Raw genomic sequence first — 72,089 nt, forward strand, 5'->3', positions numbered from 1 at the left:
TATTATTGGCATCATAGAGCGATGACCAAGGCACCTGATGGCTATGTGTATCAGCATGGAGCTGTTTGCAAGCCCAACACAAGGTCTTGCATCGTTTGTGCATGGCAGGAAAAGTTGGCACCTCCCTAGAGTCTACGCCAAGTTCGTGGTAGGTAATCCACATAGGAGAACCTATGCCTCCCATGGGGGCATTGCCTCCTCGTGGGATGGGAAGACTCACAAACTAGGAACTTGAAAGAGAACCAATTACTCAAGCTCGAGAGGGATAACGTCGTAAATCACCCAAGGACACCAAGAGTATCACAGTGAACCCGTAAAATGTATCTAGAGGTCTACTAGAATCCTGAGGAAAATCTATAGTGGACAAGGTTAGTTTAGAGAAGTTTGAACAACAGTAGAGCTTGTAGCCGAGAGGGATGTCAATTTTTCCATTTAAAGTATCTCGCAATGTAGAGTTGGAAGCCTTCGACTAAGTCATGGGGGGAAGGAGTAGGAAGGCCTTATTGCGGCTCAGAGGAAGGAGGCCCTGAACTTATAGAAGAAGTGAACTAACCTTATCCATATAACGGTCAAAACCCTAGTCAAAGGGGATTTCTGATTGGTGGAGTGAGGTTCCCTTATGAGATAGCTTAGAATACCATAGAGTGGGAACTCATAAGGTAATTTAAATTAAGAGCAAGGGACGTAGCGGCATAAGAGTGCCAGGGTTCTGTCAAGAGACAATGAAGAAAGTTTTTCTATTACCAAGATCGTCAGGTGAGGGAAGGCTACTGTAAAGGGGCTACCCAGAAGCCCAAAAGGTTGTAACCTTGGGAAGTTGTGCAAAAGAATCTTTATTTGGTTTCGAGTTTGAGGGTCCGATCACTAAATGGGGAGCCAGTATAAATTTATACTGTCAAAGGATTTTCCTTACACATGGAGACAACATGGGCACAAATTCTTGAGGTCACCTTGCCAACAGTTAAGCATCTCGGGTGTCCCATTGAGCCACTCATAGATGACGCGTGAAACCTTTTGAGAATGGCACGGGGCATGGTCAATGTAAGGGTGATGTCACTCAGGCAATGGTCAGACCCTGCTAGTTGAAAATCTCATAAAGATGGAATGTACTAGGGAAAGTCTAAGGTTGTTAGTTGACAGAACAAAGGTTGATGGAAGCCCTTTGTTCCTGAGGCTGGTACCCAAAAGCAATCAGATAAAGGTACCGAGGCAGTGGAGCCACGAGGACCCACGACGGATGGCGTGGTCGTTACCGGGGAGGGCTCAACTCAGAAACTCGAAGTACCATGAGGGTCTCGGAGACATGACACATCAGTTGGGCAGATTGTTTCCAGGGGGAAGCCAAGCGTTGGGAGTCGGGGCATCGAGAGGTCCCAGATCAATGCACAACACCCCTCTCTCTATATATAATTTGTAATATATAATCAAAAAACAAAATATGCATAAAAATATTTTACTCTATTCCTCCGAAGTAAAATGAAAAGATCAAATAAGTCACATTTTAAACAATTACTTTTTTTTTATATAAAATTAATGTAAAATAAAAATAGAATTCAAAATTTTATTTAAAATAAACCTTGACTTTTTTATTATTATTGTTTCTTAAATTTTTAATATAAATATTATTTTAATATTTTTAAATACCATGCTACATTACAACATCATTTTCTCACCAATTAAGATAAATTATAAAATTATAAATTTAGTAGAGTATTAGATTGAAATTGTTATAAAGTAAAATATTACAATTTTAATAGTGTCAAAATAAAATTGTTATTAAGTCATTACAATTGTAGAATTGAGGCTTCTGTGATCCATATCAAGTTTACAAGAGATTTTTTGGTGAAAATCACATGAAATACCATTTGTCGACGCGTTTTGAACCAACCAGTGTGGTTCATCGTCAGGACAAGTTGAAGAAACAGATCCAGCTTAGCATGTTAAATAGTCTGAGCAGAGCCTCCAACGACTAATTTTGACTTTTGGACCAGGGTCTTAAATTTATTTATTTATTATAATTTAATGGAAGTTAGCTATATTAGGTGGCCATTCTCTTAATATATATATATATATATATATATATATATATATATATATATATATATATATATATTAATTGGTGTTAATAGTTAGTTAAAAAAATATTATTTAATAATTAAAAATTATAAGTTATTTAGTATTGAAATGGAAATTAGTTATATAAAGGACCTTTCTTTTAATATATGTATAAATTATATGTATATATAAATATATAAAGTAATATTAATAGGTTGTTACGATAAGTTAGTTAGAATTAATAAATATATTAGAACTAGAAAATAATATTAAGTTAACTTAAATATCTAAATTTAAAAAAATTAAAAAATTAAAATTAAAAATATATATAAATAAAATTAAAAATAATAATAATAATAATTAAATAACTAACTTATCCAAAAGATAAATAAACATATAATTAACTAATCCAAAAGATGGTTATAAAAGGTACTAATATTATAAAAATATCAGAGAGAAAAAAAAATTGTATATGTTAAATTAATATTGTCTACAAAAAAAAAGAGGGCAGACTAGGAAGAGAGTGTTGGGACCCAACACCTAGTGAGATTGCTCGGCCTCTTTTCAATCTCAAGAACTTCCCTAAATTTCTGATGATGGAAGTGCGAAACTCTAGCAATAACATTAGCTTCCTCAATACAAACATGATGAATTAATTTAGACGCTAACAAATTGCTCTTTAAATAACAATCTAAATACGCACTTCTATAGTTATGTAGAAATTCCATAAAATAATCATTTACATATTAATACGAACTTTTACTTTTATCTTTTAAGTTATAAGTTGAATGAATGTTGAATGGATCCCTACAAAATGCTAAACTTTATTTTCTTGTATCATTTTTCTCCCATGAGATCTTTAATTAACCAATTGTCACTGTCTAGTAGATATTCAATTGCAACAACATGGTCTAGTTTCATAAGACTTGGTGAATATGTGTTCCTTAGGGGATTCCATATACAACCAGAATTGTTTAAAAGACAACATTAAAAATATAAACACATAAATCCGTATTTCACTTAGTGAAACTTATTAAAGATGTAAATACATAAATTTCTTTTAAAGATGTAAATACATAAATTTATTTAGTTATATGTTTAGAATTTATTATTATAATATAATTTATTATTATATTAATAAGTGTGTTTATTTTAAAATAAGTTTTCGAAATTTTATTTAATTATTAATAATTATTAAATGTATGGCAGATATTTAATCTTCACAAAATATTTTAGGATATCTATTATAATATACAAAAATCAAAGGTTGAGATTTATCTTTCAAGTAGTTATGCCTTTTTTATCTTTTTAATTAAATTGATTAATAATTAAGTTATAATTCTAGTAGGTTTTTTTAAGAGATGTATCATAACATAAGTGTTTTGATGTTGATTATAAATTTATACTTATCAATGTTTATCAACCATTTAATTTATATGGTTGCACTAGTTTATATGTATCCCTGCAAATACCAGTTAACGATTAATTGCATATTAAAAAACTTCCACATATGTATTGAAAAAATAAAATTTTTCTACTATAGATGGAATTTAACTGAGTAAACAATATACAGGAAAACAACTCAACGATTTTCTCCCAAATTTCTAGAGGGAAAACACAGTATAACTAGTTAATATGGAGTAGGGTGTTGACAATGGAGAGTCCGTTGGGATGGCAGACAATGTTTTCTATGAGTCACACCGCAACTTAAAATGCCTGTTCTGGAGATAAATGAAGATGCCGGGGCTGGGATCATTAAAACTGAATTCTTCATGACTCTTATATAGTTTTGAATTGATTATGTGGGATGCATGCACCAAGAATGACACTGGAACATATTACAGACAGTCTGTTAGCAACTTGAAGAATCGATCCTGGGACCTAATATGTCCTCTCAAATTCAAACTAGTTCCCTTTACCACCTCAACGGCCATTAGAACAACATTAATTGGCCAGTTGGTGTTTGGTGAGTGGCTGGATTTGGTATATCTGGTATGATTTCACTCCTCCATGAAGCTACCTCTAGAGCCGAAGATGCAAGGGACTATATTCTCACATCTCGGGATCTAAAATGACTACTCAGGCTTGCACATGCTCTCCCCTAGAGTCTGCCTTTACTCTGGGTGGATTTGGGCGACGTGACAAAGATCTTCTTCAACCGATTGGGAGGGAATTTTTTCTGAATCTGTCAGGCTACAATCAGATTCCCTGCCACTTATAAAGTTCTTTGTCCATCAGACCACCCAAATTCCGATTTCATTTCAGCCTTGGACTGACTGTTGAGGTGTCGCTGGGTGGGGCTCTTACTCCATCGTTCATAGGCAAAGACATGTATTTGGGTGGGACCCTTACATACTTGACCAACCGATTTTTTATATAACTGTGTTTTTGACAGAGCTTGATTGGTCTGGAGGCAGACAAATTTTTAACAATAGGCTAAATGCATTGATTCGTTGGTAATGGCCTGGTTGACAACTCATCACGATTACCAATTGACAGGCCATTTTGAATACGCTTGATTGACTGGAAGCGTTGTAGTCTGGGCTGGAGGCGTTGTAGTCTTAATACTGAAGGCAGGAATTACCGCAGGAGTTTCAAAGTAAAACAAAGAAGCAAGACAACTCCAGTGGATTGAGGTTTTGAGACTGTTGTAAAACATAGCGACAAGACAATTCCAGAGGATCAGGGTTCTGAAACTCTGCAGGCAATGTTTTCAAATATAATTTTTTTGCTTTCGTAAGGATTGAAAGTGTGAAACTGCTCATTTTCTCCTTTTCCATGGCCAAGGTTTGACTTTCCTTCACATCAACTAAAAGTTGCTTCTGTAGGCCATTTTGAATATGCTTGATTGGTTGGAGGCGTTGTAGTGTGAATCTATTGAAGGCCAGAGTTTCAAAGTAAAACATAGCAATAAGACAATTCCAGTGGCTGAGACTGTGGTAAAATAATGCAGCAAGACAATTCCAAAGGATCGGGGTTCTAAGACTGTGCAGGCAGTGTTTTGAAATAGAGTTTTGTTTTTCTTCAGTAAGCATTGAAAACGGGAAACTACTCGTTTTCTCATTTGCCATAGCCAAAATTTGAATTTCCTTCACACCAACTAAAAGTTGCCTCTGTAAATTAGTGATATGATGTTTACCAGTAAAACAGAGCAGAAAAAATAGCATCTGCGAACGCAGTAAGGAATACTAGTGAAGCGCGGATTATTGGAGATACAAATAAAGAATCGACAAGCCATTGTGATTGGTTGGGAATGGAAGAGACTTTGAAACCGCCAACCTCCCTCGATATTTTGAATCTGCCAACCTCCCCGTATGCTGCAAAACTAATTGAAGTCACTGTTATGGCAGAAGACCAATATGCCCGATCACTATCTATCAGTCAAGGTATGGGTTATGCACAGCCGACCAAACAGGATACGGGGCGTACTGAGAAGGAATTTTTTCCGAAACATAAGGCCATAAAAGCAGCCTCACAATCAAATGGAATAGTGATCGAGGATGACGGTTACTGGGATGCATCGATAAAGTTAAAAACCCAAGTGTTGGTGGGACGACGAGTCTTTGGTCGATTTAACAGATTACAAATGAAAAAATGGACGGAAACCTGGAGGTTTCCTATCCTTAAATATCGTCCACGGGTCAACGCTCTTCAAAATGGTTGGTAGGTGTTCCACTTCTTGACTGTAATGGACGCAGATTTGATTGTTGCTCGACCATGGGTTTAGGGACGTGGATATTGAACCTTACAACGATGGAACTTCGGTTTTGATCTTGCTATCGATTTGCCAAGGCGGAACATATTTTGGGTCAAACTTTCGTGTCCTCCAAATGAACTTTGGACCATAAAAGCAATCACAGACATAGAAAATGCCATTGGAAAATTCTACTACCTAAATGAGGGCAGCTTGGGTGGATTGGATAAACACACAACACGGTTTTGGTGGAGAGATCGATCACAGGGGGTCTACCTGCAGAAATTGACTTATATTGGGCCCCTGTTCTCACAAACAAATTTTTTATTATTGGGCTATACCTTTTCGTTCTCTGCTGCCATGGAACAAGCCACCTTATGTTTGATCGTTCAGAGCGACTCAAAAGGTTCTCTCGAAAACCAAGCACCTCCTCCAATGAAAGGAGACAAGCTCTTTCTCACAAGAATTATCACAAACTTCATTACAAGATTGGGAATTCCTCCATAAACACCTCATCTAACCCTACTCACTCTCCTTCAAACTGCGCCCCTTCAACTATTAATCATCTTCTTACTTATATAACATACCACAATCCTGTTATCAAATCTGCTACCCTTGCAATCACAAATCCTCTATCATCCTTATTAAATCAGCAATTGAGGCCTCCGGACATTCAATCACAGCCCATTGATGAGCCTTCAATCACTGACCCATATTTTGTTTCCCCCATCAAATTCGGGGCCCCATCTAACAAAACATTCTCTCTTTTTTTGGAAAACCTGGAGCTTGAGACCCTGGCCAGAGAATCTCAAAACACAATGGAACCTTTGTCAATCAAAAAGTCCTTCTTTGATAAGCATGACAACATTTCTCCTTTGGCCTCTCGGAAGAATGTCACTACCAGAAGGAAGAAAGGGACAAAATACAAAAAAAATCTGAATTGTACCATGCTTCCATCAAACTTGATGGAACAATTCCATGCCCCAAAAGTCTCCACATCTCCCCAAGCAGATATTGCATCATTAAGGTGGGACATCTTGATGTAAATCTCCCTACCTCTCAGGGCCTTAGAGTAGAGCCTCCCGATTGTGATTTGCCTCAATGTCAATCCTCTCTCTAAATTTTCGTGGTATGGGATCAACCCACAGAAAAAGATCCCTAAAAAGCATAATCGAAATCCATAATTCTGGAATAGTACTTTTATAGGAAGCTATGAAAAGTAGGGACAAGGCATGGCCACATTTTACACAGATTTGTCCGAAATGGTATGTTTGTGCAACCAATGCCAATGGACTCTCTGGTGGATTAGAAGTCATGTGTAATCCAAAACTATACTACTTCAAAGCTTACAAATCTAAGTTGGGAATAATTATTTCAGCTGGACGCAGAGGCAATAACACCCAGCTTCGCATCATAAATGTTTACGCCCCATATTCAAACAGAAATTACTTGTGGAACTGTGCAGATTTCAGTGGCCTTTTGGATCTCGAATCTCTCATTTTGGTAGGATACCTTAAATTCTCAATCGAATCTTCAAAGACTTGGGGCTCTCTTTGTCACCTAGACTCTTTGGGAGGCTATTTCAAAGATATTTTCTTCAAGAAATTCCTAAGAGACATCATGTTGAATCCATTTGGCCCAACTTGGAGGAATGGGAGGTAGGATGAGAAGGGATTAGCCAAGCGACTTGATCACTTCTATGTTCGAGCCAATTTAGTTAGCAACCTAAAGGATTTGCAGTCCAACATCTTTCCAATTCAAATCTCTAATTATTTCCCTATCCTGTTTCAGTCGAATGGGATTCATATCCATAAATCCCCTCCTTTCAAATTTAATCATTTTTGGTCAAAGGACCGAGACTTTATTTCTCTGGTTCTTTCATCTTGGCAATCCCCTAGTGAAGAATCTTCTCCTCAAAAGATGGACAAAATCAACCAAAAGCTACGATCACTTAAGGCTAAGCTCAAAATATGGGCAATTAAATAGAGACAGAAAAATATTCTTGATCTCATCTCCATTGATCAACAAGAAAAAATTCTAGAGGACCCTAGTTCCCCTACATATATTTCGGGAAAAGAAAGAAAAAGAAAAAACATGAGATTCTTCAATTGGAAATTAGATGATCTAAAATCCTTCAATGTTAGGCTGAGGAACTACAACAAAAGAACATAATTTTATGGATTGAATCAAGTGATAAGAATAGAATATTTTTTCATAATCATGTCTCCTCTAGGTGAAAAAAAAAACTCAATTTGGAGCATCAAATCAGAATTGGGGGAACTCCTTACTAGTCAACCAAATATAGAAGCATAGGCAAGGCAACATTTCAGCAATTTATATAACGCTAGGACACAGGCTCCACTTTGCAAACAGTTTGAAATGTGTGAGTTATTCCTTTCTTGGACCAATCCTGAGGACAACATTCAAATGGAAAGACTTGTAACACAGGAAGAAGTTCTCCAAGTATTAAAAGATTTGGCTAGAAGAAAAAGTCCAGGACCCGATGGGTGGACCATGGGACTTATCCTGCATTTTCAAGATATAATGATTGAAGAGATGATTGAAATGGTTGAAGAATCCATGGGTCTTGGCTGGGTCTCTAGAGCCACAAATGCAACCTTCATCTATTTCATTCCCAAGGTCTCCAAACCGGTATCATTTTCTAACTATCGCCTAATTTCATTATGAAATACAATTTATAAACTCATATAAAAAATAATTGCAAACCATCTTAAGCCTCTCCTTTCCAAACATATTTCTGAGGAGCAGTTTGGTTTTCTTAAGCATAGGTAGATCCATGATGCAGTTGCAATCGCCCAAGAGGTCATTCATTCAGTTAAGAAAAACCATTTGGATGCCTGCCTTATGAAGATAAATTTATCAAAATCTTTTTATTGTGTTGACTCGAAACTTGTGTGGATGATTTTTGTGAAGATTGGCCTGGGAAGAACAATGATAAATTGCATTAAGGCATGCATAAAATATGCTTCTTTTGCTATCTTGATAAATGGCCTCCCTACAGATTTCTTCTCAGCCTCCAGAGGGCTCAGACAACTCTGTGTGAGGTTCCCATTACTATTCCTTATAGTTATTGATGACCTAAGTAGGAAAATCAAGCTTGCAAGATCACAGGGGCTCATATTTGGATGCAAAATTGTGACTCCTTGTCGCACATGATATTGTGAACGATTTGATGGCTATTGGGAATTCGAACCCCAAAGAATGGCTAATGCTTCATGCTATCCTTCAAGACTTTGGCCTTGCTTTTGGCCTTTACATGAACAATTCCAAGTCCATCTTGATTTCAAATGATCCAAATGCAAAAGTGACATTACAGATTGCAGAAGTGACACTACAGATTGCTCATACTTTGGGGGTAAAAATTGTTCATATGGATGGAGGGATCCAATACCTGGGATTTATATTGAAACCAAATGATTACAAAATGTGTGATTGGGACTAGCTCATTCAGAAAATTGAGAAGATGTTAAACCACTGGACAAACAAGTGGATATATCTTGAGTGCCGACGTGTTTTGATAAAATTTGTCCTTCATAGCATCCCCATCTACTAGATGCACATCTTCAAGTTACCAAAGGGTGTGATCAATAAATTAAAAACCATCACTTCTCACTTTTTATGGGCTGGTACAAGCAGAGAAAGAAAAATCCATTTGGATAGCATGGATTTTATGAATCATCCTAATTCCCTTGGAGGTTAGCGGACTAAAGACATTGCCACTTTCAATATGGAACTCCTCTTTAAAAAAAATCTTGCGAGCAATTTCTAGTGAAGGTATTTGGCAACAAGTAATTGGTGCTAAACATATGCAGAACAGGGAATTTATTTTTTGACTGTGTAATGGTGATTCGGATCCCTCACACATATCCTATTCTTGGAAAAGCCTTTTATCAAAAAAACACTATTTTTTGGGTAATCTTAGGTGGGCAATTGGCTCTGGCTCTACTCCTGCAATAGGCCTTGACTCACTCTCAAGCTTGATTGGCTCTCATATCCTATCACCTGATCTCATCATCTGCCTAAATAACATGGGTTTATTTGTGATCAAATATTTAGCAAATACGGCCTTGTCAACTCCTTTCTATACTCATTGGAAAGAGCATCTACAATCAAAACTTCCTAAGGTGATGTTACCAGAATGGTAGAATTACATAACCAATTTAAAACTGTCTAGGATAGTCCTCCTTCCAAAAGTAGACAGGATGATCTAGTTTGGTGGCTCATAGTAGGGGAGGGTTATTGTCAAGGAAGCATACAATTTAATCTCCAGGCCCATGAGACAAATGGTAGTTTACAATTGATTGGTGAGGGCTTGGAAAAGGAATTTTCCCCTAAAATTGAAATGCTTCTCTTGGCTTGTTGCCCATAACTGCATTCTCACATGGGAAATATTGCAAGAAGGGTTTCCAGGGTCCAGGAAGATGTAGTCACTTCCTCTAATCTAGAGAGGACATATTTCACCTCTTCGTTCCCTGCCCTTTTCCTTGCCTGTTTGGAATGGGGTCCTCCACATGATGAGATACCCTGCTGCTTGGGAAGGTTTAGACATTATCACTTGTCTTGGTCGATTGTCTATGGAATATAAATCGCATAGGCCTTTTTCATCATCTGGGGCATTTGGAAGTCTATAAATGGCTTCATCTTCGACCATGTTCCACCGAAAATTTGTAGAACATGTTGTAGTATCCTCTCATATTACTCTGAATTTTTGGTCGCCTTTCCCTCCATTAACTCTCTTTGCTCCCCTCCTATAGACCTTTGTTCCACTTATCCTATAGGATTTTTCAATGATGCATCATCTTCTAATTGTTGTGGATGAGGAATGGTCATTCATATTAGCCCTAACCTCTTTTACAGGTTTTATTGGCACTGTGGCTTGGGATCTAATAATCGAGTTGAACTTTTAGCACTTTGGGGGGTCCTCCATTGTGCCATCCGATCTCTTTCTTCTTGGGTGACTCTAAACTTGTTATTGATTGGGCTAACGACAAGGGTACCTAAATTCTCCTACTCTTGAGACTTGGAAATATTGAATCAGAGATCTTACGGTGGTTTTTATTCACCTTCCCATTTTTCACATCTATCGATCTCAAAATAGTGAAGCACATTTATTATCAAAATTGGGTTTCTGCTATGTTTCGCATCGCATCGTCTTCTAGCAATTCTGATCTGGAATGTTGACAGGGGAAGGTTCCATCCCATTATAACACGAGTCTTCGATTGTAGGGTTCTTTGAGCAAATTCTATTTTTAGACTGTACTGGATTTATGGCAGTTTTCTTATTGTGTCCTCTGATTCACAAAGGGGTTGGGATACATTCAGTGCTAATTTTCTATGCAGATATCTTGCATTCAAGGCCACCTGTTTTTTATATGCTTCCCGTCTTTGGAACAATTTTTTATCCTGGTTTTTCTGCAAGGGACGAGACATCCTACACTTCACTTGAAAGGTTCATGAGATGACTCCTTCCTTGTTTTTTCTCTCGTATTACTCTCCTCTGTCTTTTTTATTAATCATCTAATTTTTGCAAGAATGTATCTCTCCATCTATGTACGAGACTATTAGTTCGACTAATTATCTCAATATATCTTTTTACAAGACTCATGGTATAAGTATGTTAGATTTTATATGGGTGACAGTGGGAAGTTTTACTTTTTGACCAATGTACTTTCTCTTTATCAATTAATCGAAAGTGTTTTTTCATTCTAGAAAAAAAAAGTTACAAATTCATTTATATATTGCATCTATTTGGTTGAAATATCAAAGTCAAATATTTCTGATTCAATCTTATTGTATAAATAGGTTTTCACTAACCAATATTGTCTATGTATATTTTATGCTAGATGGGCATTGTATTGATGCAATTGAAATCTTAAAAGGCTTATATCAATCCCATTTTATCAATTGTGTTTCCAAAGCCTCTAAGTAGATAAGGAGGCTTTCATTAGTCATAATGCTTTCCCAAATCCATCTTAGAACTATAATGCATACATAAAAATGGCAATGCTCATTTGTTTGTTTTTGGTTTAAGTGGATCAATAATTAGCATTTCAATGGGACTTGTTTCCTTTGTAAAATTTTATGAATATTCCAATTCCATTATCTTCCCTCACAAATACTACAACATTATTGTATAGTATGTTAAATAATGAAAAAGGGAAATAGTTCTTATATCATAAGTTAAGAGAGTTTCTCGCAACTTTAATTCTAAATTTGAATATGTTTTGAAACCCTTGAATAGTATTGACTTTAGTATTGTTAGCATTGAAACAAAAACCTAGTTTCTTTACAACATATTGCGTCAATATATATTCATAGGTGTTTACAATTGCATGGGCACCAAAATGTCATGAAGAAAATGATGTAAGAAGGTATAGTTTATAACTATTGCATAATCATTAAACCCTTGCCATTAGTAGCCAAAAACATGACATGACAGTAAGAGACCACATGTATTTAAGTTTTAACATGAATAACAAGTGAGTTATTATGCTCTTGGACATGCAATATTCACCATAAACAAGCTCAAATTTTCCAAACATAACCTTTAACCCTTGATGCCATATTCAAAGGATGAAATTATATGACTAAAATGAAATTCATTCTGCCATAGTATTAATTGTTTCAACCTATTTAAGCATTAATCAATTACTCTAAATCTTTATACCATGATGTTATCTCAACCCTTGAAAAAATATGCATGTGAAGTAATAGGAGAAAGATCAACTATTAAACAGTATTTCTAACCTTAAAATAGAAGTAATACCGAAATAATTGCTAAGACTTAAATGCTTAGGATGATTTTTCTACTTAGGGTTTGATCCACAAAATAAGTGAGTTAGAGATAAGATCAATAACCCAAGTTAATCCAACTTCATTAGATATGTCAAATAAAAATTAGTTAGAATGATAGAGATCCAAGCTTAATGATATATCAATGAAAATAAACTTATATCAAGCAACCTAGATTGAAAAAATCATGCAAGTAAATCTTTAGGTTGCAAAAGCAAACAAAAAAATGAAAGGGAAACGGTTGAAGATATTTTTGGTTTTTTGGTTAAAGAAAATGAAATACTAGTACCTAGAAAAGGATATGGGATCGCTACACAAGATCCTAGTGAAATTTATGGTTTAGGATAGGATAATGTTAAAGTCACCAAGAATAATTACCTCTAAAACATTACCTAGGGATAATAATCTTTCTCAAGAATGGTCGGGGGGTACAGGGGTGGCTGGTACTGTACGAATCCTATCTAAGTACTATTAAGGTGATTTCAAATCTTGGCCAAGAAAAGAGGGAAGATCCCTCGGACATCTTACCTCAATTCAAAGGAAAATATATTCAATGGTCAAAGGGAATAAGAAAATAAGACTATACCTTGATTATCGTTCCATGTGGAGAAATGTATCCTCCTTTGGCCTTGTTGCAGTTATATCCTCTAACAAAGCTGAAAAATATCTAAATAATCACTTAGAAAAAAGATAAAACCATAAGAACTATTTAAGTTGTTCTTATCAATAGTATCCAACAAATGAAAATGTGATACGTCTCCTCCTTATATCTACAAGGATCGTCCTCAATACAAGGTGTAATATAATGTGCTAGCTCAAAATATGATAAAAAACCATTAACCCAAGTTAAAAATATCAGCAAATACAATAAGTGTGCATCAAAAACCTTCAAATTCCTCCAATAGAAGAGTGCCCCACTAAATACTCTAACAACCCACATGTCTGGATGTCAAATGGTAAAAACATGCAATAATATTTGTGCGAAAATTTCAATAGTATCATAACTAGGTCAATTTTTACATAATTTTCTATTATATCCCATTTTGGAAATGATGTGACAATTTTGCATCTAATGGTGCTAATTTGGCAGAACATTGGGCACTCTAAAAAATATAACCACCCTTGGAGATTGACACTCCAAAAAATGTGATCTAAGAAACTATGATCACCCACACGTCTGACAATAATCTTCTAATTAAGAAATTACATTATCTGGGATTGGTACATGTGGCACATGATGATAATGAGACATCCATGTCATCGCCTAATTCACTTTCATATATCCTAATGTGGTGACATGGTCCTTTATAAAATATGCATATGGGAATGTGGTGACGCATTTCTTGATGAAGTTCATAGATCCTAAGAAAAATGGCATAGATACCACTGGAATCATATATGGCCAAATACAAGTACATAGATCCCAAGGAAATAGGTACATGAATCCTAATGCAGAGTCGTGGATCTCGAAATATGGTGCACAAGTCCCAATGTAAGGAAACCACTTGTAGCGGTGGGTCTAACTTCTTGGTAAGCCAATAGGAGGCACACATAGTGATTTCTCTTAACACAACATAATAAAGGTTATTTTTATAATTTGGATAAGTTTTACCATGGGGGAATAACTTAACCATCACACATGTGCCAAGTCCTAGGACAAACTATATTTCTTGAGTCACTCAATAGAAGGTAGGTGATATATTGGAAAATTGTGAAAGGGAAAGGGATAAAATAAATTTGATAACCTTCAAAGTCATGTAATGATGTAAAGCTATTATGTTTTAATCATCTACCTTTCAAGAGCTAGGAATTTTATGAATAGAGGCCTTTTAAAGGGAGCAACATTAATTTTCCTTTCCTTGGCATTGTTTCTTACTACACCTTTATCCCTTTCCTTCAGGTTCTTGTTTTATTGAACAAGTCCCTTTTTATTTAGAGACACATAGACTACCATGGGACTAGCGGTGATGGACTCATAGTGAGGTCACATGAATCACTCAAGCTTTACATTTGATTGGCTCTCCACCTCTTAGTCTTTTTGGCTTTATACAATATAAAAGTTTCTTCATTTATACCTTTTTGGTGATTTTTTATAAGTCAAACATGAAATGGGACAACCTTTTTATGGATGGGATGGAGTGAAGGGGGAAATCATAAAATGTTAAGTATGGTTGGGATGTGGAATAAATTACCTTAATCAATTCCCAATAACAAAAATTGGCTCAAGACATGTACTCCATGGTATGGTAAGGAAAATAAGAAAACTATAATATTATAAAGTGTTATCACATTTTATTTAGAGTTTACCACTTTCATGGCATGACCCAAAAGTTATAACACCACATTCAATGAAACCAATGCAATGAATATGAAATATAACATCAAACTATACCATCCATAAGTGCATCTACCAATTTTAAATGTGAGGGTGGATAATTTGATATACCATAAATAAGCTCGCACGATGATATTTTTGAGGAAGAAACTAAGAGGATTTCTCGAGTCAGGAGAGTTTAAACAAGAAATATTATGATATCAACATGACACCCCCAACGGATGACTCTAATATAGTTACTTCTTGAGAGATAATAAGGACATAATACCAAGATTGAAGGGGAAGTTAGTTTTGTGTTTTACGTGGCTCTTCAAGATCAAGAATGTTGTAGAGGGAAGCATTTATAAGTTCAAAGTGAATTTTTTGGTGAGAACGATCTCCTTGATAGAGGGAGTTGACTATGAAGATACATTTGATTGAGTTACTAGGTACACCAAAATAATTATGTCTTTGATTTCATTTACATGATGGAGGATACATTAGATGCATGTGAAGACTAATTTCCTTAATGGGATCATTGAGGAAGAAGTGTGCTTAGAGAAATATCAAGACTTTGAAGTAAGTGAGAAGGAGTACCATGCTTGTTTTGCAGTCGACATCATGAAAGCATTGGGTAGCAATAATACATGTGCTTAGGAATTTGAGTTGTAGAGTGAAGTATGGTCTAAGATATCTTAGAGATGGTGAAATGAAGATACAAAAGCATTCTAACATAGATTGGGGAGGTATTGTAGCATAAATGAAGAGCACACTAGGGTGTTGCTTTGTCTTGGGATCAATGATGGTATACTAGTTAAAAAGGAGGAAAAGTTCCATGGCACTTAACTCACTAGAAAGTAGAGAATACTACGCATGAGACAAGATATAGATGGGAGTAGTAAAGATTTAGTATATTCCAATATATCAATAGGTAGATAATATTTTGACCAAGCCCTTGGCAAGGGAAGTTTGAGTCATTCAAATGTCTTTGATTGGTGTAGAATTCCTTCCTTTTTAAAATAAATTGTTGAGAATTATAGCTCAAATAAGAACTTGAAAAGATGTTCAAAGTGAACATTTGAAAATTATTTCAAGGTATTTTCAAAAAGTGATTATATATTGTAATTCATTTTAGTAAAATAGTGAAAGTATTGTATTTAGTAGTTGAGTTTAAAAGTGTATATAATGTAGGACTTACAATAGAACTAATACTAAAAATAGATTCTTAGGTAAAACTATAAATACAACAAAAGGTAGATGTTGGCATTATGGCTAATGTGTTATCCTTGATGGAAACCTACTTGATAAAGATGGACTTGATGTCAAAATTGATGGCTGTGAAATAATACAGATTAGTTCTAATGCTATAGATTATTTGGATAGAGAAATGATAGTACAGTTACAGATCAATGATAAAAGCGAAGTTTTGTGAAAGTATAAATGGTTCTAGTGAAGAAGGGTCGCATACATACATAGTTCTTATGAGTACAAGTCATGTACAAAATCTAAACCATGGAAATATGGATACCGAGGGTCATTACCAGGTATTAGCCCACAGTAATTGGACCGACAACGGTCATATGGCCCGTTAAAAAATACTAACAATATTACCAAAGTATTTACCTACTAGCTAAGAAAATAGCTATATAAGGATATGGATATCAAGGTGTTATGTGTATAGGTGAATGAGCTATTCATATGTGATTTGATCTGAAACAAGTCTGCACCATGGATCAAGGAGATGGTTTAGATTTGATAGATCTGAAAGTGTAGTAAAGACTAATGAATGCACTTGCTTGAATTGTTTATGCTTGTAGCTAACAATGATAGATATGTGGTAGTAATGATGCTATGTTATGAATATGTAACAGTGAAGGTTGCGAATGTGAGTTGTGATTACAATGAAGATATGTTTCGGTGATTCAAGATATGTATGTTGGTTTTCTTTTGAATAGTCACATACATATGCAAATTTGTTTCTAAGTAGTCACATATATATTCAGTAATGTATTTTTCAGTATGTTGAGATCTGTACGTGGGTGTTCCACATTATAAATGTGTATATACACTGGTCTGATTAATAATAGTCATGTATATATCTTGAGGTAGATATGGTCTGCAGTTCCACTTAATGATAATTATTGATGATATCTATTGTATTTGTTGTTGTCTAACAATGATGTCTCGATAAGCATGATCTGTATCTGGTAGTCTTGTTGAGTTGATTTAGTTATGGATTGAAATTTTGATCAGTTATAATTTTGTAAAGGTGTGATTGGGTATGGTTGATGATCTAAGATTGGTTCAATATTTGATTTAGTGGGTGGTTCAGTGTTACAGTTATTCAGTTAAATGATTTTGTGATTTGAGAACCATACACGAGTGTTATTCAGAGTAGGTGCGCATATACATGGGTTCTCTTAAGAACATTCACATATATATTCTAAAGTTCATTTGTTCTGGTTAGGTTTTATATTCAATATATTGATGCTTCAGAGATTCGAATGATTTATAGAGTTTCAGTGATTCAGATTTGTACTTCAATTTGGATATTTGTTTGGGTTTATTGTTGGTGTGGGCCTAACATGAAAATTTGATGAAAGGTCACCTACAAGTTGTTTTATGATTTTTTGACAAGTGGATCCAGTCCAAAACATTCTAAAAAGTGGTTCAAAAAGAGTTGAGGGTTTCAACCTTCAGAAAGGGGGTAGGAGCTCTCTTCCAGTAGGATCCGGTAAACTAGTTCATGGGGGCTATAGATCCCTTCCATTGGAGGTTGTAGCCTCCTGTAGGTGGGTACATGTGTGTTGGTAAGAGTTTGCGCCAATACAAAATTTTAATGAAGATTTTATTTATATAATAAGAAAGAATCTAGAAATAGCAAAAATGGTGGTTTTCTCCCACATTGGGTCTCCACCTAAAATCCTGGTGTTCTATGTGTATTGTGTGTTGCTAATGTGTTATGATTTATCTATTATTTACTTCATTTTGGATGGGGAATGAATTAATAATGCATTGGTTAATTTAACCCACTAATGAAAGATATGTCAAATTAAGTTAATTGGATATACGATATTTGCATTCACAAGGGTCGTATACATACATTGGTTGCATGAAGAACAATAACGTATGGAATTCATAATATGAAATGAAAAGTTCAAAATACTAATTCACCACCCCTTAATATTTTTCCTAACGATTGGTATCAAAGAAGGTCTCTTTGAAGAAGCTTGATCACTTAAAGGGAGATCCATAATTATGAGCATTCAAGAGGGAGTATATTCTATTAAGCCACCTTTGTTTAACGGAACTAACTTTGTATTTTGGAAAGTCATAATGATTGCAAGTACTAGGAGCTGATGTATGGGAAATTGTTGAAGGTGGATATCAATACCAAACCTCCATTCCCACAAATGATGCAAGGAAGAAACAATATGAGATTAATGCAAAGGACATCAATGTTATCTTGGGAAGTTTGGCTAAATCTGAATTTGTGAAAGTCATGCAATTGAATACAACAAAATAAATATGGAAAATCTAAACTTCAAACATTTAGAATTCATTATGAGACTCTTAAAATTCATGATGATGAAATTATTGCGAGCATTTTCCTTAGAGTAGACGATTTTGTTAACTCAATCAAAAATATTAATGACAAAATAAAGCATTGTTGGGATGGGGTCCCCTGGGTTAGTTTTTTTGGGGTTAAAAACCCAAGTTTTGATGTAAATTTTGTGAAAATATGTAAAGTCTATGTGATTTGTCAATACGGAGCGCGTAGGTAATTAGGAGTAAAAGGGGTTCAACCCCCTTGTCTATGTAAAGTTGAGTCGGTTTTGAGATCCACGCATGGTCCGTGGACCATGGGATTGTATAAGTAGGTGTGTCTTAGAGAGTCTAAGGCAGGATATGATGATATGATGATGACAAATGTAATGGGTCAATAGAAGAAATCACGGAGAAGTGAGTCATAGATGAGAGAAAGGCTCTACAGTTGAGTGCGCAGAGGCCTAGAGTAGTGTTTGCAGCTAAGTGCGCAAACCCCTGCAGCTGAGTGCGCAGGGCAATTTGGAGTCTGTAATACCATATTGAAGATCAATAAAGAATATTGTGGAAGAATCCCTATGTTTATCTGTTTACTTCTATTATTTATGTTTGTGATATATGTTGTGATTGAATAATGTATTTATGAAATTGTTAAACACATACATGGCAGTAACAAAATATTAAGGATAAGCATTAGAGTATATCTACTATTAACAAATGATATACATTTATAGTACATTCATATGACCTTTGGTTTCATATTCCAAGGTCTCTTGGACTTCCTTAGACTATTCAGCTTCCACACCAACCCTTAAAGGATTAGGTGTCCAACATTCCCCCCCTTAATCTGAATGGTTATGTATGAGTCCAAGAAGAGAGTTGAAATACAAAACGTACAAAAAATGTATGGTAGCACTAGGCTAAATGTGCTCTCTAAAATGTTGGTATAAAGGGCAGTGGTTTAAGGATTACCACTAACATTGGAATTCTTAGTGAAATTCCCAGAACTCGTGCAAGTCTGGCATGAAGGTCAGGTCTTCTACTAAAGGAAGTGCTCATGATGTTTTGAAGAGGGAAACCTTCAAACAATAAGGGGAGGTATCACATCGCATAAAAGGGAGAACCCCAACCTGAAAACCGAGGTCTCAACCTGTGATGGTTTAAGGATTACCACCAACTCTAGAATGCTTAATGCAATTCCTAGTACTCTTCCAAAACTGGCAAGAAGCTGAAGTCTTCTACTAGAGGAAGTGTCTCCAATTCTTTGAAGATGCATCACTAACTCAAGGCATGCTCAAGGGGCATATTTGTCTCTGACAACAAATCTGAAACTGGTATGGAAGGTTGTGGCTCAGTCTCACATGATGTGGCTTTGAAGCTTGTAAATGACCATCATTTCCCCCCCTGTCAGATACAAGGTGAGATGATGGAGAAAATTCAACTGCAAGACTATTCAATATTCATGAAAAAATCCTGTTGTATGAGCGAAATATCTTCTTGGCTGTTGAAGCTCATTTCCAAGAAGTGATCCATCTAAGATGAATCTTTATTCTTGCAGGAGGTTTGTTTTTGAAGCATATGTTTGAAGAATGACTGGTTTTATGACAGTGCTTACATGGATGAAGATCATAATCATGATCTTTCATGTGGCCAACTCGGTCACAGTGTTGGCATTTCACAATCTGTTGTTGTTGCTATGGAAGAGGAGTAGAATTTGGAACAGCTGAAGGTGAACTGTCATGAAGGAATCCAACACTCTGAAACTGAATGGGATTTGAGTAATCTAGAATATGAAAGAACACGTCATTTTCATATCCAAGACCAGTTCTGTTCTTTCTATGGACAAGCTATTCCCAAGGTTTGATGTTTTGCTTAGGAAGTGCAGGTTGAATTTCTGCATCTTTATGCGAAACTGCTCTTGAAATTGACACTTGATGGGGATCAAACTCAACATTACTAACTTGATGGTTTGCTGATTGTTGATAGGATCTTGTTTCAAAGTCAAATAAGGAATTGTTCTGAACAAGTTCAGAAGGATTTCTTTTTTGTTGTAACTCCTCTTGCTGTAGCTTTGTCTCAAGCTGCAAAAACTCAATATTCTCCTGTGCATTTTGCAGAGAGGATTGAATATATGTGAGAGTTTATTTGCTGACTTTCAGTGTGCTTTCAGTAGTAGACATGATTATAGTTCTCAATAACTCTAATAAAGTGGTAATTTTAGCCATTTTATCAACAACTCAAACTCAACAAAAAAGGAGATTCAAAAAACTTGGATTCTTGAGCTTGCTATACTACCTCACAATAGTGAACAAGTTCATTCAACATAGAGGTTCAATGCAACACATAAGCCAAACACACAGTTTCCAAAATTGATTTATTGGCTTCCACAACTAATTCAACGATTTAGAAAAGTTGTGCATAAATAATACAGTATAGTTACGCACAAACAATACCAACACTTCACCTTACTCAAAGCTTATTTACAGTAGGTCGGACCAATTTCAGTTGCATTCCTTTATTTTCTTTATATCAAGCACCGACTTCAAGGCTCCAACCACCGCTCATGGCCTTCAATTTGCACTAATGTAATGTCTTTTGGGGTCCGAGAAGTCTCTCCAGATTTTGATGTGAATATTTAAAAACTAGTTGAAGGAGAGTTCATGCCTTTTGCTATGCTTCTAGTTGGCTCGGCATTGTATAGCCTTAGTTCAAACTGTTTTGCATTGTCTCCTCTCTCCAAAATTCACTTTGTTTCTAAGGAAACTACCCTTCTGCAAATCACATCTTCTCTGCTATAAAAATCGTATTTTGTCGTCTCTCCCATGGATCTCTATTCTACGCGTAGTTTCCATGCATATGTTTTCTGGACGGAATAAGGCATCTCTATATCTATGTCGTTTGGGCTTCTACTTTACCTCTAACCAATAATGCTTACTTCCACTGGTATGTGCTTGGATTTCGAAACTCTAGTTCCTCATGTGCTTCATCTTATCTGATCTTTTTCGGTCCTTGCTTTGAGAGACATCATTTATGGTCTCGACAAGCACTCAGTCAGGGCTCTTCAAGGAGGACCGATGTACTAACCAATGGATAGAGCTTGAGAGAAAGAGAAACGCATGGAGAAATTGTAGATGCGAGGGAAAATGAAAGTAATGTGGATAGTGCGGTGAAGCGATAGAGTAGACAGGCATGGGATAATCAATAGCAGTAGACTAAAAGCCAACCTAATCCCTTTAGCAGGTTTTGACCAATCCGAGTCATTTTATATAAGAGGCACGCTTGCACGATGGTAAACACAACACATAAGAGTCATCAACCTCCAATTTTAGTTATTCTGCTAAAATGTCAGAACTATTTAATTTACTTAGTATATGGAAAACCTTCAAATTTTCCACTGAACCAAAAGGAATTAAAATCCCAATTCATAACTGTTGAGGAAAATTAATTACCTATCATTTAATTTTCAACCCAAGGGTTTCGTAAAACTTGTGAAGCATGCGTGCACTATATATGCTAGAAATTAACTTCCAATTTAGATCAATCTAACTACTAAACCAAATAGCGACAAACCAAATTCACCTATTCTAATTCAACAATAAATTCAAAAGAAATTATAGCACAGTGTGTGGAATTGAAATATTAATCTATCACACTTGCAGGAATTGAAATCTTAATCTACCACACTTGCATGAATTGAAGTCTTAATCTACCACACTTGCAGGAATTGAAAAGCACACCACTCTTTCAAAAATGAAATTGCATGAAATGAAATCTACTCTAAGGGATCATGTGTGCATTATCGAATTAGGATCCTATGAAATGAATAATCAAAACCACATGATATGAAATGAAAGAAAAAACAATCATTCTTAACCTGTAGATATGAAACCAAATAAAAACAATCACTCTTAACCTCTCACACAGGAAAAGATATGAAATAAATAAATCTTAATCTATGAAAAATAATAAATTTCAATCTATGAAAAACAATAAATATCACACATTATAGATGGCCACTCCAAAAGCATGAGGGATGGAAAGTTGAGAAGCTCCAAATACAAGCATAACCAAATAAAAGTGAACATCACTCATGATCATGGTGCGAAATCCAAATTCTGTATTCAAAACATGAGCATTTCCCCAACTTTTCACATGCCTTTCAAAGGAGAAGGCTCTCCTGTTTATACAAAAACATAAGAAGCTACCTCATTAATGGAGGTCCATTATTCTCTCCTTAGATCCCTGGAAAATCTCATAGAGTTACAACTCAAATAGGTAATGATGTGACACATATCATCTTTGACCTTTATCCAAATCTTCTTCCATATCTTGAAGATAATTCGAATTTGAGCATTGGAGGCCACATAAGAGTGCATTGGAAGCTTCCAAATGATATGCACATGTCATGAAGCTCAAGCTACTTTTAAGTATTAGAAATTATATTTTGTTTTTCTAAGTTTTAACCATTTAATTCACTTATAACAGTAGAAATAATTAACTTTTGGAAAACACAAATGTAACCCATATAATTATGAAAATGGAAGCTAATGAAAGGTTATATGGTCATGGAGTTGTGACATGTGAGTGAAATGGTGGTGATAAAGGTGAAAGTGGATGATATTTTGAATACATTTTGGAGACTCTACATTCCCCCAAACTGACGTTATTGCATGTCCTCATGCAATCTACTGCATTTTCTTTAACCATGATTTTCTTTTGAATGAGCTTAACTTATATCATATGTCCTTAAAACTTTGCATTTGATAGTATTTGACAATTTCATTTCTTTTTGCAAAGTATTCCTTGTCATACATTGAATTGCAACATGTTTGGTTGGTTCTTGTGTGACAACCAAATCTTAATTGGTATTGGTTCTTGTGTTTCAATACCTTGTTTCGTTTTGTTGCAGCAAGATTTATTGAACATATTTAAGAATGCATCTTTAAATAAGCCATATAATATGCTCATCATTTAGACATTATTTTCAAATCATATAACTTTTGAACCATAATGAAATTATAATGATTAGGACAAGTATGTTAGATGAAATGAAGTGAAATGGAATGAATTGATATGAAGAGTGATCATAAATGGATGTCCCTCCCCCCCAATTAAAGGTGTTTACGGTTTTTTTTCAAACAAGAAAGGAAATATGGTGAAGTATTTTCCAAAAATTATAATTTTAGTATTCAAGGAATTCTATGATTAAAAGCTAGAAAAGGGCATACCTTGACTTACCTAGGAAGTGGACAAACTATGCATATGTAGTGAAGTTGTAGCTACTACTGGATCATGGAATAGAATGTAGAATTTCATCTGCTTCTTGGTTGCATAAATAGTGGATGAGGTGGTGAAAGTGGATTCTTTATTGTTGTTGCTAAATCTACTGTATCTGCTACAAAACCCGATGGTACTTTTCTATTCATGCGAATAAATGTGTTGTTGTCGAGCATGAATAGAAGTCATTGGATTACCGACCATTAATGAATGTCGTTAACCAATGCGAGACAAACTCGCCATTAATGTCAACGAGTTCCAAGGTACCTAAGTACATCTTGCAAAGTGCGAATAAACGAGTTGATGTCAAGCCGCTTGCAAGATCCAACGATCAAAGGACATTGATGTATTCCCATGATTATCGGTGAGAGAACTTGTCATTGATGTGCATACAAGCCTCAAGGTACTAATAAGGACTCTAGCCCTGAACCTAGATAATGTTTTGATGTCGATTCGATAGGCCAAGACTTGTTAGAAGGGAGGCCTTAATGAATCCTCCATCATCTAACGTGAGTATGAAATGATGATTTCGGAAGGACTATGAATGAAAATTTTTACAGTAGATCAAGTTTTATTTATTGGAAAGGAATATGACAAGAGGGTAAACAAGCGAACGGAAAGCAAAAGGACAAATCAACATGTACACGAGATGAATGTCTCAATTAATGGGTTAATGAAAGGAAATTATGGAAAATGTGAATGGAAAATGTAAGTGGAAAACATACGACTCTTTGCGAGGAAAATGATGATAACAATGCTTATCGAAAATGCTTGGATAGCTTGTGAGTTTGGAGAGGAAAAATGATGACATTTATGGATGATAGAAATGGATTGAATTGGTTTATGTCTCTTGAAATTGGTCATAGAAAAACCAATCATGCATAAATTGGCCTCCTTCAATTCTTCGATTGTCCTGGACCCTGAAAACAAACATGGCACTAATATTGCAATAAAACGTAAGTGTGTTCAAATAGAAGTGATCAAATTCTCTATGTACATATGAAATTTTTTGCATAATTAATAGGTTCATGACGTGTTTTCATTTGAAATGGTAAGTCCAATTTCACATTTGCAATAATAAATCCAATTTCTAAAAAAAACAATTTCCTAATTTATGTTTGAATCATATCATTTCATAAAGATAAAGAAATATTATTTGTGAATGATGGATGATTCGTGCAAAACAATCCGCAATAAAAAAATTCATCAATCGATCCTGCAAATAAAGCGCCTTTATAGTTCTTCTTCTTTCCTGCACCATGTTTGAAAAATAATCATTAGAAAAATCCATTAAATTTTGATCATGATTTTATGATTAGAATGCATTGTTGACAAGTAGATCATTGAGTTAAATACATAGCTGCAGAATTGTTTTTCAACTGTAGAATTGTGGTTCATTGGTAGAATTGTGCAGTTTTTGTAGCTAAAATTTTGAACAGACAGTTAAGTACACACAGCTATGCATTTTTATTATGAACAAATAACTAGTCCAATCTTCAAATTGATCAATACTTCTTCGAGAAGAAATAGCAAATATAATTATTTATTTTTATTTTTATGTTTTTTAAGTGCTTGCTTCAACAGGTGTGTTTGAGTGGACCATCATAACAACTTTTTCTCAATTTGCTTCCGTCACTAAATGAATTTCAAATCAATTTTTTTAATGACAATTTTCCATGGCAATTTTCTTAAAAAAAATAATAAAGAACACAATCTCTCTCTCTCTCTCTCGCTATATACATATATATATATATATATATATATATATATATATATATATATATATATATATAACGTAACTTAAATACAACACAACAACGTAATCAAAAGAAAACGAAATTGCCATGAAAACTGTTTTATCGAAGTCCACTCTCCAACTTGCTTTCTAACTTAATGGATCTGAATGAAACCGAGCTCGAAGAAATCTAGACACTGCTAAATCCCTCAACGGACTTCTTCGCAGAAGCCATAGATGTAGAACAACTGGCTTCAGCTGCAGTGCCAGGAAGCTCTACTGGAAGGATATAAGGTACCCTTGAAGGCTCTTGAGTACTGATATTAAGATCCCTCGTTTGAGAAGCTAGAACAGTCGCAGGAATATTAGACATATGTTCTTGCGGTGAAGGACCTCGGGGTTGATCCATTCTCAACAATCTCAATCCTCGTTATACTTTGACAACAAAACCATGATGTGTATCAAGATTTGAGCAACCAACATCTAAGTATCTCCATGGCAGATCTACCTCCTGTAGATCAGGAAAATCATATCAAGGCTGCCGCAACTACCGTGTGTGTATTAATTGCAAACCGTTTTTTCATGAAATTTGGCAAACGAGGGTCCAGAGAACCCCAGATATCTCCTCATATTTTATGAATCTTAGAAAATAGTTCTTGGGTTTTATAAATGACCTTGTTCTGAGAAAAACCCACTTTTTATTTTTTCGAAATACATTTTCATTTCGCCATAAATCGTATTTTAAAACTGACATTTTTAAGTTGCTACGCATTTGGCCTCTGCTCAAGAATTGCTGGATCAAATTCTTTTTCTTTTTCTTTTTTAAATGAGGAGAATGCAGAGCTATGTTGATCTCACAAGGGTGGAACTAATGGTCCTTCTCCCTGAGCATTTTTGGTAACCAATTTGTCTCTTCCCAACCGGATTGTTCATCAGTTGTGTTCTTAGATTTCCTCATTTTCAACCGTATCTAAAGTATTGCTCAAGTTTTGGAACAAGAATGGGCACGGAAAGAGTTCATTTTTAATATCTTCAAAGAAGGATCCCTGCACCATTACAGAAATTTAATTATTGAACAGAAGGAGAAAACATGAACTGAGCATGTTTTAAAATTTTGCAAACACTTCTGGTTTGCATATGTGAAGTCTCTACCGGGCGTGCCATTCACTTTGTTTCGGCCGTTCTATTCATGCAATTCTCTTAGTTCGGACCTTCATGCCATTCTTCATTGGAGGCTCCATTTCCTTGAATTGTTTTTGCATGGTTTTTGTTTTTATATTTCAGTAATGTTTTGTTTTTTTTTTATTATTATGCATAGTTTTTATATTTATTGTTTCATTGTTTTTTATTTGTTTAAATTGTATTTAATGTTTTGTTGTTTTTGTATTTTAAATTAAATTATTTTTATTTCAAGTTTTTGTAAATAAACAAATCTCTTTTTGAAAAAAAAAACTATATAAATATTTTTTAAATTTTGTTTAAATAAACAAATCTAATTTTTTTATATGTTATATTTGTTTAATATATACATATATAAATTTAAAAAGAAACATTTCATCGATTTATTTTTTTATTATATATATGTGTTTCAAATCATTAAAATGCAAGAAAAGAAATATAATCTAAAAATTCTAAATTCTAAATAAAAATGCAATTAAGAACTTAAAAAAAAAATGCAATCAAGTTTGATTTTATTTTTCTTAATTTATCTCCTTGAATTTTTTTACTTTTAAGTATATGAATGTTTCCAATGGAGCCATGTGTGCAACAAAATGATAGATATACTCATATCCAGGTTTAAAATATATTCCTTGATACGTACCCGTGTATGAGAGACCAATTGTCTTGATTGAGATGATGTCAGAAGATACTGAAGAATGGAATACTAGGATCCAATCACTGTCTTGAACCAAGATAATCTTGTCTTCCTTGGCTTCCTTCTATCATGTCATGCAATTCCTCACATATGTGATCTCGATTCATAGAATCTGGTGATAAGCATGCATGAAACTTTTCAATCTTAGTTTCCAACAACTTCTCCTTGTCGACAGGCATCCATGATTCTTGGATCTTATCTAAATCTTCTTCTTCTGGTTGTTGTTTTTCAATGACAGATGGTGAATCATTTTGTAATACCTCAACATTGTAAGTGGACTGAAGTGTTTTATTGTTGGGGATTCAAAATGGTTGTGCAGGTAGTGTAGTGGGAATGGATCTTTGGGGTGTTTGTGTGTGTGGTAATGGGAAAGGTTGAATTAAGATTAACTAAGGGTGAAACTGATGTTGTGGAGGAGGTGAATGGTATGGATAACATTGATATTGGTATTGAGAATAGTGATTGAAAGATTGAGTATATGGTGGATTTCCTCTATAAGGCTCTTCCTAACCATGTTTCCAAGGTTGGTTTTGAGATTGGGATTGAGATAGCCAAGGTTGCCAAAGCAAAGGTGTTTTCCAATTATGTTGTGCATAACCCTGAAATTGTGCACAAGGATATTGCATCATATTGGGTTGATGAGGCTGCCATGGTCCTCCCGGAGCTTGATTCACTCCATTATCATTTTGGTAAACTTCCTTTAACCCTGGTAATAATGGGCAATCTTTAGTAGTATGTGATCCTGCACAAATTCTACAAATTTTAATGTTATCAAGTGGACATTCATGCAAAGAAACATTTTCAACTTTTTGCTTGTTTTGCATTCTTAGCATCTCAATTTGTTCATTTAAATTACCAAGAATGTTTAGTAAATTGTTAAGTTCAGTTTGAATTACCAATCCCATTGTCAACTTACTTTCCCTTGCCATAACTAGATCTTGAGGAGATCTTCCATACTTTTCTTTTCCTCTTGATATGTTCTTATATAGTTCACAAATCTCTTGAAATGGAAATTGATAAACATTTCATTTTCCCACCAGGTCAAGAATATTAATCCATTCATCCTTTATAGCATTTAGTAGGAGAGTTTTTAATATGTCTGATCCTAAATTATGCATTTTAGATCTTTTGATATTATAAGTAAATCTCTCCACTAGGTCTTCTATATTTTCATCCTCTTTTTTATTCATCTTAAAGACTCCATTTCTAGGTCATGACGTTTGTAATGACTTTTATATTTTTCCAAAAATACTCTTTTCATATTATCCCATGTCCTTACAGAATTTGTTCCTAAAGTCATGAACCATCTAACAGCTTTATCCTTCAATGTTGTTGGAAACAAATTTAATTTTTTAATGTGTAATGAGTATCCATAAGATCTACAAATAATTTCAAATTCAAAAAGAAAAGTTTCCGGGTCTTTTGATCTCATACCTTTGAATTTAGGAAGTACGCATGGAGGGATATTCTTCATTTGAATAATGATATCAATTTCTTGAATAGGAAATCCAAAAGCATCTCCATCCATTTCTTCATCATCCTTTGTCATCTCTTCTAGCTGCAAAAATAACAATTCATGATGTGGATCTATGGCTCTTATTGCACCACGTGATATAGTGGGGGTGGTAGGTGATAAAAGGTTTATATATATATATATATGTGTGTGTGTGTGTGTGTGTGTGTGTGTGTGTGTGTGTGTGTGTGTGTGATTTATGCATCTACATGCTTAAATTAATCATGCATCTAGAAAAACTAAAAAATGAACTCTAGATTGAAAGCTAGTTCCTATGCATGCTTCCCCAACAACGATGCCAAAATGTTGAGGCAAATTAATTACCTATCATTTAATTGTCAACCCAGGGGTTTCGTAAAACTTGTGAAGCATGCGTGCACTATATATGCTAGAAATTAACTTCCAATTTAGATCAATATAACTACTAAACCAAATAACGACAAACCAAATTCACCTATTCTAATTCAATAATAAATTCAAAAGAAATTATAGTACAGTGTGTGGAATTGAAATATTAATCTATCACACTTGCAGGAATTGAAATCTTAATCTACCACACTTGCATGAATTGAAGTCTTAATCTACCACACTTGTAGAAATTGAAAAGCACACCACTCTTTCAAAAATGAAATTGCATTAAATGAAATCTACTCTAAGGGATCATGTGTGCATTATCAAATCAGGATCCTATGAAATGAATAATCAAAACCACATGATATGAAATGAAAGCAAAAACAATCATTTTTAACCTGTAGATATGAAACCAAATAAAAACAATCACTCTTAACCTCTCACACAAGAAAAGATATGAAAGAAATAAATCTTAATCTATGAAAAATAATAAATCTCAATCTATGAAAAACAATAAATCTCACACAATATAGATGGCCAATCCAAAAACATGAGGGATGGAAAGTTGAGAGGCTCCAATTACAAGCCTAACCAAATCAAAGTGAACATCACTCATGAGCATGGTGCGAAATCCAAATTCTATATTCAAAACATGAGCATTTCCTGAACTTTTCACATGCCTTTCAAAGGAGAAGGCTCTCCTATTTATAAAAAAACATAAGAAGCTACTTCATTAATGGAGGTCCATTATTCTCTCCCTAGATCCCTAGAAAATCTCATAGAGTTACAACTCAAATAGGTAATGATGAGACACATATCCTCTTTGACCTTTATCCAATTCTTCTTCCATATGTTGAAGATAATCCGAATTTGAGCATTGGAGGCCACATAAGGGTGCCTTGGAAGCTTCCAAATGACCTACACATGTCATGAAACTCAAGCCACTTTTAAGTATTAGCAAGTATATGTTATTTTTCTAAGTTTTAACCATTTAATTCACTTATAGTACTAGAAATCATTAACTTTTGGAAAACACAAAGGTAAGCCATATAATAATGAAAATGGAGGCTAATGAAAGGTTATATGGTCATGGAGTTGTGACATGTGAGTGAAATGGTGGTGATAAAGGTGAAAGTGGATGATATTTTGAATACATTTTGGAGACTCTACAATAACCTTATCACGTCCTAAATTTAAATTAACTCACATGCATCTTCTGACGCAATCACCGTCAGATCTGACCCATCTAATCGAACGACTATTGTGTCACTTGCTTGCCAACTAACTTGGCCGATCTCCACCGTCGATCAATCCTGCTTGATCCAATGGTTATCATGTAATCTTGCATGAAATCTTGCATGATGCATAACAAGTTGAGAGCACGCGAGAAAAGTGGTTTTCCCGTGATACGTGTCAACCCCCCAAGTTAATCGCATGAATTTGCAAAAATACCATTTACATATTTTAGGGTGCGCGAGATACTGCTTACTGCCTACGAAGACCACTCCATTATTCTACATGTTTTCCACCCTTCTATTGACACATGCCTTGATGTGATATGTTCATTTCTTAACTTAATCTCCTGCGATATGATCTTCGTCACTCATCTTCCATTAAACCTGTCCATTGATCCCACTGATCCAACGGTTACTGTGCACTGTCGCCTGATTTGCTGGACCTCGAGCTGGAAGGATTTCCAGACTCCAGTAAAGTATCAGTTCCACCTGTTCAGCTTCCTAGCCCGCTTAAGGGTTTCAGTCTTGGCTTCGAGCTTCTTGGGAAGTCACCTGTGGACGAGAAATTCGCAGTCCATAAATCCTCTAATGTGGCAGCAGGGGCAACATTCATATAACTAGATGATGTATATAATAATATGATTCAAGGCAACCACAGTCACAGTGTATAGTCGTGGTGTACATGCCAACATAATTTCACTGATAATTTCACTGACACGAAGGAGGTATTATGTTGTGGAGTCAGGAGTATTAACACGGTCATCTCAGTCTTCCACACAACATAGACTTTAAAGGTCGTTCGATTTTCTATCAAACACAGAGTGTACTCTGTCCAACACCACGCTCCAATGAGAAAGGTTTATGTGCATTTAATGGGCTCCAGCAGACCACATTTTCACTACAAACACTAGGCACAAGAAAGTGTGGGAGAGTTATCTTCATGGAATGAATCGTCTCATGTTCAAAATGCAGAGAGGCCATAGGGTAGGAATACGCCTTGCTCTAATACCATGTTAAACACATACATGGAAGCAAAAATATATTAAAGATAAGCATGAGAGTATATCTATTATTAACAAATGATATACATTTATAGTGCATTCATATGACCTTTGGTTTCATATTCCAAGGTTTCTTGGACTTCCTTAGACTATTCAGCTTCCACACCAACCCTTAGAGGATTAGGTGTCCAACAAAAATATTGATCTATTGATGTGCGAATCTATGGGATAAGTCTTAATAACTATACACAATGCATGTTAAGTATTTTCGAAGATTATAATACATTTTGTTATGTTTATTAAATACTTAACTAGAGCAGTGTGAGCTCAGATTTAGGATTATCTTCTGATACGCGTAAGTGGATGATTCAACTATTAAGGGCTTGCAAAGACCTATCATATACCTTCACGAAGGTCTAGAGACAATTTAAAGGAAGTTGTACTACTGAGCCCTAGGGGCTTATAGATCTGCGTGAAGCTAGATCTAGGGAAATCAAATACATCACACTGATCTCTAGATGCAAAAACTTGGTTCTAGCATGCCCCCATACTGCTTTGGGTGAGACTTCAGCCTGCGCTACGGGGGTTGATGCCAAAAGGGCCAATAGTGTAGGGTTTTGTTTGGCGCAATTAACTCTGAACCTGGGTCAGGAACCACTAAGCCAACAAATAGTTCCATTGTCGAGACCAGGATCTGCTTACGAAGATGTGTGATGTCACATCACTGGAATCCGACCAAGAAGGAAATTGAGAAGTGGTTGGATAGAAATATCGTGGTTCAGGAAAATAGGAATCCATGCCTATCAAAGGAACATTGGTTGGATAGATACTTGCACAAATAAATACACGAACTTTTATTCTACACCTTCTTGATCAAATTATACAAGTGGATAGCTAAGTTGGCAAACGGCTAAGGGAGGTGGAAGCTTGACGGTCCAATAGTGTGGACTCCAGAATTGATACGATGATTAGAGGCCTATGAAGATAAGATCATGCGGGCTATTGATCACTGGCTCTATTGGATTATAGTAGGATTTGTTATAGAGTTCACAGTTGATCCCTCAGTCAGCTACAGTGAAGTAGAGCAGTTCTGCTTCAAGGGACTGGGAGGTAAGTATCTGAGATCTTTGAATACCTGGATTAAGATGCTCTTGTGTGAGAAATGGGTTATGTCGTTGCCTCGATGTTCGGATCTACGCGAAGTGGACGGATCTTTAGAAATTGTGAAGGATCAGGACCAGAGTACAGTCCTTTGATTGCACCCCCTGTGAGTGACGATGAAGGGGCGGAACGAACCACACCGTGAAGCGTTGTTCAGCTGATCACTCAGGGGTTTCCTTAAATACATCACCCATCCACTCCACCTCCACCTCCACCTCCACCTCCACCTCCACCGCATACACCTTCGCCCACACCTCCACCACCACCACCCGCCATGTTGAACACAATGAAGCGCTAGAAATCATGATGAGACTGCATGAAACCCCTATTCAAGACGTGAACTTAGGGGTATAGCAAATTCACTCCCAGTTTCAGAACCTCTGCTTGGAGTTGCAGAGCTTGAAAAAAGAGAAGGAGGCTAAGCCAGAGATGCGTGAGGAAGTCTACTCCCTGAAATGTAAAATCCAGGGGCATGATAAAGACCACTCTCCCATATTTGCAAACTATTTCACAGGAGGGGGACCAATTCCCCTGAGGATAGAAGCTCCAGCAGGTCCGAGTATGGGGGCCATGCTATGGTGTGCTATTTGTCTGACGGCTGGAAAAAACACTATGGATAATTGTCATTTGCTTCAAAATTTCATTCAAAAACCACAACAATTGTTTTGCCACTTCAACAAATTAGTGGACCATGATGAGCACCATTGTCGCAACTATGAACTAACGATGGAAAGAACGCCTACGTATCATATGCAAGAAAAACTTGTCCTTCAAGTCAGGGCACCAGAGGAGCACGCAGAGGATATCAGGGACAAGGAAGAGGTCGAGGAGGAGGAGGACATAGTAGAGGCCGTGAACAGGTTATTTGCTATAACTGTGGGACACTAGGGCACTATACATGGGAGTGTCAGAATCGGACACGCCCATCATGTCAATACTACAGCCAGTTTGACCACACTATAGGAGAATGCCCTATGTTGATCGCTAAGATGTAGGAGAAAAAGGCACAACCTCGGCAACCCACACAAAACTTACAAATGATGAGAGCTAAGCCCCATGAAGAAGATCAGAATGTGAATATAGTGTTGAGGAGCAAAACAAAGATTGGTGATGATAAGGGAAAATAGCCTGAAGGGGATGGATGGGTCCACAAAGCCCCAGAGAAGGAAGTTGGGTTCGATCTGGAGTGTGTGAAGAAAACATTTATGGAATCCAAGAAAAGCTTCGCTGAGGCCTCCACCTCAAAAAGCCAGAACAAGGTGCCAAAAAATAGTGTGCCTACAAAGGTTGATCCCTTTGTGCTTATCAAGTTCTTGGAGACCTGCATGAAACTTCCACGCGATAGAAAGGCTGTGAAGGTGATCAGGAGCTCGGGACCAAGTGTCGTAAAATGGTCAAAAATGAAAGTGCTCAGAACTAATTTGAACCTGAACGACCTAATCGAGCTCGTCTTCCTGATTCCAGCGCCATGAATGGTTCGAAAAACGGTCTCCGTATGAGAAAGTTATGCCAAGAAGAAAAATTGCCCAATAACATTGAAATTTTGAATTCTTTTCAAAAAAAAAAAATAGAATATTCCAGAGAATATTCTTTTTTCGGGCAGTGAATGGCAGGCTGCCACATGGCAGGCCCGGAGGCAACAACATGGCTCGGGTGACATCAACAGGTGGCATGTGCATTATTTAAAATTCAGTGGCAGTGAGGTTTGATCCTAGGACCTCTCATCTAACACCCAGGTGCTTAATCGTTGAGCCACAACTACAGGTCTTGTTATGTGGGCGGGGAAAACTTTATATGAAGTTTAAATTTGCTTTAGGCGGGGCCTGAAAGGGGCCATCCCCCATACCATATGCCCATCTGTCGGGACCATGGCACTCCACCCTAAACCGCCGGGTATTAAACCGTTCAACGGTTATAATATATATGTGTTCACATTGCCACCAAATGCGGGAGTTAACACATAGTTCACCGCCCATCCACTAACCGTCCAGGCACGCCATCCAAGGTAAACTGCCCATTGATAAATGCATTCACATGTGCCATTAAAACAATCCGTTAACCAGCAGTCTGTCTGGCAGAGGATTTGGCAGAGTGCTCCAAAAATGGCGGAATTGCCTATTTGTCGGGGTTATCTGGCAGTTAGCCAGTTTTATTTGGAGTTTTTCTAGGGCAAACTGGAGAAACTTTAATGAGCCATAACTTTGGCTAGGAAAGTCCTTTTTGGACAATTTTTTTTTTGATTTTGGGTCTCTTCAACCTTCTGAAGCCATTGGCATAGGTTTCACAGCCATCTGAGGTCATTTGCAGGTGATTTTGCTTCGTGGAAGTTCCAGGAGCCACCAAGGCCAAATCAGTTTGGGAGTTGCATTGGGAATTGTGCAGCCAGTGAATGTGGAACGAAGGTCATTCCTAAAGTTTTTCAGCATTCTAAATCCATTTCTACAGCTCGTTTTTCCTGTTGAGGCATTCTTCTCACTGTTTAGCTTCAGGGAAGCTTTCAGGGCCACCAGGGCCATTTCAGTGCTTGAGCTGTTTGGGGGCTATGTTCATCCATTTTTGGTGATTCAAAAGCCTACGTTTGCTATTTTCGACCTTCTGAGTCTAGTGGCAGAGGTTTTAGAACCAATTGAGGTCATCTTCACCTCGAAATTCTCCATGCAATTTTAAAGGGCCACTAGGGCCAATTAGGGAAAATACTATATGAGGTACAATTTCACTGTTTAGTGCTTGGGAAAGAGCATGTTTAGCTAATTCCTATCTTCTGATTCTGTATTTACAGTCAGATCTATCTTTCGAGACACTCATATTCTTGTATTAGCCTTTGTAGCATTTTTAATACAAGAGGAAAATCCTAGTTTGAGAGGCTTGGTCTAGCAGATGTAGCCCAGAAGGGGTGAACTGCTTTATCATTTTGATGTCTTTATTTGCTGAAGATGATATGCTAAACAAAAATGATATAAAGTGTTAAACAAAAAATATACATAACTTTCTTACACACATAATCACCTATTCAGCTGCAGAAAGTTATTTGTCTAATTCCGCAAGACATCAAACTTCAATTATGTGTATGTCAAAGACTTCTAAGTGTTTACTTTGTTATTTCTTTAGGCATAGCCTGTAGAGGACCAGGTAGCCTCTGGAACTCATCCTCTCTTTAGAGGTGACATGTCCGGTGAATGCCCCTACAGTCTATCTCTGTATAAGAAATAAAAAGTTTTCACATTTTCAGAGGTCACTTGGAGTGTATAGCTCACATTTGAAATTATAGGAAATGGATACCTTGCACCCTTAAACAAGTACATTCCATTTTCAAGGATCAGAAGGGCCTGCAGGAGTTAATAAACAAGTGCACCGGCAAAGAAAACACTTGATATAGACACCACGTGGTTAGAAAAATTGACAAACATAAGGCAAGAATAAGGCTTGAGATGAGGCTCACCACACAAATAGGAGATTATGAGATGGACTAGGTCATTCTGGATCTGGGGCCTTATCAAAATGTTTTGCCTAAACAGACTTGGGAGAGAATGGGGAAACCTGCACTACAGTGGTCTCTGATCCAACTTAGAATGGAAAACCAGCAAAAGATCATCCCTATGGGACGACTACATGGAGAAAGAGTGGATATAGAAGGCGTGAGCACGCTAGATGATTTTGAAGTAATAGAGATCATTGACGACAACAATACATACCTCGCACTCCTTGGAATTGACTAGGTCATAGATATGAATGGAGTCATCAAATTGAAGAAGAGGACAATGTCGTTTGAGAGGAAATCGCTTTAGGTTGTAGTACCATTGGACCTTGCAGAAGGACCATGCTATATTGAACCATTTCGCGACTATGAAGAAAGTGATGATGACTTGGATCAAATCTAGAAAATAACTGTGTGGGATCAAGATTGGATTAATCCAACAAATGATGGACGGATTGCATAGGACTGGGAAAGTTCCTGTACCTCGGATTCAAATGAAGAATTTGAGCATTTGCAAAATCGACTGCATGAAATATCTATGTTGCGCTGCAAGATGATGACTAAGTCGTTGTGGTGCGTGTCATCAGAGGTAAGTAATTTACCTTATTAAGATGGTTTAACTGAAGTGGATAATTTTTTGGATGTGTTTGAATGAGAGGTCCCTGAGGATCACTGATTCCAAGCATTAGATTTGGCATTGCATGCTCCACCCGGATGCTGGTGGGATATGCACAAGGATAGATTTGATGAATGGCAAGATTACACGTGGTAAATGAGGTTGCGATTTGTTCATATTAAATTTCGTCTAACTAAGAAATATGATGGGAGAAATGATATGTGCAATCATCTAGGGAAGAGGACTAAAGCTTATGGAACAGAGCCACAGTCGGAGTGGGTGCACTTATTCTATCATACTTTGGATACAATCCTTATGAATTGGTATATGGAAACAGAGCTCTACCATGGCACCGCGGAATGGGATATATTAAGGGAATGATTCTTAATGACCTTCAGTTTTGAGAATGGGTTCGAGAGCATTGATGAAGCTCTACAGGAGGTTAAGGTAGTAATCTTTAGAATACCACAAGAACCATTGGAATGGGTTCAACCATATTGTAGCACCCAGCTACAATGTGCATTGGAATGCTATAATGTGACCACTGAGGGGGAGGATGAAGATCCAAGAAATATTAATATTCCAGAGGAATAAGGCCATCACGAGGTCGAAGGTCCGCAAATAGAAAACTCAGACATCACTGCACTATTGAAGACCAAGCAAGTAAAGATTGGGGATTATTGGGACAATGCCACAGTGGATAAAGTTGTTGAGTTACTCCGTGAGTACCAGGATCTTTTTCCTACCAAGTTTTTGGACCTGAAGGGCATCATAGGTGACTTAGGTGTGATTAAAATCACTTAGAAACTGGACGCGAAGCCTATTAAGTAGAGGTTGTATAATATTAATTCCAAATACAAGGAAAAGGTTCACTTGGAGTTGGATAAGATGCTAGAAGCAGGCAACATCAAACCAGTAGAAGAATCTGATTGGGTGAGCCCGATGGTGGTTTAGAAGAAGAAAAAGAAGGGAGAAATAAGGATTTGCATAGACCTGAGAAAATTTAATGATGCTTGCGTCCATGACCCATTTCCAATGTCATTTACAAATGAAGTATTGGACAACGTTGGAGGGCAGGAGGCCTATTCATTCACTGATGGGTTTTCGGGGTACCATCATATTAAGATCGCACCAAAGGATAGGAGAAAAACAACCTTCACGATGGAATGGGGTTGTTTCCAGTATACTGTAATTCCATTTGGACTTAAGAATGTGCCTGTGATATTCTCTTGCATAGTTATAGAAGCATTTAAGGAGTTCATTCATAAGTTCTTGGAGGTGTATTTTGATGACTGGACAATGTTCGGTTTAGCGAAGTGCCATGTAGCAAGCCTATGCCTGATGTTGGATATGTGCCGCAAATACCAGATCATGCTAAATCTGAAGAAGTGTTTATTCTTTGTCCCCCTTGGGATCTTTCTAGGTCATGTGGTGTGCAAACGAGGGCTAATGGTGGGCCCTGTAGAAATTGCAATGATAGTTAATTTGGAGGCTCCATAGAGCACCAAGCAATTGCGCGCAATGCTGGGACATACATGATATTACAAGAAGCTCATCAAGGCTTATGCCAATATTACCATGCCCATGGAGAAACTGCTGAAGAAGGACGCTACATTATGTTAGGATGAATAATTTCAGCACAGTTTAGATGTATTGAAAGAGAAGATGGTCATTGCACCGATCTTGGTCTTTCCTAATTGGAAGAAATAATTCCACGTACATGTTGATGCCTTGTGTATTGCGTTGGGAGTAGTGTTGCCACAGGCTGGTGAAGGAGAAATGGACCACCCTATAGCCTTCACAAGCAGAAAATTATCAAAGGTCGAGAAGAATTACTTGACGACAGAGCACGAAGGGTTGGATTTTGTGCATGCACTACAGAAGTTCAGACACTATTTGTTGGGCGAACACTTCAAGATGTACATGGATCATTCTGCCTTGAAATACCTGGTCAATACGCCTCTGTTGGGGGGAATATTTGTCGATGGATGCTACTATTTCAGGAGTATGACTTTGAGGTGATTGTAAAGCCAGGAAGGTTAAATGCAGGACCTAACTATCTATCGCAGATCAAAACAGGAGAGGCACCTACTAATTTTGAGGAAGGGTTGCCCAATGTGCAGCTCTTCGTTGTGCGCATAGCAGATAACCACTTTGCAGATATTATTCACTTTTTAAGTACAAGGGTGACAGAGGAATTGAGAGCTTGGGAGCAGTGGGCTCTGAATTTGATCAGTGAATACAAGATGAACAACGAGCATATGTTCATTGAGAAAATGCAAGCCCTGCAGGAAAAGGAAATGTTGCAGGCATAGTGTTCCAGGCTCAGGCCTGCAGTTGCAGAGGCATAAAAAATAGTGTTGGAACTTCATATTCCAAAGGACGCACAGCTGGAAGCTAAAATTAGGAAGTTAGTCATTGGCATACGTGAGGCAAAGGCAGAATTTGGACGAGTTCAATTCAAACTCAACATGGAAATAATGGAGTTGTAGCTCAAATTATAGACTACGACTCCGCCCGAGGTCAGGGAGTAATGCATATCTGCCATAAAAGAAGGGATGGCCACTTTGGATGTCACAGTCACTGACTACTTGGCCTTATTTGAGCAGGCAATGGAATTTGTGACGACTCTTCAGGAAGACCCAAACCTACAGATATTGAATACATAGGTTCATGAGTTGCAGAAGCAGTACAGTGAGGTTTCGGCAACTGCACACTCAATTGCTCCAGCACAACGCCTCGCCAAGTTGTAGGAGGGGAAGAAGCTCCTCGCACAGGTAGAAGCAGCCCAGAAGAAGGAGGTCGTGCTTAAGGCCAGGTTGGGACCTTGGTTAGAAGAAGCTTACCAAGTCACAACCAACATTCAGGAGAAGTTGACGGGCTTGCAGCAGACCTAGTAAATGACGAAGTTAGCTGTGGAAGGACCAGCTACCAAGTAGCTAGTGGAATAAGTCAAGAAGGCAGCTACACAGAGTGTTGTCAAGGTTTCTATAGTGCACGTGGAGCTGGGGATCTTTGTAGCAAGATCGCAGTGCCAGCTGAGTGACTTGAGGGCGAGTCACAACCTTTGTGTTGGGGGACCATTGGGATGGGGTCCCGTATGTCATTTTTGGGGTTAAAAACCCAAGTTTTGATGTAAATTTTGTGAAAAGATGTAAATTCTCCACGATTTGTGGATGCAGAGCGTGTAGGTAATTAGGAGTAAAAGGGGTTTTAGCCCAATTTCTATGTAAAGTTGAGTCGATTTTGAGATCGAACCATGGGACTTTATAAGTAGGTGCATCTTAGAGATTCTAACGCAGGATATGATGATCTGATGATGACAAATTTAACGGGTCAATAGAAGATAGCACAGAGAAGTGAGTCGTAGAGGAGAGAAAGGCTTTGCTGCTGAGTGTGCAGAGGCCTAGAGTAGTGTCCGCATATGAGTGCATGGAGCCCTGTAGCTGAGCGTGCAGGGCAGTTTGGAGTCTATAATACCATATTGAAGATCAATAAAGAATATTTTTGAAGAATCCCTGTGTTTATCTATTTAATTCTGTTATTTATGTTTGCGATATATGTTGTGATTGAATAATGTATTTATGAAATATTGATCTATCGATACACGACTCTATGGGATGAGTCTTAATAACTGTACACAATGCATGTTAAGTACTTTCGTGAAGATTATAATACATTATGTTATGTTGATTAAATCCTTAAGTAGATCAGCACAAGCTCAAATTTACAATTATCTTCTGATACACGTAAGTGGATGATTCAACTGTTAAGGGTCCACGAAGATCTATAGTAGACCTTCGCGAAGGTCTAGAGACCGTTTAAATGAAGTTGCAGTATTGAGCCCTAGGGGCTTATAGATCTACGTGAAGGTAGATCTAGGGCAATCAAAGACATCACATTGATCTCTGGATGCGGAAACCTGGTTCCAACATCCTCCCATACTGCTTCGAGTGAGACTTCAGCTTGCACTACGCGGGTTGATGTCGAAAGGGCCAGTAGTGTAGGGTTTTGTTTGGCACAATTAACTTTGAACCTGGGTCAGGACCTACTAAGCCAACAAGGATTCTGCTATTGTTGAATTTTTTATAAGATCTATGGCCTCAAAGTTCAATTCCAAAGTATCCTCCATTGAAGAAATGCAAGATTTGAAGAATCTCGTTGCTGAACAACTCCATGGGATCCAGCCAACTTATAAGATGAGAAAAGGGGGTACATCAGGTATGAGAGAAGTAGAATTTAAAGCTACAAATAAAGGGAAAGAAAAATAAGAGCATAAGGAAATAATTTATATTTCATATGAAGAAGAAGCGATTTTTGTGAAGAAGCTCCAAGTAGGATCTGATGGGTTCAAAGGTAAGATTCATTTTAAATGTTTTTCCTATGGAAAATTAGGTCGCTATGCTAATAAATATCCTTATGAAGAAAATCATGAGAAAGAAAAGAATGTTCCAAAGAATAATTTTAAAATAAATTTTGATAGCAATACATTTTTTTATACTCATGAAGATAGTGAATATTATTCCAATAATGAGGATTGTGAAACATATCAAGATTATCAATTAATTATGGAATTTGAATAACAATGTGTATATGAATTCAATGATGTATTTATGGATGCTCTAGAAGTAATTGATAGACTTAGGGTCATAAACAAGAATCAAGAAAATGAAATCAATATGTATAAGGAAAACACCCTTGTTGAATAAATAACTCAGCTAAAGATCTATTTAGAAGAAGCTAAGTTAGTTAAAGAAGCTATGAAGAAAATTTTCCAAAAGGAAAGGCACTGTGAAAGCTTAGAACTTGAAATTGTGGGTCTAAGAAAACAACTTGAGAAAACAAAGGCTATAAATCTTAGATTTTCTAAACGATCTGAAACCTTTGAAGAAGTCATTAAAGTGAAACATTCTCCTCTAATCAAGGCATGACTTTCATACGCTCCAAATGGTGAAAAATCAAAACCTATGAAATCTTCTGAAACCAAGAAGCTACTTCAATGCGGTAAAAGGAAGCAATAATCAATATTATAAAACTTAGCAAAAGAATGAAGGATCAAATCTTTCTCATACAAAACAACCTTTCCATGAACAAAGGGAAAGCTACTCAAGAAGGTATTACACTCCCAAGTATTCTTAATTCAATGGTAAATGCTTCACTTGTCACAACTTTGATCACAATGTAGTTCATTGTGTTGCTTGTAAAATGATTATGACTAGAGAAGTGTTGAGCCACAAACCTGCACCTTCATATACACCCTCTTAGCCTTCCTTTTCCACTTATTGCATCCACCCAACTGCTAAATCATTGCATTATAGTTTAAAAAGAGTTCTTTACATGGTTTTCTGACTATACTTATGACTGTTGTTTGGTTTAGTTTTTTTGTTCATGCAGCTGCGGAAACTTGTCAATTTCCGCAGCCAGCACAGGTTTCCGCAGCCAGCACAGGATTCTGCAACTATTTTGTTAAAAGTTGTGCTACAGGTGTCCTATGAAGAAAAGAGCCACATGGGCAAGCTCCAGGCGACGAATACATGGAACGTGTCCCTTCGAAGCAGCCAAATCATCCATGGAAGGTCACGGTCAACGAAGGTCAAAGGTAGAGCCAACCAAAGAGTCCAGCGGTGGCACGGCTCTCTTTTGAGCACGTGAACGTTACGTGGCACAGTCCTCAGCTCACAAAGACACCAGCACACCTGGAGATCACTTCTGCAACCGGAATCTAACAGCAACCACTCCAGAGATTTAATAAACATGATGACAGTTACGCTAGATCTCGGCTGAAGGGATCTACGTGTCTTTGTCAATACAGTCATTAGCGTAGGAGTTAGTTAGCTAGTCTCAGCATTTTGGCATTATAAATAACACGTAGATGAACGTTGTAAAGGAGTTTTCTCTTGATATGTAATTTCTGAACTATCGTGTTGTCACCCCACTGTTTATACATATTGCTGTTTTAATATATGAGGAGACTTTTCTGAGCTTATTCGTGTGATTCCTTGTGACCGGCCGAAGTGGTAGAGGGCCCCTACGCGCTGAAGCCTTGTAAAGTTGTCATTTGGTTTTATTATGCTTTTGTATCATTAGCTTGTACATAACATACTTTTGATGTTTCTTAACTCACTGCTGCTTAGATTTTCATCTCTGTTCTCTTATGATTGTCAACTGATCAGTGCTTTTCTGCAGGTTTTCTTAGGCAGCCCGGGCAAATTTTCATCTTTTTGATAACTATTGGCATATGAGATCATCTTGTCCTTCCTGCTAACTTTCATTTTCTGAAGTTTAATTTCAGCACTGTCTTTTCCAAGTTGTGATTTGCTTACTTACTTTCTTTGTTATTTGGATATCATACTGCTCATCAATTTATGGTTCCTTTCTATAGTGAAGTGTCTCTATTAGCAAGAAATCAGAATATCACTAACTATAGTGTGATTTAGTTATCATATTGCTTAAACTTATTCATGATTGCTTCCCACAAGGTAGATTGAGCTGAAGGGTAAAGGATCAGAAGAGTTGAAGTAGTGTGATTAGTTTCTTTTCTGCAATTTAGTTCTCATATTGCTTAAACTTATTCTTGGTTGCTTCCCACAAGGTAGATTGAGCTGAAGGGTAAAGGACCAGAAGAGTTAAAGTAGTGTGACTAGTTTCTTTCATGCAATTTAATTTCTTGTCATTTAGATAGCATATTGCTTGACTTATTCATGATTACTTCCCACAAGGTAGATTGAGCTGAAGGGTAAAGGATCTGAAGAGTTTGAGTAGTGTGAATTAGTTTCTTTGCTTTTGGTTTGAGTTGCTTTAAGTTCAATTTTTACTTTCTTTTCATTCAGCAGCAAGGATACTGGGCCATTGTCATTAGTTCACTTTTTGATGCATTTACTTTCTCTTAAGAATTGATTTCAATTTAGCTTTATTCTTGAGCACTTTCAAGTTTGAGGAAATCATTATAGAAACCACCATCACTATCCATACTTCATACTTCACTTTCACTCTCACCATCACACATTAGGGAAAGATAAATTCAAAAATAAACTAAAAAAAAAACTCAAAAACGACAAAAGATTAAAGAAATGGTTATCTAGTACATATAGTACACTTCACTTCGTCAGTTTACGAACCCCGGGTTGACATTATAAATAGCAATTTAGATCACACTAAATTGACCAAACATTTTGGCGCCGTTGCCGGGGAAGTGAAATTAGGTAGCCAATTTCTAAAAAAAAAACAAGAAAATTTTAAGGAAGGAAAATTGATAACCTCTCAAAGTATGCTCTCCTCTTGCACTTAGTGTGATCTGCAGGATCAGAAAAGAGAAAGTTATTGGTTTAATAATTTCTTGAGTATGCTCTCTTCTTGCACCTAGAGTGACCTGGAAGATCAGAAAGAGAATTATTAGCCCGACTTGAAGAAAAATAAAAAAAAAATGACATGCATAGAGCAAGAGATTCTAGGGGAATATTTTTAGCTAGAGCCAAGAGTTCGATTTTTACAACTCCATCTACTCCAAGGAATAGACAAGAGACACCTCCATCATCTCCAACTTACACTCCTAGCCCTAGGATTCCTGGAATTCAAGAGGCAGGAGTCGACTCTCCCACACCTTCCATCGAATCTGAATTAGAAAGAGATCCTTTCCTTCCTTCTATAGAGAGACGAATTGTAATTGAAGAAGTAGAATCATCTGAAGAAGAAGAGGGAGAAATATCTTCTCGTTCACCCTTAGTAGAAGAACCAGAAGACTCTGAAGTCTCCAGGGAAACTACCATGACAAAGGAAGGAGCAACTGGATTTGGTAGAGGTAGAGGTAGAGGAGGAGGAGGAAACAATGGAGGAGGTAGAGGTAACATTGGGGGAAATAGGGATAGAGATAACTCATTCGGATTTCCTATAGTCGATGAGGACTCCCGAGCCACAATGAAAAACATCTCACCATCTGTCCTCCAAAACTTCCATGGGTTAAGGAATGAGGACCCTGAAACATTTCGATTTGAGTTTGAGGTCGTGTGTCGAACTTATGATTATCTGGAAGACTCTCAAAAACTCAAACTGTTTCCTTCAACATTGACATGAGCAGCCTTGAAATGGTTCATGCGATTACTCACTCAATCCATTAGGACTTGGAATGATATGAAACAAACATTTTTGGATAGGTACCTGGACTATTGTATGCCCACCAATCACAAGGATGAGGTATTCAAAATGGTGCAAAGAGAAGATGAAAACTTGGAGGATTTACTTGAAAGATTTCAATACAACCTGAAAAGAGCAAAAATGAGTAACTTAGATGAGGAGACCTTGAAAGCCCTTCTATTAAAAGCCATTAGAGATGAATGGATAGATATTTTGAACATGATGGGAAAAGGAGACATATCTCAACTTCCACTTCATGATATAGCAGAGTTATGTGTCCATCTCTCAAGGGGGAAATCTAAAACTCAAAAAGGGCCTAGAGATCCTTCTCTCATCAGAGCAAACAAATCTGCAACTAGATCAGTAAGTAGGGCTGAGATTGGCAACATGCTTGATGAATTCAAAACTGAAATCTTAGGGAGTCTTAGTGAGAAACTAGACACCCTTAAGATTCACAATAAGCAGAAAGCAGAAGCTGAGGCTTTGGCCATCTTTTGCCCAAAGTGTAGGAAGAAACATGCTCTAAGGGAATGTCCCTTGGATGCAAAAGTTGTAGAAACATGTGTAATTTGTTCAGAGAATCATGAGACCAAGGATTGTCCTTCAATTCCTGGGCTCAAAGCTGTCTTTCAAGAAGATCCAAATACAATCTAATCTCTCTGTTTTGTTGCAAGGAGACCTTGGCAGGGGCAACAAAATCAAGGGTTTAGCAACTCTATGAATTTTCAACCCCCACCAAATTGGAATCCTTGGCAACAACCTTGGTCCCAACCTCAAAATCCTTTTCAATCATGGGTACAAGGTATGCAAAATCCTTATGGGAGATTTGCTCAATTTTATCAATATCCCCCATCTTTTCAAAGCCAACAAGCTCCACAACTTCCAAATCAAAATCCACAACTATCATTGCCATTTCCACAACAACAACAACCTTCTCAACAGAATCCAAATTCTCAACTCTTGCTTCCATTCCAACAAAAGTCAAATCAACTTCCTTCTCAGCCATTGCCAAACCCCAATAGCAAAAACCCTCAAAATGCTTACATGATGGAAGGTCAACAATTTCCTGCCTATATGATTGTTCCTCTCAATGATGTACAACTCAGATCAGGTAGAGTCCTAGATAAGCCTTCTATAAATGCTCAAAAGCAAATCATTTTTGAGGAAGATTCTCTTGAAGCCAATAAGGGTTCTGAAGCATCTCTTCAAAACCCAAGTACTCAAAAAGAAAAAGAAAAAGAGTTAACCCCCACAACTCCTATAGTTGAGCAACCTGCCTCTTCATCCACACCTCCTTTTCCTGAAAGATTACAAATTGACAAAGGGGTGGAAAAACAAATTTTGTTTCCTGACTATGATTTTCTAGATGAATTGAATAATGTCTGTATCAAGATTCCCTTGTTACAAGCCATTAAAGAGATTCCTATTCTAGCAAAAACAATAAAGGAGTTGAGTCTTAAAAGACCAGGAAGGAAACCAAGAGATACAAGAAGAATCCACCTGGTAGGGAAAATTGCAGATATCATGATGGGAAAAATTACTATGCAGAAATATGTAGATCCTGGTAGTCCAATTGTCAAAACACATATCAATGGAGTAGAAATACCAAATACTTTGATTGATTTAGGGGCTGCTATCAACATCATGAGTAGACAGACTATGGAACAGCTAAAACTTCCTAATCTTCTTTTTACACCTACTTTATTGCAACTTGCAGATCGATCAATTATTAAACCAGATGGTGTATTAGAAGATATTTCAGTCTCCTTAGACTCGTGGGAATATCCAGTAGATTTCATGATTTTAACTCCCAAGAGTAATCTAGGAGGACATCCTCTCATCTTAGGAAGACCTTGGCTAGCCACAGCTGATGCTTTCATCAGTTGTAGGTTTGGGGATATGTATATTTCTGATGGTAATTCGACAAAGAAGTTCAATCTGTATCCTCCAGCAAAAGCAATTACAGAAATAGGAGATAATGAGTGGGTTGATGATGAAGATACTATACAACCTGTCTTTACCATTTCTGAGATCAGTGAAGATAGTCAAATTCTGAACACATTCGAAAACTTTGAACCATCTTCAGAATATGACCACACAAAATTTTAGTTGGATTCTGACATTGAGTGTCTATCATCTAGAAAAATGTCTCTTTTCTCTATGGAAGAGTTTGGCAGTTCTGCCATTGAGATTTTTCCAGGAAAAACATTGAATATCAACAAAAACTTGGAAAAATCACAACAGGAAGAGCTAACCAAAATCTTGCAAAAACATTCTACTGCATTTGCATGGGAGTATACCGATATGAAAGGTATTGACCCTAAGACTTGCATTCATCACATCTACATTGAGGAAAACAGTAGACCAATCAGACAACCTCAAAGAAGGATGAATCCAAACCTTAGGGAGATAGTGAAAGAAGAGCTCCAAAAGTTACTTAATGTAAATTTCATTTACCCCATTTCAGATAGCCGGTGGGTTTCTCCTTTGGTTATAGTACCTAAAAAGAATGGTAAATGGAGGGTTTGCATTGATTACAGAGAATTAAACAAAGCAACTTTGAAGGATCACTTTCCTTTACCCTTTATTGATTAGGTATTAGATACTTTAGCAGGCAAAAAGTATTTCTCATTTTTGGATGGTTTTTGTGGTTACAATTAGATTCAGGTAGCACCTAAAGATCAGGACAAGACCACATTTACTTGTCCATGGGGAACTTTTGCTTACCGAGTACTTCCTTTTGGATTATGTAATGCACCCGCAACATTTCAAAGGGCAGTACTAGGAATATTTTCTGATCTAATTCATGATTGTGTATAGGTTTATATGGATGATTTTACAGTTTATGGTAATTCATTTGAAGAGGCATTAGAGAATTTGGAAAACGTCCTTATAAGATGTAAAGAAACAAACCTTTCATTAAGTCATGAGAAATGCTTTATGATGTTTACTGAAGGGATTGTTTTAGGACATCATATTTCAGGAGATGGGATTAAAGTTGATAGATCGAAAGTTGAAGTCATCTCCAAGTTGCCTATTCCAAATTGTCAAAAAGATGTTAGAAGTTTTCTTGGATTTACTGGATATTATAGAAGATTTATTGAAAACTTCACCAAAATAGCATCTCCACTCTTCAAATTACTTACAAAAGACTGTGAATTCAAGTGGGATCCTGATTGTCAATCTGCATTTGAAACTTTGAAAACAAGAATATCTGAAGCACCCATTTTGAGAGGGCCAAATTGGAAACTTCCTTTCCATATTTCTACAGATGCTTCAGATACAGCTCTAGGAGCTGTGTTGGGTCAAAAGGATTTAGTTCCTTATGCCATTTACTACACCAGTAAAAATTTGACTCCCACTGAGTTAAATTATACTGTGACTGAAAAAGAGTTCTTAGCTGTTGTTCATGCAATCAACAAGTTTAGACATTATATAACAGGCTATGAAACTTTTGTCCATACTAATCATTCTGCAATTAGATATCTCATGAACAAACCTGTTACTAATGGCAGAGTTACTTTATGGATTTTACTTTTACAAGAATTCAATATTATTGTGTTAGATAGACCAGGGAAACAAAATACAGTAGCTGATTTCTTGTCTAGAATCCAAAATACTAACGAAGATTCTCCTGTAGAGGATAAGTTTCCAGATGAATATTTGTTTGCAGTAACTACTAAAACTCCTTGGTATGCAGATATTGCTAACTATTTGGTTACAGGGAAGCTACCTCTACACTTATTTCCTAATGAGAAAAGGAAAATTATTCAAGAGAGTTCAAATTATTCATGGATTTCTAATTAATTGTTTAAAACAGGGCTAGATTGTGTGATCAGAAGATGCGTTCGGGAAGATGAAATGCCTGACATCCTCAAGGCATGTCATGCTGAACCCTGTGGTGGACACTTTATTGACAAGAGGATGGCCTATAACATCCTTTCTTTAGGATATTATTGGCCTTCTCTCTTTAAAGATGCAAAACAATATGTTAGAAGGTGTGACAGCTGCCAGAGAGTTGGGAGACCGACTCTTTCAAATGAAATGCCATTACAGCCACAGGTACTCATCGAACCCTTTGAAAAATGGGCTTTATATTTCATTGGACCCATTAATCCACCATCTAGACAAAAGAAATATATATTGGTTTGCACTGATTATGTCACTAAATGGGTAGAAGCCAAGGCATTGCCTTCTGCCACTGAAAATTCAGTTGTTCAATTTCTTTTTGAGGATATTTTTACCAGTTTTGGTGTCCCAAGAGAAATTATGACAGATCAGGGAAGTCAATTTACATCTAACTTGATGGAGAAGCTGATGGAAGAATACAAAATCAAGCACAGAAAATCTACCCCTTACCATCCTCAAGCAAATGGTCAAGTGGAATCCACAAACAAAGTTCTTGAGAGCATCATCACCAAAACTGTTCATCTCCACAGAAGGGATTGGGCAGAAAGGCTTCCTGAAGCCTTATGGGCCTACAGAACTACATGGAGGAACACAACAGGACATTCTCCATATGAACTTGTTTATGGGAAAGAAGTCCTGCTCCCCATTGAGTTTCAAGTCAAGACTTTCAAGATGGCAGTCCAGTTGGGGATGAATCTATCAGAAGCCCAAAAGCACAGAATGGAACAGCTGAATGAGCTAGATGAGATCAGACAAGATGCAATTTTAAGGACTGATCTAGTTCAACATCAAAGAACTAAGTGGCATGACAGATATATTAAAGAGAGAAAGTTTCAAGAAGGAGATTGGGCTTTACTGTTTGATTACAAGTTTAAAGACTTCAAAGGGAAGTTTCAGACTCATTGGCTTGGGCCATATGAGATTGATAAAGTCTTTAACAATGGAGCAGTAAGAATCAAGACCATTGATGAACATCAGACTCCTCTTATTGTGAATGGCCACCAATTGAAAATTTATCATAAGCCACTTTCAAAAGAGGAGTTTGTCAAAATGTTCCAAGAGAATTCTGCAATAAGGTTGGTGGAGAAGAATCCTTCTCTTCCACCAGCCTAATCTTTGTTTCTTTCAGTTTTTGAAAAAAAAAAAAAAAAAGAAAAAATAAATGTGTATAAGCTTGAAAACCAATCCCAAATTGGCAGTCTTATACAGAAAATATAGAGTGAAAATCAGGGATACTTGACACTATATTTTCCAAAAAAAAAAAATCTCCTCTCCTTCTCTTTCCATCTTCACTTCATCTCACTTGTCATTTCACTTCACCTCCATCTCATTTTCATCTCCATTCCACTTCATTTTCACTTTCACTCATTCCATTTCACTCCATCAATAAAAGTCCCCTTCAGGACTATTTTCATTCAGTTAGTTCTTTTTCTAACTATCTTTGTGCAGACAAGGGGGTGTTGTCTCAGTTTCCGCAGCTGGGAACCGTTTCCGCAGCCAGAATCAGTTTCCACAGCCAGAAACGATTATCGCAGCCTGCATCACTCTGTTTTCAAAAATACAATCAACCGTTAGTGCCATAATCATGAAATGCAGGTGTAATTGAGCTAAAGACATGGGGCATCTCAAGATATCAGAGAAGAGAAACTGGTTAGAAGCCTTGAGCAAGAATTGACAAAGCTTCCAAAGGTATGATCAAAAATCTTTATCAAATAACGATTCAAGTCATAATTACGTATAGTTATTAAACCATAACAGGCTCTCCTATGTGCAATGATTTGATATATTAGCCCACTATCACTCTTATTCCGCAATGTCACTCCACACACCTCGCATTTATCTCCCTAACGGTCTCATGATTACTCCGGGCTTGAACTCAAATGTGACTGCACTTCTATTTATTACCCGTACTCTTGAGACGTGACCTATTGTACTACGACTGTTCCCAGCTGTAATTCCGCTGCCGTCTGTTGAGACGTGTAAGATCTCATACACAGTCATTCGACTCGAAGGAATCTTTCCGTTACTCCACTGCTTATCACTCCACTCATACTCCACTTATATCATACTCTTTGCATGCGTCCACATTTCATTTTATGAACTCGTTTACCATTGTTCACTCACTGTTCTCTATTTCCAACTATCGTCACTACAGTTTGCTCTAAACCCTGACTACTATCATTACAGTTTATCCAAAACCCTGAATAGAGCTATTTTTTCCCCTTAACCCTCACACGCAGAAGAACTCTCAGTGGAATTTAAAACAAAGAATGGGAAAATTACTGAGAGCTGAGCCGGAAGGATTGAAATACTTGGAGGGTTACCCGCAAGTTAAGGAACTGCTGAAGAAAGTCAGATGGCTACGGTTTATCCAGAAGTTTAAGGCTATAACAAGGAAGTGACCAAAGATTTTGCAAGGTCCTTTAATGGACAAACAGTGGAGGTTGGAGACTTGAAATTTACAGTGACCGAGGCCACAATAGCAGCTGCCACGGGCCTACCTCAAGAAGGTGAAAGGTGGTTTAAAAATAGAAGTGTGGAAGATCAAAGATGGAGAACAATGCTACAAAACCAAGGTATGGATACCACTGTATTCACAAGAGGCATCCCTGTTAATGTATTAAAATAGGAATGGTCTAGTCTATTGTTAGTCATTCAGAAATTTATCACATGTGAAGGTCGTTTTGGCTCTATGTATATGTATCATGTCAGACTGATGATGAATTTCATGGACGGTCACACTCTTAATTTGCCTCATTTTCTACTATCAAGTTTGAAAAAGATGAGTTTTACAGTTCAAAAACATGTAGGCAATATTGAACCTCATCTTTACCACCATGGATTCATCAAAATTCTTATTGAGGAACAGTTGAAGAAAACTAAGGATACTTGGGGGCAATTCTTGACAAGGAACTACTTCCAAGAGCCGTCTGAGGCCTCTGGAAGCAGTCCACCAAAAATTCCAAGGAAAAGTAGGAGGAAAGAAAAAAGCATTACAATCCAAGACTCCCCTACAATAGAAATTCAAGAAACAGTCCAAAAAGGAACAGAAGATAGAGCTAGAAGTAAGGAACAAAAAAAGGAAAAAGGCAAAAGGACTATCCAAGAAGTCTATCCATCCCCTGAGAAATCCATAGAAGAAGATTATCAACCTCTGTCAGAGAGATTAATAGATCTTCAAGCTGTTGCCATAACCAAGAAAAAACAAAGAGGAAAACAGACTGCACAAGAAAAGAGTACTAGTTCATACTTAAGAAGGAGAACTAGGCTAAAAGGGAAGGGGAATAAAACCAAAGAAAAACAGTCTCACTTTATTGATTTAAATAAAGAGACACTTGAGAAATCTCCAACTCAGCCAAGCATTGAGTCAAGTCCTCCACGTGAGGAAAGCCCTTTTCGGCCGGAAAGAGAAAGCAGTCCTCCTTCACCAGAATTTGAGTTCAGGCTGAGAAAGACACCTGAGGTAGATTCTAATCAGCAAGAAGCATACAATTACCTGGAAACCTTAGAACAATCAGCTGCAGGACCAAGTACCTCTCTGCCACCTGATGCACAAGTTCAGTCTTCGAAACAGGAAATATTTGAGTTAGAAGTCCTAAATAGGCATATTATACAAGAAAATGAAGCACTCAAAGAGCAGAGTAAAGTAGACAAGATTGTCCATGATAATACTATGCTCCATTCAGGACTGTGGCAAAAGAAAAACAGAAAACTGAAGAAGAAGTGCAAAAAGTTAAGCAGAGCATTGATTAACCTCAAGTTCAAATGCCTAGTCAGGAAGCCAAGGATGAGGTTAGCATCAAGGAAGAAGAAAAGAGGGCTAGATGTCCTTGCAGAAGCATCAGAACACATGGATTAGAGGGAAATAACTCAATTTTGGTTGCATGAGGACATGCAACACCTTCACAGTGGGGGTATGTTGAGCCTCAAACTTGCACCTTCATATACACCCTCTCAGCCTTCCTTTTCCACTTATTGCATCCACCCAGCTGCTAAATCATTGCATTATAGTTTAAAAAGCGTTCTTTACATGGTTTTCTGACTATACTTATGACTGTTGTTTGGTTTAGTTATTTTGTTCATGCAGCTGCGGAAACTTGTCAATTTCCACAGCCAGCACAGGTTTCCGCAGCCAGCATAGGATTCCGCAGCTATTTTGTTAAAAGCTGTGCTACAGGTGTCCTATGAAGAAACGAGCCACATGGGCAAGCTCCAAGTGACGAATACATGGAACGTGTCCCTTCGAAGCAGCCAAATCATCCATGGAAGGTCACGGTCAACGAAGGTCAAAGGTAGAGCCAACCAAAGAGTCCAGTGGTGGCACGGCTTTGTTTTGAGCACGTGAACGTTACGTGGCACAGTCCTCAGCTCACGAAGACACCAGCACACCTGGAGATCACTTCTGCAAATGGAATCTAACAGCAACCACTCCAGAGATTTAATAAACATGATGACAGTTACGCTAGATCTCGGCTGAAGGGATCTACGTGTCTTTGTCAATACAGTCATTAGCGTAGGAGTTAGTTAGCTAGTCTCAGCATTTTGGCATTATAAATAACGCGTCGATGAACGCTGTAAAGGAGTTTTTTCTTGATATGTAATTTCTGAACTATCGTGTTGTCACCCCACTGTTTATACATATTGTTGTTTTAATATATGAGGAGACTTTTCTGAGCTTATTCGTGTGATTCCTTGTGACCGGCCGAAGTGGCAGAGGGCCCCTGCGCGCTGAAGCCTTGTAAAGTTGTCATTTGGTTTTATTATGCTTTTGTATCATTAGCTTGTACATAACATACTTTTGATGTTTCTTAACTCACTGCTGCTTAGATTTTCATCTCTGTTCTCTTATGATTGTCAACTGATCAGTGCTTTTCTGCAGGTTTTCTTAGGCAGCCCAGGCAAATTTTCATCTTTTTGATAACTATTGGCATATGAGATCATCTTGTCCTTCCTGCTAACTTTCATTTTCTGAAGTTCTTTCATTTTCTGAAGTTTAATTTCAGCACTGTCTTTTCCAAGTTGTGATTTGCTTACTTACTTTCTTTGTTATTTGGATATCATACTGCTCATCAATTTATGGTTTCTTTCTATAGTGAAGTGTCTCTATTAGCAAGAAATCAGAATATCACTAACTGTAGTGTGATTTAGTTATCATATTGCTTAAACTTATTCATGATTGCTTCCCACAAGGTAGATTGAGCTGAAGGGTAAAGGATCAGAAGAGTTGAAGTAGTGTGATTAGTTTCTTTTCTGCAATTTAATTTCTTGCAATTTAGTTCTCATATTGCTTAAACTTATTCTTGGTTGCTTCCCACAAGGTAGATTGAGCTGAAGGGTAAAGGACCAGAAGAGTTAAAGTAGTGTGACTAGTTTCTTTCATGCAATTTAATTTCTTGTCATTTAGATAGCATATTGCTTGACTTATTCATGATTACTTCCCACAAGGTAGATTGAGCTGAAGGGTAAAGGATCTGAAGAGTTTGAGTAGTGTGAATTAGTTGCTTTGCTTTTGGTTTGAGTTGCTTTAAGTTCAATTTTTACTTTCTTTTCATTCAGCAGCAAGGATACTGGGCCATTGTCATTAGTTCACTTTTTGATGCATTTACTTTCTCTTAAGAATTGATTTCAGTTTAGCTTTCTTCTTGAGAACTTTCAAGTTTGAGGAAATCATTGTAGAAACCACCATCACTGTCCATACTTCATACTTCACTTTCACTCTCACCATCACACATTGGGGAAAGATAAATCCAAAAATAAACTAAAAAAAAAACTCAAAAACGACAAAAGATTAAAGAAATGGTTATCTAGTACATATAGTACACTTCACTTCGTCAGTTTACGAACCCCGGGTTGACATTATAAATAGCAATTTAGATCACACTAAATTGACCAAACAAGAAGCAAGAAAACAAAAAAATGCAATCAGGACAAAGAAATATTCTTATAATGTTTTCTCACTTATTCACGATGAAATTGAATGTTCTATTTGAAATAAATTTTGTCAAAAATAAACTAAATGCAGAAGAAGAATGAAGTCATCTTATCAATATGAACAAAAGACTATACCACACAAGGTATAGAAAAAGAAAATTACTTCCTCTGAAAATTTTGGTCTAGCACTGTATGCAGGAGATCAAGAGAATCTATGGTACATTGACAACTGATGTTCAAAGAATATGACATGTCATAGAGATAAGTTTGTTTCTTTTAATGGAGTTAAGAAAGAAAAGAATGTGACTTTATGTAATAACTCACTTGCTGCTATTAAGGGGAAATGATTTGTGTTTTTAAAGAAAAAGGTCAAGGCCGAGAATGTATTATTTGTTGATGTGATAAGACAAAAATTGTTAAGTGTTATTCAAATGTTCATTCAGGGGCATGAAGTTATTTTTAGATCAAAGAATTGTGTGGTAAGAAATTTGGATACAAGTAAGATCATATTCAAGGGAACCGAAACTCCAAGAAATGTCTATATCCTATAGGGAAAAAAAGAGCACTATTTTTTGAGAAAATTTAAAGAAAGTTGGATTTAGCACAAACGGTTGGGGCACCTCATATTTTCTCAATTATATAAATCAAGTAGGATGGGAGCAGTTTGCAACTTGCCCAAAATTTCTCCACCCTAAAATAGCATTTGCAAATCATGTCAATTTGGTAAGCAATTTAGAGTTTAGTTTAAAGCTAAAGACGTACTTCAAGTAAACTCTTTGAACTTGTTCACACTGATTTATGTGGACCTATGATAAATAAGTCTCCTTGTGGTGAACAATACTTCATATTATTTATTGATGGCTTTACAAGAATGCGTTGGAATGGTTTACTAAAGTATAAAGATGAAGCATTTGAAAAGTTTAAAATATTCAAGGCTTTGGTAGAAAATGATTTGGATATAAAAATAAAATTTCTTAGTTCTGATAGAGAATGAGAGTTTGAACTTGTTCACACTGATTTATGTGGACCTATGATAAATAAGTCTCCTTGTGGTGAACAATACTTCATATTATTTATTGATGGCTTTACAAGAATGCGTTGGAATGGTTTACTAAAGTATAAAGATGAAGCATTTGAAAAGTTTAAAATATTCAAGGCTTTGGTAGAAAATGATTTGGATATAAAAATAAAATTTCTTAGTTCTGATAGAGAATGAGAGTTTATATCAGATGAATTCTTCAATTTTTGTGAGCAACATGGCATCAAGGGACAATTTTCCATAGCTAAAACTCCTCAACAAAATGGAGTGGAATAGAGAATGAACATAACAGTTCAACAAATGGCACATGCCATGTTTGATGAGTCAGGAACACCTCACATCTTTTGGGGAGAAGAAATACATACAACCATGGATATACTTAACAAAGCTCATGTTCGAGTAAACAATGATAAAACTCCATATGAACTTTGGTACGGTAAGCCTACAACTATCAAACACTTTAAATCTTTGGAAGTAAATGTTTCATAAAGAAAAATGATGATAATCTTGGAAATTTTGAATCCAGAGCTGATGAAGGAATCCCCCTTGGATACGTTTTAGAAGCAAAGGATATAAATGTTACAATAAAAGGCTCCAAAATATTGTTGAAAGTATAGATGTTGTGATTGATGAAGAATCCACAGGTAACAAAAAGGTATAGAAAATGGATGTTAAATTTGGATTTTTAAATGGGGACCTAAAAGAAGAAGCTTATGTTGAACAACCTGGAGGATTCATACGTGGTAATGATAAAAATCTTATTTGCAAACTTAGGAAGGCATTATATGGGTTAAAAAAATCTCCTCATGCATGGTATTATCTTCTTGATAGGTATCTTCAGCAACAAGGATTCAAAAATGGATCTGCAGAGAGCAATTTGTATATCAAATTTAATAAACACAAACTTTTGATAGTAGTAGTTTATGTAGGTGACATCATATTTGGAAGCATTGTTGAATCTATGAGTCAAGGATTTGCTTTAGTTATGAAACAAGGATTAAAAATGTCTCTACTTGGTGAGCTAACATACTTTATTGGTCTTCAAGTTCAGCAAAATAAATATGGTATATTTCTTTCTCAAACTAAGTATCTCAAACATATTATGAAGAATTACGGAATGGAAGACTCGAAACCTGTATGCACACAAACGGTAATAGGATGCAATCCAAAATGATTACTCTCTTACAGTTAATCATAATGCAAATATATGATTGGAAATTTGATTTATATTATTGGTACAAGACCAGACATTATACATGGAGTGGGAATAGTTGGATGTTTTCAAGTAAATCCTAAGGAAACTCATCTACAAGTAGTCAAGAGGATATTCAAGTATCTGCAAGGAACTCAAGATTTTGGACAATGGTATCCCAAAAATGCAGACTTTACACTTAATGCTTACATAGATGCAGACTGTGCAGGTCATGTTGATTACTGCAAAAGTACTAGTGGAGGAGCATTCTATTTGGGACCTCACTTAGTTTCTTGGTTTACTAAGTAGAAACTTTATATTGCTTTATCAATTGCTCAAGAAAAATATGATTTCCATGCCTCTTGTTGTACTCAACTTCTATGGATGATCCAAACATTGCAAGACATTGAAGTCATCTGTCCTCAACCTGAACCTATTCTCTATGTGATTTGAATTAGATCATTATATTTTTTTTCATCCATCTCAATGCATTTGGAGTGGAAAAAGTGGAGGAATAAGCTCACGGGACTGTTTTTACTGGCGGGACCCAGTTTGGCAAAACGAGGTCTGAAACCTTTCGGGAGCGTTTTGAGGAATTAAATGACATTTTTTAGGGTAAAAAATTATTTCTTGACCACAACACATTTTCTTGTTATTATACACATATAAATATTTCCAACGGCACAAGAATCACGTCAATCAAAGTCCGTATGCAAAAGTCACGCCACTCAGAAGTTGACCTTCCTGTTTTCACACCTATAATTCAGGAGGATGTCGCGTCAGCCCCCATTATTCATGGAAAAGGGCATAGCCACGTTTTTTTGATGTAGAAGACTCTACAATATTTTATTTTGTAACTCTAGTTAATAGTTGATGTAGTCAAACTTAACCACTAGTAGGCTATCGGGCTATGTTATAACCAAGCCACTAGGAGGTAGAGGCATTCCATTCTTTCGAGAGCATTTTGTTCCATAGTTGAGAAAAGATAGCTAGGAGAGATAGGTTGTAGAGCACACAAAGAGGATTTGTACATTGTAGTAGCCCATGGGCCACAGACATTACTTCTTTGTATCTGCAACCATATTTCTAGACAGGGAAAGAGAGCGAAGCGACCTCACCTTCCAGCTGGGTTTTCTCCCGAAAGGCTTTTACAAAGAGAATATCTTGTGTATTATGTGTGTGTAGATTATTTTTTGTTCTCTACTTTACTGCTTGATTTACGTTTACATGCATGCACTAATTACAATTAATTTTACAGATCTAGAAATTAAATAAAACTGTAATAGTGTAGCATCGCAAATTTTTAATATAATATTGTCATATTTGTTGTGATGAATTGTCGAGTGGAATATCCACGGAGGTTTATGGATCACTGTGACAACACTAGTGCCATAAGTAGCTCTAAAAATCCTCTCATGCACTCCAAAATTAAGCACATTCCAATCAAATACGATTTTCTTAGAGAGCAAGTACTTGAAAAAAAAAGTCAAATTGGAGTATGTTCCTTCAAAGCAACAAGTTGCAGATTTATTTACCAAGCCTCTTCCACATGATTCCTTTGAATATATCAGACATAAATTAGGAATTATTCCTACCTCTTCACTATGCTAATTGTTCTAATAGGCATTTCATGTTAAGGGGAGTTATGGTTGTGAACACCAGCAATTTACTTTTTGCACGCATATTGTATGAAAGACAGTCACGTGTATACATGATTTTTGAGCTAGAAAGTCACATATGCCTCTTAATGATGAAAAAGGAGTGGAATAGATTCAAGGGGAGATTAACCAATGATGCTTCCATAAGTTATTATTGGATTTCTGGTTCTGATATTGATTTGGTGCACAAGTTCAGGGGGAGCATCTTCTATGCTTCTAATAGTTCATTTTTGGTATTATGGTTTCTTGAGCATGATGATGTTTATATATCATTGTTGATTTATGGTTTTTACTGTTGTTACTACTGAAGATACATATTTTGTTGTCATTATGTCACTAGTTATCAATGCTGCATGGATTGCATATGATGAAGTTATGGTTGATATCTTACACTTAATCAATTTGGTTTGAAGATGTTAATGATGTTGTCGATCAATTCTATGATTTGTGATGTTTTTTCACATATGTTAATGATGCATGTACATGTTGCCTATGGTGTTTGATATTGTTTCTTGAAGATTTGGCTCTTCCTATATGTGGATAGGGTGTGTTGACCTTGATGACATGAGAGCTTGATTGCACAATCTTATGTTACAGTTGATTGGTGATACTTGGCAACATTGCATATATGATGATGATGTTGGAGAGATTGATGCTACACTGTCATATCTTACATTATTTATTGAATATGAGGATGTTCATGTTGATGTCATTATGAAATCTATGTTGCTGCTATCAAATATTTATATTGCAGATTCATATATGGTGCATGGTGGTTATAGATGACTATCGTGATTTTTCTACCTCATTATTGATGTCCTTGGCTTTGATCATAAGTGGCATATATGTCTCTTGATGTAAAGAATACCCATGTCGTAAATCATTATAAATTTAGTCATGTGTGGGCTATTGTGATAAGTTCATGCTATGTATGTAATCCCATCACTTTTATTGGGACATTGATGTAAAATTTGAGCCCAATATGTTGAGTGTCTGATGTAATCATGGGAGCATGAAGTCATAGAAGCTAGGGAATGTCATATTTGGTTGAGTCATAAACCCTTGTACTTTTATTGAAGGTTTAGCATATGCTCAAGGGGATCATGGTCAATATGAAACTTTCTTTCATTAGATTATACCTACAATGATCAACACTACAAGGGAAATTCTTCATTCAACCTAGATCAACCCTTTTGTCCTTAATGTCAAAGGAGGAAAGAAGCTTCGTGTTTGGATAGAATTTGTGTTTGGAGAGAGGTGTTTGGAGAGAATTATTGGTGTTTTGCAAGTGTTTACAAGTGGTGTCCAAACACCAAAGTGGTTTCCATCAAGTACAAAGGGGGATATTATTATCATTATGGCTAATGTGTTGTCCTTGATGGCAGCCTGCTTGATAAATATGTACTTGATATTAACATTGATGATTGTGGAACTAATACAGATTGGTATTAATGATATAGATGATTTGGACATAACAATGATAGTTCAGTTATAGATGAATGAAAAAAGTGAAGTTTTGAGAAAATATACATTGTTCCTGTCAAGAAGGGTCGTGTACATATGTAGGTCTTGTGAGTAAAAGTCATGTACAAAATACAAACCATGGAATTTGGATACCAAGGGTCATTACCATGGTATTGGCCCATAGTAATTGGTGCAGCAATGGTCATCGAATACCATCAACAAACACTACTGATATTACCAAAGTATCTACCTAAGGTATTTCCTAAGGAAAATTTTGTATAAGGAGGTGCATATCAAGGTGTTAGGTGTGCAAGTGAATGAGTTATTCATATGTGATTTGATTTGAAACAGGTGTACGCAAGGGGGAAAGGATATGGTTCAGATCTGATAGATATGAAAGTGTAGTAAAGACTCATGAATGCACTTGTTTGATCTATATATGCGTGTAGCTAACAATGATATATATGTGGTAGTAATGATGCTATGATTTGAATATGTGAAAGTGAAGGTTGTGGCATGTGAGTTGTGGTTACAATGAAGGTATGCTTCAGTGATTCAATATATGTACGATGGTTTTCTTTGGAATAGTCCCATGCATACATGGATATGTTTCTGAGTAGTCACATATAAATGCAATAATTTATTTTTCAGTATGTTGAGATTTGTACGCAAGTTTTCTACATTATAAATGTGTATATACGTTGCTCTGATTAATAGCACTTTTGTATATATTCTATGGGAGATTTGGTTTGCAGTGCTACTTAATGATAATTGTTGATGATGTTTGTTGTATTTGTCGTTGTCTGTCAATGACGTCTTGACAAGCATGATATGTATCTGGCAATGTTGTTTGGGTTGATTTAGTTAAGGAATGAAATGTTGATCAATTATAATGTTGTAAAGGTGTAACTAGGTATGGTTCATGACCTGTCATTGGTTCAATATTTGATTTAGTGGGTGGTTCAATGTTACAATGATTTCGTTAAATTATTTTGTGATTTGAGAAATGTACGTGGGTGCTATACAGAGTAAGCGTGTATATATGTAGGTTCTCTTAAGAAAAATCATGTATATATTCTAAAGTTCATTTGTTTTGGTTGGGTTATTTATTTAGTAGTTTGATGCTTCAGAGATTCGGTTCATTTACAGAGATTCAATGATCCAAATTTGTACTTTAGTTTGGATATTTGTTTTGGTTTATTGTTTGTGTGGACCCAATATGAAAATTTGATGAAAGGTGGCCTACAAGTTGTTCGATAATTATTTGATAAGTGGATCTAGTCTAAAACATTCTAAAAAGTGGTCTAAAAGGATCTGAGGGTTGCAACATTCAGAAAGGGGGTAGGATCTCCCTTTCAGTAGGAGCCACTAAACCAGTTCACAAGGTTGTAGCTCCCTTATAGTGGGACTTGGAGAGTGAGTGGAGGTTGTAGCCTCCTGCAGGTGGGTATCTGCATGCTAGTACGAGTCTGTTGTGATTTATTTATTCTTTACTACATTATGGACAATGAATGAATTAATAATTCATTGTTTAAGTTAAATCATCGATGAAAGATACGACAATTTAAGTTAACTAGATATACGCTATTTACATTCACAAGACTTGTGTACAGACGTCGGTCGCATGAAGAACAATATCCTACAGAATTCAGAATATGAAATGAAAAGTTAAAAATACTAATTCACCTCCCCCCTTCTCAGTATTTTTCCTAACATTAGAGGTTTTGAATATGGTTGAATAGATGAGTAGGTTGAGAGAGAGGGAGAGAGAGATATTTCTAGGAAGACATAGTCCCATATGAGGATCCACACAACTCTATACAACATACATAATAATTCCATAAAATTGTATGAACATGATAACATGGATCCATATATCCGTAAGAATAGACCATGTAGGTGCCCATGTAGTTAGTCATAGAGTTCACACAACCATACAACAACCCATACTTCTTAAACAATGGTTCCAATAAAGTTTAAGGTGATTTTGGTAACTGTGCAATGTTGTTTTTGTAGGTAGTGTATGAAGGTTTCCTTGTAAGTTTTACAAAGGAATTTTATTTGAAGGAATAATTAGGTCTTTATGCGTGAAATTTATTTATACTTCTGCTATTTATCTTCCAACTATCATGTGATTGATGCTATCGTCTAAATTTAATTTCAACATTAATTAAATTGAACATATATTTGTTTTATTGACATCATAAGGACATTAATCACATGGCTTGGAAATTTTTACACTTTGTACTTCCATATCTCTTCCCAATATCATTTTATATCCTTAATTTTTTTGAATCAAAGGTTGTAGAATAATCTAATTTGTTGGTTTATAATCCTCGTGATAACCTCATTCAATATCAAGGTGGAATTGTAGTTGTCACTAAGGCTAAGAACTGTGTTCAATGGTATGCTAACATGCTTATATGGCCAGTTATTTTTCAAAAGGATAAATATAGTAAAACACCCCATGCTTAGGAAATTGGGAATATCACAACCCCCTCTTTCCTAACCAATAAAGCCTAAAGTGGTTTAGCATGCAATTATTTCTTTGATTTGTTGTCAATTTTTTAGTTACAAAGAAGAGGGCTACACATCTGTAGTTATAAATTATATGGTTTTTGTAAATCAAATCACATACTTAGTTTTTGAGGTGTTTTAAAATTTTCTTATAATTTTTTGAAATAAAGTATTGTTATGCCCTATTCCATTGATTTTTGTTGTATGTGATTACTCATTGGATGGAAAGTTCCTAAAAATCACTTGGATGTATCAAATGACATCCAAGAAGCACACAAAAGTAATGATGTCATTGTAAACAAATAAGATAAAAGGTAAGAATCTTTGAGAATATTTTCCATCTTTAAGGTTTAATTTTTTGTTAAATAAAATAAACAAAAAAAACAAAAAGGAAAGGGAGAAAAAGGACATTTCCTTAGTGTTTAGTGATTGCATTGTGATTTTGATAGACCAAATTTGAAATCCCCTAGTTATTTATGAATTTAGCTAAAAATAAATCTTTTAGTTAATATATCATCTTTGTTGTTATTGTTATCCTCATTCTGTTGTTATTTATTACTCTTTATAAGACAATGAAATTTTCAAACTTTTGTCTTCATGCTGGTTATGTAACAATGGCATGGAAATTTGAGGATATCATAAGTAATATATATATGTATAGCTAGCTCTAGAAAATTATTTGTGTATAGATACTATTCATTGTTACTCTTAGCCTCTATATGTTCTACTCTACTATATTTGTAGGGAACAAGAATTTAGTTTCAAATTTGGATTTCCAACATTTACAACTATTAACCATATTACTTGGAATATTCATTTTGCATGTGAAATGAAGAAGGCGTCTACTACAAAGAATAAGGCAAGTGGGAAGCAAATGAAAACTTTGATAGCTCATGAAACATTGCAAGGATCGAATTCTAAATGCTTAGCACCAAATTTCATTGTATGTATCATGGGACTTGATACATTGCAAACAAGACAAATACAAGAAGATAAAGAGCATGCACAGAAACAAGAATCCTTGAAACAATGGAAATAAGATGATTAGGCTAGTAATGTCATAGATTATTTAGAAAAACTTAAAAGAAAAAGTGTCGCAATATATCCCCACTTAGTGTCCTTCTTTTCCTAAATCTTAGTAATGTACTATGGATCATGTGCATTTTAGAGAGACTCATTCTTTCAAAAAGCGATAACAATCCTTAAGAAAAGCATAAGATAAGATTCAAGGAAAAATATGAAAATTGACAAGCCCCAAAGATTAAAGATTATACAGAGTCCCTTAAGCTAGATAAAATCAATATGCATCCAATGGAGGAAATCATGTTGAAGTATGAAAAGTTAAATGAGGCAAAGATAATCATTGTATATCATAAATTTATGGATACAAAGTGTCTTGCAACTAATGAGACACTTTTTCAATCCAAAATTTTTGTAAATGCGTTAGAGTTTGTAACGAGTCTAAAATTAATTATTAATCATTTATGAGTCATATATTCTTTCATTTTATATTTGGAGGGTTGCAAGACTTTCATTCTATTGAATGTATATTGTAGTAGAGTTTGTAATGAGTCTAAAATAAATTATTACTTGTTTATTAGTTGTACAATTATGCATCTCTCTACACCTATACATTTTCATAAGAGTCATACATTTGCAATCTACTCACATCAACTTGCATCACTCTTCACTCCACACTCCCACTTAGAACAAATACAAAATTTATCACTCTTAGCTCTTGCTGATGGGGCTAGAAATTCCGCCAACTCTAGGGGATCTCCCTAGTATAAAGTCCCCATCAGAATCTAATCCATTTGGAGTGGGAGTCCCATCCTGGATGATGGCTCGATTGCCATTATGTTGGGTTTAAGATTTTACTTAGAGAAAATCAACAACATATGAGAGAAACCGCAATCACTTCTGAGACAGCAAGTGTGTTAGATTTGTGAAATGCACAAATAATGTGCATAAAATTACTTCCACGAACAAAGTAAATAACATGAGCCTTTATAAGAACAATATTATTACTACTTTAAAAAAGACACATGTAAAGAAATAGTCGATGTTTAATTGAAAAATGATTGGAAAATAATTTTCAATAAATCACGGTCATGAAAGCATAAGGACATACATTTTCATTAAGATTTGTACTAAAGATATGAAATAGTTCATTCCTTTAATACATATAAACACAAACGCATACCATAAGCATTACAAGAATAATCTTATGATAAATTTAGATACATGTAAAAAAAGGATGTTTAAATCAATTAGCTTCTTAGGATTATGAAGAAGTACCAAGATGCACCATTACAAAGACATTTCACTTGTTCCAATAATGCAACATAGAAGCCACAACTTGCTTCACTGTAGTATACCTGGGGGGGATAATATCGGGTACAGAGGGAGGTACCCAAGGGAATAATGTAAGGATGAGAAATAAATGGGTCATAATTAATAAATAAAGTGGTTAACCCACATTATGCAAGAGACCAAAAGTATTTAGGAAATAATGTGATAAGCCCATGGTATTGGATATATGGTATGGTAATTACCCATGATATTGTATGTATGAAGCCTATATAGAGGCTAGAGACTCCCCATTGAGAGATGTCAAGGATTATTGTATTAACAAACATATGGGTTGTGGATTGTTCTCCTTCCTTAAGGAGTGATTGTATGGTGTTTCCCTACCTCAATGATTTTGATACTAATAAAGAAGCAATTCCATTTCATATTCTCGGATCGATCTTATTATTTCTTGGGAATATTCGGCATTTTAATATATTTTCAGGTCAGATCTATTACAGAAGAGCATACTAGAGTCTCAATCCATAGAATGACATCCTGCTAGATCTGAAGAATGATCCTGCAAATTCAATTTATCTGCAAAGACAAACTCAAATTATTCTCTTCTATTGTGATTCTTGCTCTGATTCCATGTAGAAATTCCTTGTATATTTAGACTGTTAGTTGTAATTTACTAAAACAATAGACATGAATATAGTCTACCAACTACGGAAACAATTAACGATCGTGAAATCATGAACTATAAAAGAGAAATAATTCAATCAACACATTACACAATGTATTCCTGGGGAAAGCCACAACTAAAAACCCCTATTATCTGTATATTGCATTAGCAAAAAAATATGAGAAGATTAGAATGCTTTTCTCAAGCCCGAGCAACCTCTGTACTATCTCTATCTATCTCATTCCTTCCTAGACAAGCCTTGGCCAATACTTAACCAATTTTCGGCTTTCCCAGGTCCCTATTTCCTTGCATTGTTTCCTTTGGATTAGCCCTTATTAATTAGGTAAATTCCTCAATTGGAATTGCGCAATCCATCATAGGCCTTCCTTTGACTACATGCACCACCTGTACAATTTGGATGATATACAACTGATAGTATGCTACCATTGAACTCCAATCTCAATTGGGTAACTCTTAGATCACACAAGCATGAGTTATTTATGACTGAATTATCAGTTAATTGGTTGAACAATGAAGTTGCACCCCACTACTAGGCCTCCTACTAGTTCGTTCAACAATTGGAAATAGTTCAATTGTCTTTAACTCAGTTAAACTAAATTAATTAATTACAACTCAAAATAAACTTAACCAGGGAACCTATAAAGTAGGAGACATTCTACATGACTCAAGGTAGACACTCAACTCGAATTAATTGAACCAAATAAGTCAACTTAACATAGTTAACTCGTACAAGTTGTCTTGTGATGTGGAATTACAATTTTTCTCCTAATTTAATTCAAGGGAAAATTAAATCAAGATTTTCTTGTTGCATTTTTAACACAATGTCCTAGCCACTCCTAGGACACAAATTTCTTCCACCACTACTACATGTTATGCATCTTACTTTGGTACATATGAAATCGAGGTAGAATATGATGTTTTCTTCAAGAATATCAGAATGACAGATGTCGAGAAAGTGTTCAATTGTAGGCTAAAGTAATCATACCTTCAATGCTTCAAAGAGCATCTACATATTCCATTATCGAAGATACCCATGCACCTACAAAAGGTAGTCATCCATGACATGTAGAATTTGGGACAGGTTGGTCAGTAAAGCAAGTAAAAAAACAAATGACTAAAAATTGCAACAAATTTTCTTGCAACCAAACGAGAAAGATAAAAAGAATTTGTCCCGAGGTATGAACCAAAAGAAGGCCAGTTGATGTAAGTGTGAAAGTATGGAAAGAGCTCGTGAAAGCATATGATATAGAAGAGGCACAAAGGAAGTCCGCGAGGAGAGCACATATGTATTTAAATTTGGTCATAATATTATTTCAAATTCATTAGATGTTTTTTATATTTTACTGGTGCATATTTAAATTGAACTAGTGTATGTTTCAGGACAAGGCCTCGAAAGCTAGACTTGAAAAATATTGTGCCACACATCATAGTGGTCAAATAGGTTTAGAAGCCTCAATATGAAAATTTGTAAGTATATTTAATATCTAAAATTATATAGTTTTTAAAATTTTGTACAAAAAAGTAGATGATTGGATATTAATTACTTTAACTAGTCCATCTGCCATGTTTTGATAGGAGCAATAATATGGCCATTATCCATCGCTATTGGAATTTAACATGATACAGTACAAAAAGTGGTTTGATTTTGTTATCTAGATGGAGAATAAGGTATCATTAGTTGAATTTCAATAACTTATTTGGATATTTTTATGTTAATATGTGAATTTGCATTTCTTGTGTTGAGTTGTTTATTTATGTGTAGCTTGAGTTATTTTGCACTCTCATTGGTCATAACACCCTAATAAATCACAAACCTTTCACTATGATCAAGTTCTTAGAAATCAATATACAATAATGTATTTATCAAGTCCTTTTCCAAAAAGCCTAGGCCAAATGAGAGATGCAAGGCCGTATAATATATAACGTATAGACAACAAACGAGATTACATGGGATTGATTATGGTTGCTTGTGTTGAGAGAACATTACATGGGATTGATTATGGACCAAAGATACATGTGTTGAGGAGCATGGGATGTTTGTTTTGGAAAGAAAGAAGCCTTTTGGTGAGCTCCAGTATTGTAGCAATAATGCTACAACTCCTGGGGCTTCCTGTCTCTTAATTTTATCAACCCGGTAGTTCGTACAAACTTGGAAGCGACGGTGTTGTATGCACAAGTACTAGCTCTTGTCGCAGCTGTCACTTGGTCAGCTGGCACAAGTCCGCTAGGGCTCAAGCCAACTTCTATAGGCTCTCAGAGGAAGCTTTTTAAATGATGGACGAAAGCTAGCTCAAAGAAGACTAATCTACTCGGCAAAAATGAACTGAAAGCAAATCAAAACATGGAAACCCTAGGAAACCCTAATTTAACTAGTCAAACCTCTATGATGCAAGGAATGGGAAGGAAACTTCTACCAATGATGCCATTACTTCTAATAAGTGAAAATGCATGAATCTAATCTACTTGCATCTGAAAAGACATGTTTTTGTATTTTTTCTTTAAGTGGATGGAGTGATTGTGATTTTGTGCTTATTAGGGTTTGGTTGTGCAGATGTGATGCGGAAGGAAGGAAATCTTGGGAAAGGTTGGGGAGGCTAGGAGAGGTCCCCAGAGATCCTTAGCATCATTCCACAGAGGTTCCTCATGTTCAGAGGCTCAGCAATCGAGTGAGTGGCCTCCTACAGGATGTCTGCAGGGGATTCTACAGGAACCGCAGGGGTTTCTACAGGAAGTCTACAAATTGCTACAGGATGACCTACCGTGGGTGTTTGAAGTGATGGTGGAGTGATGGAATGGTAGGGGGAGATGTGCAAGGTAGGAATAAAGCTGGTGATGGCTTAGGAGTGGAGAAGTAGGATGGAGAATGAGTGTATGAAGTGGGTTGATGGATGGAAGGTTAGAACAACGAAATGTCTAAAGAATGAAGTTAGGTGAGGAGTGGAGGAGTTTGGGAGATAACAGAGCGGAGCAAAGGTCAAGGATGTGGTTGTATGCATGATCAAGACGAAGAAGAAGGTAATAGAACGATAAAGAGCAATGTAAATAAAACAAATGGCTTATGACTGTCACCAAGATGAAAATTCATTAACCTAAGCTACCTGAACTCAATGAACAGCAGTATAAAGCGTGTAGAGGAATGTGCATGAAGTGGTGATGAAGGTGTATGGTGCAAGAGTGAAGTGCAGGGAAAGATCTATCATAAACGAGACTATGTTGCAGCATGTATAAAGTGAAGAACTGCGTATTTTTGTGGCTGGTATAGGCTGCACTCCAATCTCCAAACAGAGATGGCAGTGGAGACTTCCTCAACCTTTTTTGCTGGAGCTCCAATGTATTATCAACCTGCTAGTCTAACTAAACAACCGAAAGCAATTCAACCATAAGCTAAACTCATTCAATCTCATAAAACCTAACTCAGCAAACCTGTAGTTTCGAATTGCATGGTAAAGCAATGAACTAAAGTGCTGGAACGAAATGCAAACACATTACAACACTGAGGAGATCTATTGCTCTCAGGTTGGGCCCTAACCTGAGAGCTATAGCTCCTTGAGAAAACTCAGAACTAGATCAAAATCTGCCTTCTTTATTCATAATCTGATGTCATGCCAAATTGGCTTACAAAAAGGAACAAAGACTGAGCTCTAGCTCGTACTTTTCAATTACAAGAGTAATGCCAAGGTTCAAAAAGCTTCTCTACAAGGCTACGGCCTCAGTATTTATGCAAAAACGATCATCCAACAGATGTCCTTGATTTTAGGAGCTCGACTGTCCAACTAAAGTTTAACTGTTGATCCTGTAGGACAGTCATAACTACTCTTCCTGTAGAACAGTTATAACTGTTGTTCCTGTAGAACAGCTGGCTGCTTCTAAGCTCGATGGGGAGATGGATTGGAGCTCGGAGTTCTTGGTGGAAATCACGAGGAAGGTCCCCAAGACCATGGACATCCTCTCCTAAAAACCAGCAGTGCCACCTCATTGTCTCCTTGTCTCCTTTTTCGTTGTCTTTTTCCCTTTTAATGCCAAAAACCTGAAAGCATCATGCATTAGTAACGTAGATAAAATGTCTACCCTTCTTCCTACAATCAACACGAATAAACTAAGAAATGCATGCATAAGCAGTAAAAAGTGAATGGTTTGAGCAAAGCAAGTAGGCCAAATGAGCCCAAATTATACCAAAAATTGGGGCTCATCATCACCCCCCAGCTAAACTATTTGCTCATCCTTGAGCAACTTAGTCCAAGTCCTCATCTTTCATTGCTTTCACTGCTTCTCTTGCATCCCAAGGCTCTGTGGTAGGGTCCTCTCTGTAGATGTGAAACCCTGCTTTTCTGTTTACCTCTTCCCATTGTTGGCTGTCATCTTCCTTTGTATTTCCTTCAGTCAATCCTAGCAATAGTGGTGGGCTGAGTTTAAGGCCAATCCAGCTGGCCTGGAGGCTTTGCATGAACTTCTTGTAAAGGTCAACCCTTGCCAAAGCTTCTCTCATCCGGATGGGGGTATGGTACTCTTGGATTTTCAAGCTGTGGGCCATGGTATTCCATCTGCGTGCACAAGCCTGGGCAGCACTTTCTCCCAACAACCTTTCCATGTCTTCAAAGTGAGCTATGGCCTGGGCTTGTTGGTCCATAAACCTCAAGGAAGCTGTGGGATCTGTAGCAAACTGTTGGTGGGTTGAGATGAGTGCCACTGGGTCCTCTAGTTCCGGCCTAATGAACAGTGGTTTGCTCACTTCTCGGTTCATGACCGATTTTGCTTCAGCTGCTCTTTGATCTTCATGGTTTAACCATGAGGCGAGGGCCATCAATTGCATATCACCCAAGGCAATGTTGGGATCCCATGAGACTTCATTAGGCAAAGCCAAGTTGTGGAGGTAAAACTCTGCCAATTTGGCTTTGTCTTCTGCCGAACTAGCAGTGCATAATTTAGAAAATTGTTGTGGGTTTTGGATGTGTGCAATACCTCTTTGGGCCAAGGTGTTTATTTGGAACTGAAGCCATTGATCCTTTAAAAACAATCCATAGGATTTTGCGGGCGTTCTGCACTGAATTGCTTCCATGGCCCAACTGGCCATGCAGGCCAATTGTGCTTCCTTTTGTTGCAGCTGTTCCTTTAAGGCTTGCACTTCAATTCTTGTCTGCTATTCTGCCTCCTGTAGAAGTGTCATTGGCTCTTCAAGACTGGTGGTCAGCTCCTTTTTGCCTTCTTGTTCATTTGTGATGTCCTTGGAGGATGTTCCTGCCTTTGCCTTTAGTTCTTGTAGCTGCAACCGTAACTTCTGATTTTCTTCCTGTAGAAGTGCCTGCTGGCAACTAGCCACATGTTTAGCCATGGTGAATTCACTCCTGACCTCCCTGAGTTGATCCTATAGAGGGCCTATGTCCGCCACCCCCTTTGATTTGGCGATTTGCATCCATGTGTGGGAATGGACTCTTTCTTTCTCTAGTTCAAAAAATAGAGGTACAGTAAATTTCTGTGGTATGATTTTGCCCGCCTCTAAGAAGGTGTAATATGAATTCAGATTGGGCGAAGGGCTAGGTTCTGGTATATGTTCTCTTGCTGTTTCTTCAGGCGGTTCTGCCTCATCCTCCCTTGGTGATGAGGGCCCTTCTCCTTCCCTCTGTTCTGTTTCCTGTAGCCGGGCCAGAGTATCCTGTAGAACATTTTCAGCTTCCTGTAGCTGAGTTTGTTCTAACTTCTCTTGCCATGTATTCTTCTTTGGACTCCCCTTCTCATAGGTAACTGTGATCCTGGAGGGTGATTTTTCCTTGGGAGAAGCAGGTGTATCTTCGATGACAATCGGGCTGCTGGATTGAGGTGGTGGGTTGCCCGTTTTTATCCTAACGCTTCTCCGAGCTTTAAAGTACAGAGGGGTCTCCCTCTTCCTCTTGTCTTTTTGCTTAGGTGGCGTGCTGAGGCCAGCTAATACCGCTGCTGCTTCCTGTGCCAGAATATCCACCTTCTTCTCTTTGGGTTTTAACTTTTTGGGGCTTCCTGTAGAAGCCCGTTTTTGCAATTTCGGGCTTCCTGTAGAAGCCTGTTTCTGCAATTTTGGGCTTCCTGTAGAAGCCTGTGTCTTAATGGTTTGTGGGCTTCCTGTAGAAGCCTTGGTCTTTGCTTTTGGGCTTCCTGTAGAAGCCTGCTCCTCACTGATCTTCGGGCTTCCTGTAGAAGCCTTTGTCTTTGTTTTCGGGCTTCCTGTAGAAGCCTGTTTTTCAATGATTTTTGGGCTTCCTGTAGAAGCCTGAGTTTGTGTTTCCGGGCTTCTTGTAGAAGCCTGTTTTTGCTTTCCTGTAGACACAGGTGTCTCCACTTCCGCTTGCTTGCCTGCTTGAGTTTTGCTTTTTGATTTGGGTGCAGGTGTTGTTGAGGTACTTGGGCTGACGTGGGCCACCTCTGCTTTGTCCATTCTGCTCTTCATCCTCTTTTCCCTTGCTGACAGGATAGGTGTGCCACCTTTTTCTTGGTTCTTCCTTTCCCCATGCTTCTTCTTTTGTTCTTCGGCCACTGCTTCGTGTTCCTCACTGCTAGAGGAACCCGTTTCTTCGATCAACATTTTAATATCCCCATCTTTGGTCAAATTGCGGAAGGATTC

The sequence above is a fragment of the Pinus tabuliformis genome, chromosome 3_2, assembly GCF_031772625.1.
Source record: "Pinus tabuliformis cultivar Carrire ecotype Pingquan chromosome 3_2, CPIR1, whole genome shotgun sequence".
In the NCBI taxonomy this organism is placed as follows: Eukaryota; Viridiplantae; Streptophyta; class Pinopsida; order Pinales; family Pinaceae; genus Pinus; species Pinus tabuliformis.